Source organism: Pseudochaenichthys georgianus, chromosome 2 (genome assembly GCF_902827115.2).
Source record: "Pseudochaenichthys georgianus chromosome 2, fPseGeo1.2, whole genome shotgun sequence".
NCBI lineage: Eukaryota > Metazoa > Chordata > Actinopteri > Perciformes > Channichthyidae > Pseudochaenichthys > Pseudochaenichthys georgianus.
In genome coordinates this window covers 5,229,553-5,301,114 of record NC_047504.1, presented here as the reverse complement: position 1 = coordinate 5,301,114, position 71,562 = coordinate 5,229,553, and the positions used below count along the sequence as shown (strand labels likewise).

General features: G+C 42.1%; 2 protein-coding genes and 4 long non-coding RNA genes across 10 annotated transcripts; 2 read left to right on the top strand and 4 right to left on the bottom strand.

The window, feature by feature from the left end:
- Positions 1-12,524: 12,524 nt before the first annotated feature.
- On the bottom strand, positions 12,525-14,750 carry LOC139435240 (THAP domain-containing protein 6-like). Of its 3 annotated transcripts, XR_011644528.1 has the most exons (5): positions 14,558-14,750; positions 14,089-14,281; positions 13,836-13,970; positions 12,913-13,039; positions 12,525-12,830 (listed from the first exon to the last, which is right to left on the bottom strand). XR_011644528.1 is itself a non-coding variant. In XM_071205683.1 (4 exons), the coding sequence occupies exons 1-4, from the start codon at positions 14,635-14,637 to the stop codon at positions 13,165-13,167; spliced, it is 585 nt and encodes a 194-aa protein (XP_071061784.1). In that variant the 5' UTR covers positions 14,638-14,750; the 3' UTR covers positions 13,059-13,164. The 3 variants fall into 3 exon arrangements, 1 of the variants encoding a protein (XP_071061784.1); XR_011644524.1 differs by lacking the exons at positions 12,525-12,830; positions 12,913-13,039 and adding an exon at positions 13,059-13,362; XM_071205683.1 differs by lacking the exons at positions 12,525-12,830; positions 12,913-13,039 and adding an exon at positions 13,059-13,362 and having other exon boundaries at positions 13,836-13,949.
- A 2,461-nt stretch (positions 14,751-17,211) lies between these two features.
- On the bottom strand, positions 17,212-19,033 carry LOC139435236 (uncharacterized). Of its 2 annotated transcripts, none has more exons than XR_011644522.1 (4): positions 18,841-19,033; positions 18,372-18,564; positions 18,120-18,254; positions 17,212-17,331 (listed from the first exon to the last, which is right to left on the bottom strand). It is a non-coding gene; the product is annotated as an uncharacterized lncRNA (long non-coding RNA). The 2 variants fall into 2 exon arrangements; XR_011644521.1 differs by lacking the exon at positions 17,212-17,331 and adding an exon at positions 17,581-17,655.
- Positions 19,034-23,513: 4,480 nt separating this feature from the next.
- Positions 23,514-24,288, top strand: LOC139435235 (uncharacterized). Its single transcript, XR_011644519.1, has 3 exons — positions 23,514-23,689; positions 23,804-23,930; positions 24,013-24,288. It is a non-coding gene; the product is annotated as an uncharacterized lncRNA (long non-coding RNA).
- Positions 24,289-31,151: 6,863 nt separating this feature from the next.
- Positions 31,152-31,936, top strand: LOC139435233 (uncharacterized). The gene is made up of 3 exons (XR_011644517.1): positions 31,152-31,327; positions 31,443-31,569; positions 31,652-31,936. It is a non-coding gene; the product is annotated as an uncharacterized lncRNA (long non-coding RNA).
- Positions 31,937-45,354: 13,418 nt separating this feature from the next.
- Positions 45,355-63,687, bottom strand: abcb11b (ATP-binding cassette, sub-family B (MDR/TAP), member 11b). 2 transcript variants are annotated; one of them, XM_034098787.2, is made up of 29 exons: positions 63,423-63,687; positions 63,010-63,092; positions 62,539-62,557; positions 59,973-59,999; positions 59,847-59,898; positions 59,503-59,759; positions 59,311-59,398; positions 57,471-57,604; positions 57,221-57,392; positions 56,890-57,014; positions 56,633-56,807; positions 56,082-56,195; positions 55,880-55,990; positions 55,670-55,795; positions 54,974-55,177; positions 54,717-54,887; positions 54,102-54,303; positions 53,949-54,018; positions 53,139-53,247; positions 52,794-52,964; positions 52,054-52,158; positions 51,608-51,769; positions 51,322-51,525; positions 50,423-50,664; positions 49,828-49,984; positions 49,234-49,431; positions 47,871-48,077; positions 46,431-46,577; positions 45,355-46,019 (listed from the first exon to the last, which is right to left on the bottom strand). In XM_034098787.2, exons 2-29 carry the CDS (start codon positions 63,080-63,082, stop codon positions 45,819-45,821), a joined length of 4,023 nt encoding a protein of 1,340 aa, XP_033954678.1. In that variant the 5' UTR covers positions 63,083-63,092; positions 63,423-63,687; the 3' UTR covers positions 45,355-45,818. The 2 variants fall into 2 exon arrangements, with proteins under 2 accessions (XP_033954678.1, XP_033954682.1); XM_034098791.2 differs by having other exon boundaries at positions 63,427-63,687.
- A 2,675-nt stretch (positions 63,688-66,362) lies between these two features.
- Positions 66,363-67,458, bottom strand: LOC139435232 (uncharacterized). The gene is made up of 3 exons (XR_011644516.1): positions 67,055-67,458; positions 66,607-66,667; positions 66,363-66,494 (listed from the first exon to the last, which is right to left on the bottom strand). It is a non-coding gene; the product is annotated as an uncharacterized lncRNA (long non-coding RNA).
- Between the last annotated feature and the right edge of the window lie 4,104 nt (positions 67,459-71,562).

Here is a 71,562-nt window from a genome sequence, read left to right as displayed (position 1 = left end):
CTCTGCTGGTGACAGACCTGTTGTAGTCTGAGGAGTCACACGATACTAAATAACTCTGGCTACCTTGGCTGTCAGTGTGCCTTCTGGAAAAAATTTCATCATCCTTTTAAATGTCTGTACCCCTCTCTCTGCTAACCCGTTACTGGAGGCGTGATAGGGTGCCGAGGTCACATGACGGATACCATTTCTTTTCAGGAAATCTTCGAACTCTGTGCTGATGAAACAGGTGCCATTATCAGACACCAACAATTCAGGCAGTCCATGGTTACTGAAACGGGTACGCAGGCACTCAATTGTAGTGGCTGAAGTGGCAGAATTGACTGGAACCACATCCATCCATTTTGAGTGTGCATCGATGAGCACAAAAAACCTCTTCCCCATGAATGTCCCAGCATAATCCACATGAATACGACTCCAGGGCTTATCAGGCCAATCCCAGGGGTGTAACGGAGCTGGTGCCGGAACATTTCGGTGCTCTTGACATGCTATACAGGACTTGACAGTATCCTCTACATCCTTGTCGAGCTTTGGCCACCATACATAGCTCCTAGCCAGTGCTTTCATCCTGGACACTCCCGGATGGCATTGATGGAGCTGTCTCAAAACACTTTCTTGGCCTGGCTTTGGCACAATAACTCTTGCGCCCCACAACACACACCCATTTTGGATACTGAGTTCCTGTTTCCTCACTGCATAAGGGCCAAACTCAATCTCTTTTAATTCTGATGACCAGCCTCTGTTTACCAATTCCCGCACCCGTGAGAGTACTGGATCCTTGTCTGTCCATACTTTCACTTGAACCCTCTCTTCTGGCCTCCCCAGGTCAGGTTTCTCTGGTAGGGGCAGGCGGCTCAGTGCGTCTGCATTGTTGTGGTACTTCCCTTCTTTGTACACTATGGTGTATTCATAGGCTCTCAAGCTCACGGCCCAACGTTGGATCCTCGGTGATGCCATTTGGGGTACTGCTCGCATCTCACTGAAAAGTGACAACGGGGGCTTGTGATCCGTCACTATAGTAAACTTCCGCCCATAGATGTACTTGTGGAAGCGTTTTATTCCAAAAATCACGGCCAGTCCTTCCTTGTCAAGTTGTGAGTAGTTTTTCTCTGCAGCATTTAATGTCCGTGATGTAAACCCAATGGGTCTTTCAGTTCCATCTGGCATGCGATGTGAGAGCACAACACCTAGTCCATATGGTGATGCGTCACATGATAGCACAATGTCCTTCTCTGGGTCATAATGCACCAACACTTCAGCTGACTGCATCATGTCTTTTGACTTTCCAAACGCTGTGTGTTGTGCATCTTCCCACTGCCACTTTGTGTCTTTGTTTAGCAGTGTGTGCACTGGAGCAAGGGTGGTTGACGGACTGGGCAGGAACTTGTTATAATAGTTGAACAGTCCTAGATATGCTTTGAGCTCTGTCACATTTGAAGGTGTGGGTGCATCCTTGATTGCTTCCACCTTCTCCTGCACACGGTGCAGTCCTGTGGCATCCTCCTTATGACCCAGAAACATCACTTCCTCACTCATGAACGAACACTTGGTTCTTTTGATTCTCCTGTAGCCGTTTCAACACAAGGACAAGAGTCTGCAGATGCTCTTTGTCGTCTTTCCCTGTCAGCAGGATGTCATCCAAGAGTATTGCCACTCTCGGGATGCCCTGTAGCAGTCCCTCCATGGTCCGTTGAAAAATAGCTGGGCTAGATGATACTCCGAAAGGTAACACTTTGTACGTGAACAAGCCCTTGTGTGTATTTATGGTCACAATGTTTTTGCTTCTTCATCCAAAGGGATTTGGTGATATACATGACTGAGATCTAGCTTTGTGAACTTCTGTCCACCTGACAGGTTGGCAAACAAATCCTCAATTCTGGGAATTGGATACTGCTCCAGTTTTGATACTCGATTTACAGTCAGTTTGTAATCACCGCACAACCTTACTGAGTCATCTGGTGTTAACACCGGTACCACAGGCGCTGCCCACTCTGCATATGTTACCGGTTCAATTATCTCCTGGGCTAGGAGACGGTCCAGTTCGGCCTCAATCCTTCCTCTCATCGCATACGGGACCGGTCTAGCTTTAAAAAACCTGGGGGTTGCTTCCTTGTCCACATACAGTTTAGCTGGGGGCCCTTTACATTTCCCTAGTTCCTCTTTGAAAACCTCCTCATATTCCCCAAGTACCTCCTCCAATGTCTCTTCCCTGACATGGTGAATCTGGCTTTCCGGTCTCCACTGCAAACCTAGCTTCTTAATCCAGTTCCTGCCAACTAGACTAGGGCCCGTCCCTGGCACAACTACCACCGGTAGGTTCTTTACTGACTGTTTGTGCTGCACTTTTACCATAGCTGCTCCCAACACATTTACCCTATGTCCTGTGTATGTTCTGAGTCTCACTCTGCAGGGTTGTAGGGCTGGTACCTCTCCCCTCCATAAGGTTTTGTACACTGAGTGGTTCACCACTGTTACCCCACATCCTGAGTCTACTTCAAACTGTGTTTCAGTTTCGTTAATAGTCAGTGTTTCTAGAAATGGCTCGTCTGCCGGTATGTCTATTTCCTCCACTTTGTACAAAGTGAACATGACCTTTGATGTCTGTCATCTTTTTCGCCCTCCCCCTGGCTGACATAGTTTGCTCCCTGAGTTTTCACATGCTCTCTGATATACTCCACCCCCTTTTGCTTGTGAAGCACTAACTGAGCCTTTTGACCTACACACTTTCTGAATATGGCCTATCTTCCCACACTTGTGACGGGTTTCTTTAATAAACCTACAGTCCCCAGCTATGTGCTGCTCACTGCCACACCTGTAACAAGCCTTATGCTGGTGCTGCTGCTCACTGGGGCTCTGCCTTGCCGTCATCTTGTGCACTGCCTCAGGTGCTCTCATGTGCGAGGGTGCTGACTCCAATGACTGTAAGTCTCTCACGTTCTTGCTGGCTGTCTCAATCGCCTGGGCCAGCTTCAGTGCCCTGTCGAAGGTCAAATCCGGCTCTGACAACAATTGCCGTTGTATGCGATCCTCCCCAATCCCACAGACCAGCCTGTCACGCAGCATTTCTGTTAACTTGTCTCCATAGTTACAATCTTGTGCTAATTTCCTTAGCACAGCAACATACTCCATGACTGTTTCCCCCAGCTTCTTACTTCTTGAGTTAAATGTGTAGCGCTGTACAATTTCACTGGGTTTGGGGTTGAAATGGTCTTTCAGCAGCTGAACAAGCTCATCAAACGTCTTCTCTCCTGGCCTCGCCGGGCTGATAAGGTTCCTCATAAGGCTGTAAGTCTGACTGCCAACTGAACTGAGCAAAATAGCTTTCTGCCGACCTGCATCTTCGATCTCATTAGCTTCAAAGAAATATTGGAGAACCTCACAATATTCCTCCCACGTCTGGGATTGACTATCAAAAGGAGCGGTGTTTCCTACCATTGCCGCCGCCATCTTCTAGCTCACACCACTGTCCGGTGCCGTTAACGTAGCCACTCCACAGTCTCGCTCATTTGTGTGCATTTCCACCAGGCATCTGCTGTACTTGTGCGGGGCCAAACTCACGGAAGTGATTTCAAAATAAAAGCACTCGTTTGCTAAAATCACACTTTGAATCACGACAGTATCCTGCTGAAGGACCGGTGATTATTATAAACAAGGGGAATTTAGCGATCACAACGAAAACGGCAAAGACACATATTGAGCCCAGAAAATGAATGTTATTAAGGGCTGTAAATATAATAAGCCTCTGTCTAAAATGGACAACATTGTTAGGAGATTTAAACTATACAGCGATTCTGCACTGCGGTCACTCAGCCGTCTCTCGAGTTTGCTTTTTCAAATCAGCTGCTCTTCATTATTTCTGCTATATTTGAGGAGTGATACAAATATTTGTTACCACAAGTTCTTAAGGAAACTGACACTGTTGGACTCGCTTATAGTTGGACTTCTACCAGAAATTAAATGAAGTAGGCTACTTACCAGGGACGTGCACTGTACCTTCACTCACAAAAAAACATTTAGTTGAATTGGACACATTTTTCGAAGGTCTATTGACTGACATGCAATGACTGGGACTGATGGAAGAATCTGTGAGGAATGAACTAGGAGCAGAGAAATAATCATATATAAAAAGACAGCCGCTTCATAAGAGGCCAACAAGAGTGACAGTGTGTGTCACTTTGCTGAAGGACAGTTGTGACCAGCTATCCAGGCCAGACTCTATAGACTTTCCAAGGTGTAAAATGCTGCTGCCGGAGTACTGACTGCAGGGACGTGCACAGGTACGGGCTATTGTTGCCCGGGCAACGGCCCGTTTCCCCTTTTTGGCTGACCCTTTTTTCTGTTGTGGTCGAATCAACATGATAAGCCCCCACAATTAGTATTGTAGTGTCTTGCTGCGGGAAACACACCAGCTTCATTTTTCTACTTCTACGTCTTTGTTTTGCCCGCATGGTAAACTCCCTCGATGGGGTCGCTCGCTCTCTGATCGCCCTCTCTCACGAGAACACTTCACTGCCCGCTTCATTGTAGGACTTCTGCCATGTCTCTACTTTAATTTGACCATCTCTGTTATTAAGTTATGGAATACTAAATCATTAATTAGATACCTTACACATTACTGCGCTCATAAAGAATGATAAGAATAAGAATAATGCGTATTGAACTGGTTTAATTAATTAATGAGTTTATTTAAGGTAATTATAGAAGCCCTATTTTGTCAGTATGTCTGCAATGGTCAAACTACATTGAATTGCCCCATTTTTTCTTTAGTAGTTTCTAACATTAGATATTTTAATGAGATATGGACCGCAAAACAAAACATGACCCTGGTTTTCAATTCACCGAATGCAAGTAGTTGCCTTAGCTTATTTTGTTATGAGATGATGATGTGAATTACTGTTCAAATTAGTTAATGTCATAATCGTTTTGGTCTTATATTTTTTTTCTGGGGGGAGGCCCTTTTCCAGTTTGGAGCAATAGCCCCTCCAAGTGTCTGTGCACGTCCCTGGTACTTACTGTGTACTTTGTGAGTAATCCTCTATCAGTCCCCTCCATAGTACACAATGCATGTCTTTCTGCTGTCTTTGATGAATGATACAAATATAATTTTACCATTAGTTCTTAATGAAATTGATAGGCTACTGTTTGACTTTGTATTAGCCTACTACTAACAATACATTGAAGTACTTTTACTATGTATTTTTTGAGAAATACTCAAAGTCCCCTGCTGAGAACAACATCAAGCCACTTCTGCTAAGTTTGATGAGGGAATTCTGTTGCCATTAGTTCTTCGTGAGATTGATCCTGTTGGACTCAGTACTAGTGAAACTACCCCCACAAGTACTATGAAGTACTTACTGTGTACTTTTCCAACAATCCTCTGTTAATGTCCCCTCCTGAGAACAAGAATGCATGTTTCTCTGCTATTTTGAATAAGCGTTAAAAAACCTTTCTTCCTGAGACTGATATTGTTGGACAGAGTATTTTGAGAGGATGGTAGACATGATATCAGCAATACTTCCAGTCAGTACTCCGGCAGCAGCATTTTACACCTTGGAAAGTCTTTAGAGTCTGGCCTGGATAGCTGGTCTATCCTTCAGCACACTGACTCTGTCACTCTTGTTGGCCTCTTATGAAGCTGCTGTCTTTTAATATACGATTATTTCTCAGCCGCTAGTTCGTACCTCGCAGATTCTTCAGTCTCATCCTTCCATCAGTCCCAGTCAACGCCTCCAGCACACTTCCAGTGTCTGACTCCATGGATATTGTCCTGATGCTGTAAGGGTGATGCCCCATGATCACAACATGACCCCTCTAAAGTCTGAGTGCCAAGGACCTCATATATCATTAATGTTACATCACCCATTATAACAATTTGCTTTCCTTTTTCTCTTCTCTTAACTGAATAGCCCTGTCTTTAAGTATGTGTTTGGAGAAATGACGCAATCAATGGCCCAGAATTGTACTTGATAAACTCTGAATCTTGTGGTGCTTGAAGAAATACACACTGGTTAAAACGGCCAGGTTATATATGCCTTTTTTGGAGCCCTTTTTTGCAATATTTATTAAAATGTCATAGTTATTTAAACAAACCACTATCTGAGGATTACAAGCAACCATAGAACACCCTTTATCGAGAGAGCCATTGAAGCCCATGAAGAATGTATCCTTCCACAAATCTTTTCAACTGCTGTAAGTTAGGGCACTCTCTGTGCAGAACATTTAAAATATTCTTCATTTGCAGTATTTTTTTTTTTTAAAGTGTTCAGAAAGACTGCATCAATTATATGCTATATATATATAATATCAATATTTGTATTAACTAACCAAAGTCAATTTAAATATCGGGCACAAATGGGTTAATTGCCATGAATGTGGTGTTTGATATAGTTTACGTTCAATTTCAACTATTTTAGGCAGAAAAACATATATTGACGAAACCTTTTTTAATAATTTACTATCATTTAGAAAGGTTTTTGTGAGAAATCATTTCAAAAGTAAAAAGAAAATTCATTTTATATTTAAATTTGAAATGTTTGCAGACAACATTATTAATGTATACATTTTATCAATTTTTTTTAATTATGAATCAATTTATTTTATTGTATTTCCTTGAGGCTGGGGAAGATATCCAGCATGTAGTTCAACATGCAAATGTTCTAATGCAAGTAAGTATAAATATAACATGGAAAAGGAAATAAAATAGGTTTCATAGGAGGATGTGGATTTATTTTCTCTCACCTTGTAATTACACAATCAGACAATCTATAATTTAGCTCTGGCCTTCACTGACAAAACATTTTGTTGAATTGGACACATTTTTCGAAGCTCTATTGACTGGCATGCAATGACTGGGACTGATGGAAGAATCTGAGAGGAATGAACAACAAGAGTGACAGAGTGTCAGTGTGCTGAAGGACATACCAGCTATCCAGGCCAGACTCTAAAGACTTTCCAAGGTGTCAAATGCTGCTGCCGGAGTACTGACTGGAAGTTGCTGATATCAAGTCCACCATATCCTCTTAAAATACTCTGTCCAACAATATCAGTCTCATGAAGAAAGGTTTTTTAACGCTTATTAAAAATAGCAGAGAAACATGCATTCTTGTTCTCAGGAGGGAACATTGACAGAGGATTACTCACAAAGTACCTACACAGTAAGGAGGCTACTTCATTTTATTTCTGGTAGAAGTCCAACTATAACCGAGTCCAACAGTGTCAGTTTCCTTAAGAACTTGTGGTAACAAATATTTGTATCACTCGTCAAATATAGCAGGAATGAAGAGCAGCTGATTTGAAAAAACAAACTCGAGAGACGGCTGAGTGACCGCAGTGCAGAATCGCTGTAGCCTATAGTTTAAATCTCCTAACAATGCTGTCCATTTTAGACAGAGGCTTATTATATTTACAGCCCTTAATAACATCCATTTTCTGGGCTCAATCTGTGTCTTGGCCGTTTTCGTTGTGATCGCTAAATTCACCTTGTTTCCCTTTGTTTATAATATTATTATCACCGCTTTTGTTTTGAAATCACTTCCGTGAGTTTGGCCCCGCCCCTCGCTCCAAGGACCATTAGACCATTTAGTAAGGTAAAAAGGCCTCTCAAACGCTCTTCCGTTTACGTGTTTAATAAAGAAAAACAATTGGACGCTAGATACACGGATTATTTCCCTCAACATCATTTATTTCATGATGTATTAATGAAAGATTGATACGGCAATGTCTGCAAACATCACCGTGAGGAGGATTTGTTCGATCCATGCACGCTGGGATTAACACGACTTTATCTGTTCTTGATCGTTCCTACTTAGTTTTTATCAAGTAATGTATTTTGAGATGTCATTTTACTCGACAAAATATCTGTTGTTTGTCAGACCCAGTACATTGTACACTTAGTTGTGTCCTTTTGTCACGCAGCGTCCATAACAAAGTAACATGCTCAGTGTATACTCTTCTATATAAAGGTCATAACATAAAAAAGATCTTGTTGTAATGAAGGAGAGCCCATTTTCTCAATCTAACATAAACTGAGCATATATAGCATAGTTGTCATGGCTGCAGCTACACAGTGCTGTACTTTAGTTTGGATGTAGATGTTTTGCCTTTGAACCTCAATCATGGGAACAAACATTTGTACTAAATAAGTGTCTATATATAACCTGTTGTCCAAATGAATGTTTGAGTAAACAGATAATCCGCAGGAAGGCACAGCTGTTTCTGCATGTTTCATTATGAAAGGCATGGCAACAGACGGATTTAGTTATGCTTTAGCAGCTCACTAAGTTGGATGTCAGAGCCGTGTTGTACAGGAAGAGTCAATGAGCAGAGCAGGTTGTTCAGCTGGAAGGTCAATCACTGCCTCGTTTTTCTGAAAAGCTATTTGCTAATCCCGCAAATGGGCCTGTTCAGAGACTGTATCTGATTGGGAATTAGCTCTCAGCCGCAATGCTATTTAGACAGCGGCGCATTAATGTTATCTCCGGTTCGCTCAAGGGGGATTCCTCCGAGCTGAAGTGAGGAATAAGGGCCGGTGCAGTAAATCTCGCGAGGTTACAGGAAAGAGGTGGCTCCGGCTCCCAGGGCCCTTTCTCATTTCATCAAATCCCCCTCCTCGACTCCTCGATTCCTTGGTCCTCCGGTAGTGACCCGGAAATGAATTTCAGCGCGCCATGTTGAAGGACATCTCATTTCTCTAAATGCACTTCGAGGATCGAGCGTCGAGGAGGCTCTCTGGAGGAGCTATAACCGAGGATACACTGATGGGTCCTCCACGGCTGCTTCTAGAGATGGGCGAGTCATGATTCATCCGGATCATTAACCCGGATCCTAGTAATGAGCCGGTCGTGACGAGTCTCCCTCTCGATTAACCCGAGTCCTTTGAGTCCTACACCTGATGTGACGTAACAATTAAAACTATAAATTGCGTCACTCTTTACTCTCTTTATAACGTGTACAATCACATTACAACGTTGTTGTATCCAGAGATCCAGCAAACTCGTCGCCATGCACGAATCAACAGCAAATTCAGCCTTTCCTCCGGCTCCCGCGAGAGTCCCGTGAGCCGTGAGTGAGCCGTGAGTCGTTGGACTCGCGTGAGCCGTGAGTGAGCCGTGAGTCCGCAAATCTCTGAGTCTGCTGCGACTCGTCGAGGGAGCCGTGGGACTCGGAGGAGGGGCTGAGTCTGCTGTAGATTCGTGCATGGGGACGAGTCTGCTGGATCTCTGGATCTGCTGCCTGCTATATGTTACGGCTCTGAGTCCTCGTAGGCTACTGGTCTCTCTCGATCATTGACCTGGATTCACGGATCCCGCGATTTTTCCGGCTCTAAATTAAGTTTCAGTGTAGACTTCTAACAACATGGTCATGTTGTGCAACAGTCTCCTGTAATAATATCTGCATTTCCAATAAGGATCTTACTTGGAAACTCGTTTATTTTGAACATGGCACACAAAAAGAAACAAATGATAGAAAATTGCAAAACAGTTAGAATATATAAAATGTAATTATACAATTATTATTATTATTATTATTATTAAATGAAAACACAATTGTGCAAAATTAGCTTAAGTACAGGAACATATTAAAATAACTATATACTAGAGCCGGGACTCGATTAAAAAAATTAATCTAATTAATTAGAGGCTTTGTAATTAATTAATCGAAATTAATCGCATTTTTTAAAATCGCATTTTTAAGCACAGGGCCATCTAAGCTAATTTACAGATGGCCCTGAGCCCAATAGAGATTGCCCTGAAAAATGCACGCGGACGAAATGGCACGAAGGGTTTGGGGGGCCTCCCCCTAGACATTTTTTAATTTTTGCAGGTCTTAGATGCTGTCTGGTACATTCTCTAAACTGAATTATAAGATGAACCACCACAATATTATATTGTACAATTTCAATTGTATTCTTCATTTCACTTGTTTGTTTGTTCTTGTTTGTGTTTGCTCGCTTCCTGCATAGCTATAAGAAATACTTAAGTTGCACCTTCCCAGATGGAACAAAGTAGAAAACATTACATTCAGTTATAACTGCCAAAACAAACATTATTTACACTATTATGGCCCCTGTTAAAAATGTTTGTAATGTTAACTACTGTAAATTGGTCGAACGAATGCCTCCTCATCCGGAAGCTGACCGAGCAGCAGTCGAGAGGAGCCGAGCGCATCCGCGAAGCACACGTCAGAGTTCCCGTTAGCCGGCAAATCTAAATATCTTCGTTCAAAATCATTTCCCTTTAGAGCAATACCGCTTCAGTTGCGCCACTTATGTGAGAGACAAGAAGAGTATGTGACAGACAAGAATAGTCAACTCTAATGTCTAACACTTAATGTGGAGAGAGAGATGTCCTGTGTGGGTTGACTGTGCGTTGATCTGTTGGTAATGCCTCGGGGCTCCGGTGGGCATGTAAACAAATGCATAATGCTGTGCTATACTTTGTGGCCTCATCCAGTTGCATAGCGACACTTATTGTGTAGTTGTCTTTTAATAAGCAGGTAGTCTATCATTAGCTAGAACTAGCTGGATCTGATCGATATGGACATAAACGCGAGTGAAGTCTAATCTGACGGGAGAGAGAGATCAGCTGCAGCGGTGAGCGGAACAAAAGTAACACACACTTCAGGTTAGAATATCACACGTAGCTATTTTAATTACCTCTCAAACTACCTAAACTAGTTATACTGTAGATATGTTTAGTTTTACTGTCGGGTCACTCATTACTGGATCCGCGAGCTGCATGATACTGGCATAATAGGTTCCCCGATCGGGCAGCCAGCAGGTGAGGCTTCATTGCCCGAGCCCCCGGGCCCCGGGCCATCGGGCAGTCCTTAATGTCGAGCCCTGTATTAGTGAGCTAGGGAGTTGGTTATTTTCTCAGACGTGGACTTACTTATCCTGGCCCTGAAACCAGTCACCTGGCTGAGTGTGGGTTGGGTCAGGGTGTGGTTCCTTGCACTCGGAGTCGGGCTAACGTCCACGCTAGCTGCTACATGCTTTGCATTTAGGTGATACTTTAGGCTTGATGTGCTGCGGTGATATGCACATTCTTTTTTGCATAATTTGCACACAACCGTGCTCTTGTCGACGCTTCCACCCGTCCGTTTTTTAAAACAAAATGTCCCATCCACGGGGCCGACCAAAGCGGTCTCATCAGCTTGTTCGTTCATGTTTGACTATTGTTCACCGTGGTTTGTTGTTGTTTGAAGTCCCATGCTGAAGTCATGAACGTTAGTTGGTGCTCCAGTATAATCGGTACGCCTGAAACTCATCCAGTGAGAAACGTTCCGCTGTGCAAAAATAAGTGCGATTAAAATGCGTTAATTTTTTTAACGCGTTAATTTTTGTGTAATTAATTAATCGTAATTAACGCGTTAAAGTCCCGGCCCTACTATATACATATAATGCAAAACACTTATTTTTTAAAATGCACACACACACACACACATGTTTTATTAAAGCAAAAGACACTGTGTAGCGGAGGTTAATGTAACGTTAGTTTAATATGCTGGTTAAATGCAACAACTTTTCGGTTTCACCGGTAGGATTTCTACGGTCTTGGTCATGCTGACTCATATGACTCAAATGACTCGTATGATCCGGATCTCTTCAATGATTGACTCAGAAGACTCCGAGTCCATAAAATGATCCGGATTTGCCATCTCTAGCTGCTTCGTGGATGCATTTCCGGCAACAGAGATGTTTCAAAGACTCGTGACGCACGGCCGGTGTAGGCATAGACATATAAAGAGTAGACGCCGCATCGACCGCTGCTGCCTATTGGCGCTGACGAGCCGTGGGGCCGCCATCTTGGACCGGTCACCCGCTCCACTCAGTGTAATCTGTCTGGCAGGCGCAATGAAGTGTCAGCGCATTTTATCAATCATAACTCGCTGAATACAAAACTGATTTTCACGGGGGGGGGGGGGGTTTCTGCGTATTTTAATATTCATAGTAGGCTTAACAGCAATAGAATATTCTGGTATTTGATAGCCTATGTTATGTATGATAGGTATTTTGCAAAAGACACACGATATATAATATATACACACACACACACATAAAAAAACACTAATGGTCTATATATGATAGAGAAGCATATTGTGTAGGCCTATACTCAGCTATTTTAATAAGTTGAAAAATGAAGAAACAATAATACATTATACATAGACAGAAGTTATATATCAGTAAAAATGAATATCTGTCATAAAAAATGAAAATGTACTTCTACATCTATCTATATAAAAAATGTAAATGTTCAAGTTAAACACAAGAACATGACACCACCCCGCCCAAACCATATTTACACAAAGTTGCTCATGACACCCGAATGCCCCGTGCATGCGGCTCCTCCAAAGCATGACTGAGAACCTCTTTCTCATATCTTTGTCTTTGGGAAACCATCAAAATAAAAACGGGAGATTTGAGAGTCAACACAAAAACATTTTAAGAAGGAGGTCAAGCTTATTTTCTTCCTTCTTCTTCCTAGATAGATTAGATTAGATTTTAGATTTAGATTAGGACCCTTTGTGTTTCAGGTGACAAAGACTTCGTCAGGTAATATGCAATGGGAGCCTTCCAATGTCCGTGTAGGCCAACCACCATGAACACAAGAGCCTCAGTAGCAGCATCGGTCTCATTGTTTCCATCACCCATGTCTACAAAAGCAGACATTGACTGGTTATGTGGATTATATTGCACATGTTTTCTGATGGCCATGTCATCCAACATGAGTGAAACACATCCATATTTAGCCTGGTCGTCCTGGCATCTTCTCTCCAGCATATCCAGCATCATCTTGTTCAGGCCAGGCTTGCCATCCACCGAACACAGCCACCTGTAAAAAAATTGAGAAGTAGCTATTTAAGGTACTTGCAACCGTAATTTCCAAAAATGAAATTGAACAACATTAAGACTACCTTTTTGTTGTAGTCTCTCTGAGGTATTTGTATGCCTTTGGACCATGTAGATGGAGTGTGAGGGCACATTCTCTGTGGTCCTTGGAGTACTCATGGCCCTGCTTTGCCTTCAAGTCTATTTGAAGATCTGAAATTGTATGAGAAAAAATTAATAAGTCCCCTTCATATAATAACAAAGGAGTTTAATAAAGAGTGTAAGAGTAAGATGTACATGAATCTCAAAGTGCTACTTTCATCTTCCCTGAGTAGAAATCAAGCCTCTTTGAGTTCTTCATTAATGAGGTTCTTTTCCCTCAAATCCCCCAAAAGAGTCCTCACTGTGGTCTCTGCCCTCTTTTCTCTAGCCATGGCATTCTTCCTCTCTCGCTCTCCACTCTCCACTCTTGCTAAAGCTTCATTGAGTCTGGCCTTAAGAGCAGTAGGAGAAGCAGGCGAGACATAGCGATGATCCTAGTAGAAAGAGGGATGAACATGGTTTGAGTGATGTTTCACTTCACACACAACACTTTGACACAACTAGAGTATGGCCCACATTCTTTCTTATAGTCATCACCTGTCAAAGCCACTGCCAGCATCGTGTGTGTGTGTGTGTGTGTGTGTGTGTGTGTGTGTGTGTGTGGTGTGTGTGTGTGTGTGTGTGTGTGTGTGTGTGTGTGTGTGTGTGTGTGTGTGTGTGTGTGTGTGTGTGTGTGTGTGTGTGTGTGTGTGTGTGTGTGTGTGTGTGTGTGTGTGTGTGTGTGTGTGTGTGTGTGTGTGTGTGTGTGTGTGTGTGTGTGTGTGTCCAGGAATGCATGTTCAACATGTCTTCAATTGTGTGTGTATGTGTTTATTTGTGAGTGTGTTTAATATGAGTGGCAACAAACAAGAGAGATTTTACTTTGTCTAGGACCATTATGAATGATGTTGAAAATAGAAATACTCACATCATTAGGCTGAGGTTGTGAGTGTGAGGTTGAAGCTTCTGGGTCGTCCTGAGGGGCCACAGACAGGCTCTCTTCAGCTTTTCTGGAAGTAGACGTAGTCCTGCCCTTTTCCGGCTAAAATGAAAAAGCAGAATACTTGACACACACACACACACACACACACGCACACACACACGTATGTCACCCTGCCCTGTTATTGATAATAGAATATTTACATGTATGAATGCCATTAGCTTTATGATGATACACCTACTGTTTGGAGGTGAACCGGGAAGCTGAAGATGGAGGGAATAACACCATCTCTGAGTCGGACAATCTGTCCTGTCCTGTCAAACTCGTCCTGCTTACAATGCTCACTGCAAATCACGGATGACTCGCTTGCAGTGAACCCTTCCCTCCTCAAAGCAACTTCCCACTTCTTTCTCATATCTTTGTCTTTGGGAAACCTTCAAAATAAAAACGGGAGATTTGAAAGTCAACACAAAAACATTTTAAGAAGGAGGTCAAGCTTATTTTCTTCCTTCTTCTTCCTAGATAGATTAGATTAGATGTTACTGTATTCATCCCACAACGGGGACATTCACTTGTTACAGCAGCGATTTATAAAGTCTCAGTTGGCCATGGACATAATGTTTGCTGGCTACGATTTCGCTGGCGGACATCAATACAGTACAATAATATTCTATTTACAAAATACAACCAATTATAATGTTGAATCTTACTTGTGAAAAGTAATCCCCCGACCCCTGTTCGCAATCGTCCGCCGATTTGCACAGCAATATGCTGCACAGTGCTCTGGCATCTTGAAACCTCTGCTGTCTATGGGTAGAATGTCTGTAGGATGACCGGTCCAAGATGGCGGCCGTATTTCTTGCGCCCCAGCAGCCAATGCGGCGTCTACTCTTTATATGTCTATGGGTGTAGGCATAGACATATAAAGAGTAGACGCCGCATCGACCGCTGCTGCCTATTGGCGCTGACGAGCCGTGGGGCCGCCATCTTGGACCGGTCACCCGCTCCACTCAGTGTAATCTGTCTGGCAGGCGCAATGAAGTGTCAGCGCATTTTATCAATCATAACTAGGGTTGGGTACCAACATTTCGATTCCAACGGCATCATTTAGAAATGTGAATTTCGGTTCCGCTTTTCGATTCCTGAGGAAATGTTTCTCGCCTCTCTCCGTAGCCTACTGCATGACTGCAGCGGGGCGGGAAATGTAGCGTTGTACCTACACTTCCTACAGTGTAACCTGAGACCAGGGCCGGCCCGTCGCACTGGCGTTATAAATGTTCGCCTAGGGCGCCAGATCTGTGGAGGCGCTGCGCTGACAGCTCTGGGAGGGAAAACAAATGTTTTGACCGTTGGTGCTCATCCTAATTGTTGGCCTTGATGTAACAACATTCATAATTAAGTAAATGTAACACCCTTTTCATCCCGGTTACACTTTTCATTTGCCCTGTACGATGGGCGCTGCAAGTGATGAAAATGGGGGATGTTGGCTTATCTGGCACCCGCAGCTCACAGCCAACGTGCGAGGGAGCTAGGGAGAAACGGAGGGTGCACTGGAACCGGCGCTGTTGTTATCTCAGTGGGTCTCAAACGTTTTGATCACAATTTACGTAAACACATATTTCCAAGGCACTCCTTTATAATTATTGGGATAAAACAGGTTTGAAATCATTCCAATGTATACTATAGGACAGTAAACCAGAAATATCGTTTAAACTGGAGAGATGAAAAAATAGCATTAAATAAAATAGTAAAATAAGATATGAATGAACAACAAAAATAAAATGCATTACATGTAGGCTATTTGTTATTTAATTATTCAAATGTAAACCGATCTTTTTCATATGGGTGTTTAGAGTTGTACCCCCTAGATCTAGTCTCTAGTAATTCTGCGTGTGCACCAGATTGAAGCATTTTACTTCAAAATGTTCAAACATTTCTTCCCGGTATGCCTGAGAGGCAGATATGCTTGTTTTTCTCAACAAGAACTGTTTTTAAAAGTTGGACTGTTGCACTGTTGTAGCTTCAGTGGTTCTCAGGTTAAAGTTACATAGCAGTGAATATAAACAGACTGATTAATGTGAATATTACTTTAAACTAACCTGTGTAAAAGTTTCTCGAATAAATGTAATTTTTTTGGTGGAAGAAGCATGTATCATTTTTTTACCCTGCCCCTCAAAGAATCGGAATCGAGAACCGTTAAGAACCGGAATCGAAAAGTAGAATCGGAATCGGAATCGGAATCGTGGAAATTCAAACGATACCCAACCCTAATCATAACTCGCTGAATACAAAACTGATTTTCACGGGGGGGGGGGGGGGGGGGGGGGGGGTTCTGCAAACGTCATATATGTAGGCATGATACCGGACACATGATTCGGCGTATTTTAATATTCATAGTAGGCTTAACAGCAATAGAATATTCTGGTATTTGATAGCCTATATTATGTATGATAGGTATTTTGCAAAAGACACACGATATATAATATATACACACACACACATAAAAAAACACTAATGGTCTATATATGATAGAGAAGCATATTGTGTAGGCCTATACTCAGCTATTTTAATAAGTTGAAAAATGAAGAAACAATAATACATTATACATAGACAGAAGTTATATATCAGTAAAAATGAATATCTATGTCATAAAAAATGAAAATGTACTTCTACATCTATATAAAAAATGTAAATGTTCAAGTTAAACACAAGAACATGACACCACCCCGCCCAAACCATATTTACACAAAGTTGCTCATGACACCCGAATGCCCCGTGCATGCGGCTCCTCCAAAGCATGACTGAGAACCTCTTTCTCATATCTTTGTCTTTGGGAAACCATCAAAATAAAAACGGGAGATTTGAGAGTCAACACAAAAACATTTTAAGAAGGAGGTCAAGCTTATTTTCTTCCTTCTTCTTCCTAGATAGATTAGATTAGATTTTAGATTTAGATTAGGACCCTTTGTGTTTCAGGTGACAAAGACTTCGTCAGGTAATATGCAATGGGAGCCTTCCAATGTCCGTGTAGGCCAACCACCATGAACACAAGAGCCTCAGTAGCAGCATCGGTCTCATTGTTTCCATCACCCATGTCTACAAAAGCAGACATTGACTGGTTATGTGGATTATATTGCACATGTTTTCTGATGGCCATGTCATCCAACATGAGTGAAACACATCCATATTTAGCCTGGTCGTCCTGGCATCTTCTCTCCAGCATATCCAGCATCATCTTGTTCAGGCCAGGCTTGCCATCCACCGAACACAGCCACCTGTAAAAAAATTGAGAAGTAGCTATTTAAGGTACTTGCAACCGTAATTTCCAAAAATGAAATTGAACAACATTAAGACTACCTTTTTGTTGTAGTCTCTCTGAGGTATTTGTATGCCTTTGGACCATGTAGATGGAGTGTGAGGGCACATTCTCTGTGGTCCTTGGAGTACTCATGGCCCTGCTTTGCCTTCAAGTCTATTTGAAGATCTGAAATTGTATGAGAAAAAATTAATAAGTCCCCTTCATATAATAACAAAGGAGTTTAATAAAGAGTGTAAGAGTAAGATGTACATGAATCTCAAAGTGCTACTTTCATCTTCCCTGAGTAGAAATCAAGCCTCTTTGAGTTCTTCATTAATGAGGTTCTTTTCCCTCAAATCCCCCAAAAGAGTCCTCACTGTGGTCTCTGCCCTCTTTTCTCTAGCCATGGCATTCTTCCTCTCTCGCTCGCTGACTCTCCACTCTTGCTAAAGCTTCATTGAGTCTGGCCTTAAGAGCAGTAGGAGAAGCAGGCGAGACATAGCTATGATCCTAGTAGAAAGAGGGATGAACATGGTTTGAGTGATGTTTCACTTCACACACACACTTTGACACAACTAGAGTATGGCCCACATTCTTTCTTATAGTCATCACCTGTCAAAGCCACTGCCAGCATCATGCGTGTGTGTGTGTGTGTGTGTGTGTGTGTGTGTGTGTGTGTGTGTGTGTGTGTGTGTGTGTGTGTGTGTGTGTGTGTGTGTGTGTGTGTGTGTGTGTGTGTGTGTGTGTGTGTGTGTGTGTGTGTGTGTGTGTGTGTGTGTGTGTGTGTGTGTGTGTGTGTGTGTGTGTGTGTGTGTGTGTGTGTGCCAGGAATGCATGTTCAACATGTCTTCAATTGTGTGTGTATGTGTTTATTTGTGAGTGTGTTTAATATGAGTGGCAACAAACAACAAACAAGAGAGATTTTACTTTGTCTAGGACCATTATGATATGATGTTGAAAATAGAAATACTCACATCATTAGGCTGAGGTTGTGAGTGTGAGGTTGAAGCTTCTGGGTCGTCCTGAGGGGCCACAGACAGGCTCTCTTCAGCTTTTCTGGAAGTAGACGTAGTCCTGCCCTTTTCCGGCTAAAATGAAAAAGCAGAATACTTGACACACACACACACACACACACACGCACACACACACGTATGTCACCCTGCCCTGTTATTGATAATAGAATATTTACATGTATGAATGCCATTAGCTTATGATGATACACCTACTGTTTGGAGGTGAACCGGGAAGCTGAAGATGGAGGGAATAACACCATCTCTGAGTCGGACAATCTGTCCTGTCCTGTCAAACTCGTCCTGCTTACAATGCTCACTGCAAATCACGGATGACTCGCTTGCAGTGAACCCTTCCCTCCTCAAAGCAACTTCCCACTTCTTTCTCATATCTTTGTCTTTGGGAAACCTTCAAAATAAAAACGGGAGATTTGAGAGTCAACACAAAAACATTTTAAGAAGGAGGTCAAGCTTATTTTCTTCCTTCTTCTTCCTAGATAGATTAGATTAGATGTTACTGTATTCATCCCACAACGGGGACATTCACTTGTTACAGCAGCGATTTATAAAGTCTCAGTTGGCCATGGACATAATGTTTGCTGGCTACGATTTCGCTGGCGGACATCAATACAGTACAATAATATTCTATTTACAAAATACAACCAATTATAATGTTGAATCTTACTTGTGAAAAGTAATCCCCCGACCCCTGTTCGCAATCGTCCGCCGATTTGCACAGCAATATGCTGCACAGTGCTCTGGCATCTTGAAACCTCTGCTGTCTATGGGTAGAATGTCTGTAGGATGACCGGTCCAAGATGGCGGCCGTATTTCTTGCGCCCCAGCAGCCAATGCGGCGTCTACTCTTTATATGTCTATGGGTGTAGGCATAGACATATAAAGAGTAGACGCCGCATCGACCGCTGCTGCCTATTGGCGCTGACGAGCCGTGGGGCCGCCATCTTGGACCGGTCACCCGCTCCACTCAGTGTAATCTGTCTGGCAGGCGCAATGAAGTGTCAGCGCATTTTATCAATCATAACTAGGGTTGGGTACCAACATTTCGATTCCAACGGCATCATTTAGAAATGTGAATTTCGGTTCCGCTTTTCGATTCCTGAGGAAATGTTTCTCGCCTCTCTCCGTAGCCTACTGCATGACTGCAGCGGGGCGGGAAATGTAGCGTTGTACCTACACTTCCTACAGTGTAACCTGAGACCAGGGCCGGCCCGTCGCACTGGCGTTATAAATGTTCGCCTAGGGCGCCAGATCTGTGGAGGCGCTGCGCTGACAGCTCTGGGAGGGAAAACAAATGTTTTGACCGTTGGTGCTCATCCTAATTGTTGGCCTTGATGTAACAACATTCATAATTAAGTAAATGTAACACCCTTTTCATCCCGGTTACACTTTTCATTTGCCCTGTACGATGGGCGCTGCAAGTGATGAAAATGGGGGATGTTGGCTTATCTGGCACCCGCAGCTCACAGCCAACGTGCGAGGGAGCTAGGGAGAAACGGAGGGTGCACTGGAACCGGCGCTGTTGTTATCTCAGTGGGTCTCAAACGTTTTGATCACAATTTACGTAAACACATATTTCCAAGGCACTCCTTTATAATTATTGGGATAAAACAGGTTTGAAATCATTCCAATGTATACTATAGGACAGTAAACCAGAAATATCGTTTAAACTGGAGAGATGAAAAAATAGCATTAAATAAAATAGTAAAATAAGATATGAATGAACAACAAAAATAAAATGCATTACATGTAGGCTATTTGTTATTTAATTATTCAAATGTAAACCGATCTTTTTCATATGGGTGTTTAGAGTTGTACCCCCTAGATCTAGTCTCTAGTAATTCTGCGTGTGCACCAGATTGAAGCATTTTACTTCAAAATGTTCAAACATTTCTTCCCGGTATGCCTGAGAGGCAGATATGCTTGTTTTTCTCAACAAGAACTGTTTTTAAAAGTTGGACTGTTGCACTGTTGTAGCTTCAGTGGTTCTCAGGTTAAAGTTACATAGCAGTGAATATAAACAGACTGATTAATGTGAATATTACTTTAAACTAACCTGTGTAAAAGTTTCTCGAATAAATGTAATTTTTTTGGTGGAAGAAGCATGTATCATTTTTTTACCCTGCCCCTCAAAGAATCGGAATCGAGAACCGTTAAGAACCGGAATCGAAAAGTAGAATCGGAATCGGAATCGGAATCGTGGAAATTCAAACGATACCCAACCCTAATCATAACTCGCTGAATACAAAACTGATTTTCACGGGGGGGGGGGGGGTTCTGCAAACGTCATATATGTAGGCATGATACCGGACACATGATTCGGCGTATTTTAATATTCATAGTAGGCTTAACAGCAATAGAATATTCTGGTATTTGATAGCCTATATTATGTATGATAGGTATTTTGCAAAAGACACACGATATATAATATATACACACACACACATAAAAAAACACTAATGGTCTATATATGATAGAGAAGCATATTGTGTAGGCCTATACTCAGCTATTTTAATAAGTTGAAAAATGAAGAAACAATAATACATTATACATAGACAGAAGTTATATATCAGTAAAAATGAATATCTATGTCATAAAAAATGAAAATGTACTTCTACATCTATATAAAAAATGTAAATGTTCAAGTTAAACACAAGAACATGACACCACCCCGCCCAAACCATATTTACACAAAGTTGCTCATGACACCCGAATGCCCCGTGCATGCGGCTCCTCCAAAGCATGACTGAGAACCTCTTTCTCATATCTTTGTCTTTGGGAAACCATCAAAATAAAAACGGGAGATTTGAGAGTCAACACAAAAACATTTTAAGAAGGAGGTCAAGCTTATTTTCTTCCTTCTTCTTCCTAGATAGATTAGATTAGATTTTAGATTTAGATTAGGACTCTTTGTGTTTCAGGTGACAAAGACTTCGTCAGGTAATATGCAATGGGAGCCTTCCAATGTCCGTGTAGGCCAACCACCATGAACACAAGAGCCTCAGTAGCAGCATCGGTCTCATTGTTTCCATCACCCATGTCTACAAAAGCAGACATTGACTGGTTATGTGGATTATATTGCACATGTTTTCTGATGGCCATGTCATCCAACATGAGTGAAACACATCCATATTTAGCCTGGTCGTCCTGGCATCTTCTCTCCAGCATATCCAGCATCATCTTGTTCAGGCCAGGCTTGCCATCCACCGAACACAGCCACCTGTAAAAAATTGAGAAGTAGCTATTTAAGGTACTTGCAACCGTAATTTCCAAAAATGAAATTGAACAACATTAAGACTACCTTTTTGTTGTAGTCTCTCTGAGGTATTTGTATGCCTTTGGACCATGTAGATGGAGTGTGAGGGCACATTCTCTGTGGTCCTTGGAGTACTCATGGCCCTGCTTTGCCTTCAAGTCTATTTGAAGATCTGAAATTGTATGAGAAAAAATTAATAAGTCCCCTTCATATAATAACAAAGGAGTTTAATAAAGAGTGTAAGAGTAAGATGTACATGAATTTCAAAGTGCTAATTTCATCTTACCTGAGTAGAAATCAAGCCTCTTTGAGTTCTTCATTAATGAGGTTCTTTTCCCTCAAATCCCCCAAAAGAGTCCTCACTGTGGTCTCTGCCCTCTTTTCTCTAGCCATGGCATTCTTCCTCTCTCGCTCGAGACTCTCCACTCTTGCTAAAGCTTCATTGAGTCTGGCCTTAAGAGCAGTAGGAGAAGCAGGCGAGACATAGCTATGATCCCAGTAGAAAGAGGGATGAACATGGTTTGAGTGATGTTTCACTTCACACACATCACTTTGACACAACTAGAGTATGGCCCACATTCTTTCTTATAGTCATCACCTGTCAAAGCCACTGCCAGCATCATGCGTGTGTGTGTGTGTGTGTGTGTGTGTGTGTGTGTGTGTGTGTGTGTGTGTGTGTGTGTGTGTGTGTGTGTGTGTGTGTGTGTGTGTGTGTGTGTGTGTGTGTGTGTGTGTGTGTGTGTGTGTGTGTGTGTGTGTGTGTGTGTGTGTGTTGTGTGTGTGTGTGTGTGTGTGCGCGTGTGTGAGTGTGCCAGGAATGCATGTTCAACATGTCTTCAATTGTGTGTGTATGTGTTTATTTGTGAGTGTGTTTAATATGAGTGGCAACAAACAACAAACAAGAGAGATTTTACTTTGTCTAGGACCATTATGATATGATGTTGAAAATAGAAATACTCACATCATTAGGCTGAGGTTGTGAGTGTGAGGTTGAAGCTTCTGGGTCGTCCTGAGGGGCCACAGACAGGCTCTCTTCAGCTTTTCTGGAAGTAGACGTAGTCCTGCCCTTTTCTGGCTAAAATGAACACACACACACACACACACACACACACACACACACACACACACACACACACACACACACACACACACACAGTAACCGTATGATGATACACCTACTGTTTGGAGGTGAACCGGGAAGCTGAAGATGGAGGGAATAACACCATCTCTGAGTCGGACAATCTGTCCTGTCCTGTCAAACTCGTCCTGCTTAAAATGCTCACTGCAAATCACGGATGACTCGCTTGCAGTGAACCCTTCCCTCCTCAAAGCAACTTCCCACTTCTTTCTCATATCTTTGTCTTTGGGAAACCTTCAAAATAAAAACGGGAGATTTGAGAGTCAACACAAAAACATTTTAAGAAGGAGGTCAAGCTTATTTTCTTCCTTCTTCTTCCTAGATAGATTAGATTAGATTTTACTTTATTCATCCCACAACGGGGACATTCACTTGTTACAGCAGCGATTTATAAAGTCTCAGTTGGCCATGAACATAATGTTTGCTGGCTACGATTTCGCTGGCGGACATCAATACAGTACAATAATATTCTATTTACAAAATACAACCAATTATAATGTTGAATCTTACTTGTGAAAAGTAATCCCCCGACCCCTGTTCGCAATCGTCCGCCGATTTGCACAGCAATATGCTGCACAGTGCTCTGGCATCTTGAAACCTCTGCTGTCTATGGGTAGAATGTCTGTAGGATGACCGGTCCAAGATGGCGGCCGTATTTCTTGCGCCCCAGCAGCCAATGCGGCGTCTACTCTTTATATGTCTATGGGTGTAGGCATACACACACACACACACACACACACACACACCACACACACACACACACACACGCACACGCACGCACGCATGATGCTGGCAGTGGCTTTGACAGGTGATGACTATAAGAAAGAATGTGGGCCATACTCTAGTTGTGTCAAAGTGATGTGTGTGAAGTGAAACATCACTCAAACCATGTTCATCCCTCTTTCTACTGGGATCATAGCTATGTCTCGCCTGCTTCTCCTACTGCTCTTAAGGCCAGAGTCAATGAAGCTTTAGCAAGAGTGGAGAGTCTCGAGCGAGAGAGGAAGAATGCCATGGCTAGAGAAAAGAGGGCAGAGACCACAGTGAGGAGTCTTTTGGGGGATTTGAGGGAAAAGAACCTCATTAATGAAGAACTCAAAGAGAGGCTTGATTTCTACTCGGGTAAGATGAAAGTAGCACTTTGAGATTCATGTACATCTTACTCTTACACTCTTTATTAAACTCCTTTGTTATTATATGAAGGGGATTTATTAATTTTTTCTCATACAATTTCAGATCTTCAAATAGACTTCAAGGCAAAGCAGGGCCATGAGTACTCAAAGGACCACAGAGAATGTGCCCTCACACTCCATCTACATGGTCCAAAGGCATACAAATACCTCAGAGAGACTACAACAAAAAGGTAGTCTTAATGTTGTTCAATTTCATTTTTGGAAATTACGGTTGCAAGTACGTTAAATAGCTACTTCTCAATTTTTTTACAGGTGGCTGTGTTCGGTGGATGGCAAGCCTGGCCTGAACAAGATGATGCTGGATATGCTGGAGAGAAGATGCCAGGACGACCAGGCTAAATATGGATGTGTTTCACTCATGTTGGATGACATGGCCATCAGAAAACATGTGCAATATAATCCACATAACCAGTCAATGTCTGCTTTTGTAGACATGGGTGATGGAAACAATGAGACCGATGCTGCTACTGAGGCTCTTGTGTTCATGGTGGTTGGCCTACACGGACATTGGAAGGCTCCCATTGCATATTACCTGACGAAGTCTTTGTCACCTGAAACACAAAAGGTCCTAATCTAAATCTAAAATCTAATCTAATCTATCTAGAAAGAAGAAGGAAGAAAATAAGCTTGACCTCCTTCTTAAAATGTTTTTGTGTTGACTCTCAAATCTCCCGTTTTTATTTTGATGGTTTCCCAAAGACAAAGATATGAGAAAGAGGTTCTCGGTCATGCTTTGGAGGAGCCGCATGCACGGGGCATTCGGGTGTCATGAGCAACTTTGTGTAAATATGGTTTGGGCGGGGTGGTGTAATGTTCTTGTGTTTAACTTGAACATTTACATTTTTTATATAGATGTAGAAGTACATTTTCATTTGTTATGACATAGATATTCATTTTTACTGATATATAACTTCTGTCTATGTATAATGTTTTATTGTTTCTTCATTTTTCAACTTATTAAAATAGCTGAGTATAGGCCTACACAATCTGCTTCTCTATCATATATAGACCATTAGTGTTTTTTTATGTGTGTGTGTGTATATATATTATATATCGTGTGTCTTTTGCAAAATACCTATCATACATAACAGGCTATCAAATACCAGAATATTCTATTGCTGTTAAGCCTACTATGAATATTAAAATACGCCGAATCATGTGTCCGGTATCATGCCTACATATATGACGTTTGCAGAAAACCCCCCCCGTGAAAATCAGTTTTGTATTCAGCGAGTTATGATTGATAAAATGCGCTGACACTTCATTGCGCCTGCCAGACAGATTACACTGAGTGGAGCGGGTGACCGGTCCAAGATGGCGGCCCCACGGCTCGTCAGCGCCAATAGGCAGTAGCGGTCGATGCGGCGTCTACTCTTTATATGTCTATGGGTGTAGGTACCAGATGTGTTCGGGGTACCAGATATGTTCGGGTGTATTTCCGTCGCAGCCGTCATCCGTCATATCCGTCTACTCACCTCCCTCTGCTCCCAGCGCTCTGCTGCCACACACCGGCCGTCTGCGGAACTGCAGCCGGAGGAACTCGGGACAGCTTGTTCTGTGTGTGTACTTGTGCACATAAATAATGTTTCGTATTATTTACAATTAAAAAAGATATATATTCTGCGTTACTTCAGCCAACACTTTTATAAGGCCACTAGATTAGATAATTACGAAATGTGTAGATAGAATACATATCTTTCAGGTTGTTATTTTGTCATTGTTTAATGTTTTATTTACCTTTTTATATAGTACTTTTTATATAGTATCTGAACTTTGGAGAGGAGTTGGGAGACAACACGACACATCTACAGATCAAGACGAAGCGACTGGAAGTACTCCTAGCGTGAACATGTTTGTGAAAACGTGTGCAAAGTCTCCGAAAATCCTAAAAATAAGCTCATATTTGAATTCCCCATAAAAAACACATCATTCAGTAAAAACAAGGCCCCACTGATCATCTGCTCCCTGATCTCTCTGCGAATTGAAAGTACTTACTGCCTGAGATTGCATGCTGTGGTTTTATTAAATGTGCCAAGTGCTAGGACTGTCTTAGGGAAGAAAGCTTTTCAATGTGCAGCTCCACTAACTTTGAACAGTCTGCAAAAAGAATGGGAAATTACCAAGCTAGTACCACTACATGTTTTTAAAGCTTGGTTGGATGCTACACAATCAGATGCTGTTGGTACCTGTACATGTGGATAGATATGTTGTTCTGTTGTTTATGTTTGTATGTCTTCATGTGTAACCTACTGCTGCAGGTCTCCCTTGAAAAAGATATCATTGATATCAATGGGATTTTAACTGGATAAATAAAGGTATTGAATTGAATGTCCAATGAAAACATATCCAAGTGTAACAAACATCCAGTATTAACCTTACTGTTTTTTTACTAACAGTAAACCAACTAATAATTTTCATAAAGTGCATATTTATTCCAAACTCACAATATATATATGTAATAAAACAATGCACAATGGTACACAGTATCCAAACTCTTTAGGCACTGGTCAGAGACATTCATGTCAAGCAGATACTGAATCCAATACTGGTAAAAACGTTGCAGAGATCAAATGTTTCCTTGTCTGAACGGAGAAACCTAATTTTTAAAACAACATTTTCAGTGTGTGATTTGAAAGATAAATTCTGATCAATAATAAAACCTAGATATGTGTATGTAGTGACCCTTTCAATGTAAATATCAGTCCCTTGAACAGTACAAATGTTGGGGAGAAAAGAAGTTAACTTTTTGCCATTTGAGAATATGAGTTTGGAGTTGTCTGCATTTAATACTAACTTGAGTTGAGATAAATGGGATGGAATAACATCAAAGGCAAAACATAAACAACAGAACAACATATCTATCCACATGTACAGGTGCCAACAGCATCTGATTGTGTAGCATCCAACCAAGCTTTAAAAACATGTAGTGGTACTAGCTTGGTAATTTTCCATTCTTTTTGCAGACTGTTCCATGTTAGTGGAGCTGCACATCTGAAAGCTTTCTTCCATAAGACAGTCCTAGCACTTGGCACATTTATAAAAACCACAGCATCCGATCTCCGGCAATAAGTACTTTCAATTCGCAGAGAGATCAGGGAGCAGATGATCAGTGGTGCCTTGTTTTTACTGAATGATGTGTTTTTTTATGGGGAATTCAAATATGAGCTTATTATTAGGATTTTCGGAGACTTTGCACACGTTTTCACAAACATGTTCACGCTAGGAGTAGCCTACTTCCAGTCGCTTCGTCTTGATCTGTAGATGTGATTTGATGTGTCGTGTGTCTCCCAACTCCTCTCCAAAGTTCAGATACTATATAAAAATACTAAAATATAAATAAAACATTAAACATGACAAAATAACAACCTGAAAGATATGTATTCTATCTACACATTTCGTAATTATCTAATCTCGTGGCCTTATAAAAGTGTAGAAGTAACGCAGAATATATATATTTTTTAATTGTAAATAATTAGAAACATTATTTATGTGCACAAGTACACACACATAACAAGCTGTACCGAGTTCCTCCGGCTGCAAACATTATTTATGTGCACAAGTACATACACATAACAAACTGTACCGAGTTCCTCCGGCTGCAGTTCCGCAGACGGCCTGTGTGTGGCAGCAGAGCGCTGGGAGCAGAGGGAGGTGAGTAGACGGATATGACGGATGACGGGAGCGACGGAAATACACCCGAACACATCTGGTACCCCGAACACATCTGGTACTGACACGGGACTTATCTCAGCCAATGACAGCTCTGCATGCATCCCCTGGATATTATTTATTAACTGCTTACAATCGCGACGAGATGTTTACAGTGAGAACAGCTGTGATGTCCGTGCAGAAAGTAGAGCAGTGTGTATAATATATATCACTCAGTAGAACAGGCCTACTCTTTTTGCTTTAGTTTAGTTGATATCTACAAACAAAGAGTCGATATTTTTCTAAAACCATTTAGTGCTTCACAATAAAATACACCACGGCTGTAGCTGTTTTAGGAGCTGTAGGCCTATATGCGTGTTGTGTGTGGTGTAGGTGTGTGTGGTACAGTGTGTGCGTCGATGCAGCAGACAGACAGGTGTCCAGTTGGTTGGTGTCCTCTGCTTACTTTTAATACTTGTAAATAAAACTTTGGCCCGTAATTTATTTTCCACATTGTAGCGACCAGAGAGGGGGGGGAGGGGAATATCCAGTCTCTGATAGTGTTACGTTATTATGAGAGTGCTCTGCTTGATTCTGAAATTGTATATATTTATATAAATATATATATATGTGTGTGTCCGCATCTGTAGCCATTATTGTCTCATTATACCGCACTGTGAATGAATCAAAGTAAATATATAAGTCGTCATTAACACATCTGTCCATCAGACTGCCTCCTGTCTCATTAATGGACGTCTCTTTAAAATGACCACTCAGAGGAGAGGAGTTCTCATTTCTCTAACCGCCTGCTGCTTCCCCTCCTCTCTCCTCGGTTCCCCCTCCTCGGCTCCTCCGCTCGCATCTCCTGTGGCGGGACTAAGTATCGAGGATAGGAGTCGAGGAGGGGAGTCGAGGAGGGGAGTTCGAGAATGAGAAAGGGCCCAGGAGCAGCCGCTGCATCAACAATGATCAGCAAAGTTTAACATGAATGAATATCTATGTCATAAAAAATGAAAATGTACTTCTACATCTATATAAAAAATGTAAATGTTCAAGTTAAACACAAGAACATGACACCACCCGCCCCAAACCATATTTACACAAAGTTGCTCATGACACCCGAATGCCCCGTGCATGCGGCTCCTCCAAAGCATGACTGAGAACCTCTTTCTCATATCTTTGTCTTTGGGAAACCATCAAAATAAAACGGGAGATTTGAGAGTCAACACAAAAACATTTTAAGAAGGAGGTCAAGCTTATTTTCTTCCTTCTTCTTCCTAGATAGATTAGATTAGATTTTAGATTTAGATTAGGACTCTTTGTGTTTCAGGTGACAAAGACTTCGTCAGGTAATATGCAATGGGAGCCTTCCAATGGTCCGTGTAGGCCAACCACCATGAACACAAGAGCCTCAGTAGCAGCATCGGTCTCATTGTTTCCATCACCCATGTCTACAAAAGCAGACATTGACTGGTTATGTGGATTATATTGCACATGTTTTCTGATGGCCATGTCATCCAACATGAGTGAACACATCCATATTTAGCCTGGTCGTCCTGGCATCTTCTCTCCAGCATATCCAGCATCATCTTGTTCAGGCCAGGCTTGCCATCCACCGAACACAGCCACCTGTAAAAAAATTGAGAAGTAGCTATTTAAGTGTACTTGCAAACCGTAATTTCCAAAAATGAAATTGAACAACATTAAGACTACCTTTTGTTGTAGTCTCTCTGAGGTATTTGTATGCCTTTGGACCATGTAGATGGAGTGTGAGGGCACATTCTCTGTGGTCCTTGAGTACTCATGGCCCTGCTTTGCCTTCAAGTCTATTTGAAGATCTGAAATTGTATGAGAAAAAATTAATAAGTCCACCTTCATATAATAACAAAGGAGTTTAATAAAGAGTGTAAGAGTAAGATGTACATGAATTTCAAAGTGCTTAATTTCATCTTACCCTGAGTAGAAATCAAGCCTCTTTGAGTTCTTCATTAATGAGGTTCTTTTCCCTCAAATCCCCCAAAAGAGTCCTCACTGTGGTCTCTGCCCTCTTTTCTCTAGCCATGGCATTCTTCCTCTCTCGCTCGAGACTCTCCACTCTTGGCTAAAGCTTCATTGAGTCTGGCCTTAAGAGCAGTAGGAGAAGCAGGCGAGACATAGCTATGATCCCAGTAGAAAGGGGATTGAACATGGTTTGAGTGATGTTTCACTTCACACACATCACTTTGACACAACTAGAGTATGGCCCAACATTCTTTCTTATAGTCATCACCTGTCAAAGCCACTGCCAGCATCATGCGTGTGTGTGTGTGTGTGTGTGTGTGTGTGTGTGTGTGTGTGTGTGTGTGTGTGTGTGTGGTGTGTGTGTGTGTGTGGTGTGTGTGTGTGTGTGTGTGTGTGTGTGTGTGTGTGTGTGTGTGTGTGTGTGTGTGTGTGTGTGTGTGTGTGTGTGTGTGTGCGGTGTGTGAGTGTGCCAGGAATGCATGTTCAACATGTCTTCAATTGTGTGTGTATGTGTTTATTTGTGAGTGTGTTTAATTGAGTGGCAAGCAACACAACACACAAGAGAGATTTACTGTTGTCTAGGACCATTATGATATGATGTTGAAAATAGAAATACTCACATCATTAGGCTGAGGTTGTGAGCTGTGAGGTTGAAGCTTCTGGCGTCCTGAGGGGCCACAGACAGGCTCTCTTCAGCTTTTCTGGAAGTAGACGTAGTCCTGCCCTTTTCCTGGCTAAAATGAACACAAACACACACACCACACACACACACACCACACACACACACAACACACACACAACACACACACATAACCGTATGATGATACACCTACTGTTTGGAGGTGAACCGGGAAGCTGAAGATGGAGGGAATAACACCATCTCTGAGTCGGACAATCTGTCCTGTCCTGTCAAACTCGTCCTGCTTAAAATGCTCACTGCAAATCACGGATGACTCGCTTGCAGTGAACCCTTCCCTCCTCAAAGCAACTTCCCACTTCTTTCTCATATCTTTGTCTTTGGGAAACCTTCAAAATAAAAACGGGAGATTTGAGAGTCAACACAAAAACATTTTAAGAAGGAGGTCAAGCTTATTTTCTTCCTTCTTCTTCCTAGATAGATTAGATTAGATTTTACTTTATTCATCCCACAACGGGGACATTCACTTGTTACAGCAGCGATTTATAAAGTCTCAGTTGGCCATGAACATAATGTTTGCTGGCTACGATTTCGCTGGCGGACATCAATACAGTACAATAATATTCTATTTACAAAATACAACCAATTATAATGTTGAATCTTACTTGTGAAAAGTAATCCCCCGACCCCTGTTCGCAATCGTCCGCCGATTTGCACAGCAATATGCTGCACAGTGCTCTGGCATCTTGAAACCTCTGCTGTCTATGGGTAGAATGTCTGTAGGATGACCGGTCCAAGATGGCGGCCGTATTTCTTGCGCCCCAGCAGCCAATGCGGCGTCTACTCTTTATATGTCTATGGGTGTAGGCATACACACACACACACACACACACACACACACACACACACACACACACACACACACGCACACGCACGCACGCATGATGCTGGCAGTGGCTTTGACAGGTGATGACTATAAGAAAGAATGTGGGCCATACTCTAGTTGTGTCAAAGTGATGTGTGTGAAGTGAAACATCACTCAAACCATGTTCATCCCTCTTTCTACTGGGATCATAGCTTATGTCTCGCCTGCTTCTCCTACTGCTCTTAAGGCCAGAGTCAATGAAGCTTTAGCAAGAGTGGAGAGTCTCGAGCGAGAGAGGAAGAATGCCATGGCTAGAGAAAAGAGGGCAGAGACCACAGTGAGGAGTCTTTTGGGGGATTTGAGGGAAAAGAACCTCATTAATGAAGAACTCAAAGAGAGGCTTGATTTCTACTCGGGTAAGATGAAAGTAGCACTTTGAAGATTCATGTACATCTTACTCTTACACTCTTTATTAAACTCCTTTGTTATTATATGAAGGGGACTTATTAATTTTTTCTCATACAATTTCAGATCTTCAAATAGACTTCAAGGCAAAGCAGGGCCATGAGTACTCAAAGGACCACAGAGAATGTGCCCTCACACTCCATCTACATGGTCCAAAGGCATACAAATACCTCAGAGAGACTACAACAAAAAGGTAGTCTTAATGTTGTTCAATTTCATTTTTGGAAATTACGGTTGCAAGTACGTTAAATAGCTACTTCTCAATTTTTTTACAGGTGGCTGTGTTCGGTGGATGGCAAGCCTGGCCTGAACAAGATGATGCTGGATATGCTGGAGAGAAGATGCCAGGACGACCAGGCTAAATATGGATGTGTTTCACTCATGTTGGATGACATGGCCATCAGAAAACATGTGCAATATAATCCACATAACCAGTCAATGTCTGCTTTTGTAGACATGGGTGATGGAAACAATGAGACCGATGCTGCTACTGAGGCTCTTGTGTTCATGGTGGTTGGCCTACACGGACATTGGAAGGCTCCCATTGCATATTACCTGACGAAGTCTTTGTCACCTGAAACACAAAAGGTCCTAATCTAAATCTAAAATCTAATCTAATCTATCTAGAAAGAAGAAGGAAGAAAATAAGCTTGACCTCCTTCTTAAAATGTTTTTGTGTTGACTCTCAAATCTCCCGTTTTTATTTTGATGGTTTCCCAAAGACAAAGATATGAGAAAGAGGTTCTCGGTCATGCTTTGGAGGAGCCGCATGCACGGGGCATTCGGGGTGTCATGAGCAACTTTGTGTAAATATGGTTTGGGCGGGGTGGTGTAATGTTCTTGTGTTTAACTTGAACATTTATATTTTTTATATAGATGTAGAAGTACATTTTCATTTGTTATGACATAGATATTCATTTTTACTGATATATAACTTCTGTCTATGTATAATGTTTTATTGTTTCTTCATTTTTCAACTTATTAAAATAGCTGAGTATAGGCCTACACAATCTGCTTCTCTATCATATATAGACCATTAGTGTTTTTTTATGTGTGTGTGTGTATATATATTATATATCGTGTGTCTTTTGCAAAATACCTATCATACATAACAGGCTATCAAATACCAGAATATTCTATTGCTGTTAAGCCTACTATGAATATTAAAATACGCCGAATCATGTGTCCGGTATCATGCCTACATATATGACGTTTGCAGAAAACCCCCCCCGTGAAAATCAGTTTTGTATTCAGCGAGTTATGATTGATAAAATGCGCTGACACTTCATTGCGCCTGCCAGACAGATTACACTGAGTGGAGCGGGTGACCGGTCCAAGATGGCGGCCCCACGGCTCGTCAGCGCCAATAGGCAGTAGCGGTCGATGCGGCGTCTACTCTTTATATGTCTATGGGTGTAGGTACCAGATGTGTTCGGGGTACCAGATATGTTCGGGTGTATTTCCGTCGCAGCCGTCATCCGTCATATCCGTCTACTCACCTCCCTCTGCTCCCAGCGCTCTGCTGCCACACACCGGCCGTCTGCGGAACTGCAGCCGGAGGAACTCGGGACAGCTTGTTCTGTGTGTGTACTTGTGCACATAAATAATGTTTCGTATTATTTACAATTAAAAAAGATATATATTCTGCGTTACTTCAGCCAACACTTTTATAAGGCCACTAGATTAGATAATTACGAAATGTGTAGATAGAATACATATCTTTCAGGTTGTTATTTTGTCATTGTTTAATGTTTTATTTACCTTTTTATATAGTACTTTTTATATAGTATCTGAACTTTGGAGAGGAGTTGGGAGACACACGACACATCTACAGATCAAGACGAAGCGACTGGAAGTACTCCTAGCGTGAACATGTTTGTGAAAACGTGTGCAAAGTCTCCGAAAATCCTAAAAATAAGCTCATATTTGAATTCCCCATAAAAAACACATCATTCAGTAAAAACAAGGCCCCACTGATCATCTGCTCCCTGATCTCTCTGCGAATTGAAAGTACTTACTGCCTGAGATTGCATGCTGTGGTTTTATTAAATGTGCCAAGTGCTAGGACTGTCTTAGGGAAGAAAGCTTTTCAATGTGCAGCTCCACTAACTTTGAACAGTCTGCAAAAAGAATGGGAAATTACCAAGCTAGTACCACTACATGTTTTTAAAGCTTGGTTGGATGCTACACAATCAGATGCTGTTGGTACCTGTACATGTGGATAGATATGTTGTTCTGTTGTTTATGTTTGTATGTCTTCATGTGTAACCTACTGCTGCAGGTCTCCCTTGAAAAAGATATCATTGATATCAATGGGATTTTAACTGGATAAATAAAGGTATTGAATTGAATGTCCAATGAAAACATATCCAAGTGTAACAAACATCCAGTATTAACCTTACTGTTTTTTTACTAACAGTAAACCAACTAATAATTTTCATAAAGTGCATATTTATTCCAAACTCACAATATATATATGTAATAAAACAATGCACAATGGTACACAGTATCCAAACTCTTTAGGCACTGGTCAGAGACATTCATGTCAAGCAGATACTGAATCCAATACTGGTAAAAACGTTGCAGAGATCAAATGTTTCCTTGTCTGAACGGAGAAACCTAATTTTTAAAACAACATTTTCAGTGTGTGATTTGAAAGATAAATTCTGATCAATAATAAAACCTAGATATGTGTATGTAGTGACCCTTTCAATGTAAATATCAGTCCCTTGAACAGTACAAATGTTGGGGAGAAAAGAAGTTAACTTTTTGCCATTTGAGAATATGAGTTTGGAGTTGTCTGCATTTAATACTAACTTGAGTTGAGATAAATGGGATGGAATAACATCAAAGGCAAAACATAAACAACAGAACAACATATCTATCCACATGTACAGGTGCCAACAGCATCTGATTGTGTAGCATCCAACCAAGCTTTAAAAACATGTAGTGGTACTAGCTTGGTAATTTTCCATTCTTTTTGCAGACTGTTCCATGTTAGTGGAGCTGCACATCTGAAAGCTTTCTTCCATAAGACAGTCCTAGCACTTGGCACATTTAATAAAACCACAGCATCCGATCTCCGGCAATAAGTACTTTCAATTCGCAGAGAGATCAGGGAGCAGATGATCAGTGGTGCCTTGTTTTTACTGAATGATGTGTTTTTTTATGGGGAATTCAAATATGAGCTTATTATTAGGATTTTCGGAGACTTTGCACACGTTTTCACAAACATGTTCACGCTAGGAGTAGCCTACTTCCAGTCGCTTCGTCTTGATCTGTAGATGTGATTTGATGTGTCGTGTGTCTCCCAACTCCTCTCCAAAGTTCAGATACTATATAAAAATACTAAAATATAAATAAAACATTAAACAATGACAAAATAACAACCTGAAAGATATGTATTCTATCTACACATTTCGTAATTATCTAATCTCGTGGCCTTATAAAAGTGTAGAAGTAACGCAGAATATATATATTTTTTAATTGTAAATAATTAGAAACATTATTTATGTGCACAAGTACACACACATAACAAGCTGTACCGAGTTCCTCCGGCTGCAAACATTATTTATGTGCACAAGTACATACACATAACAAACTGTACCGAGTTCCTCCGGCTGCAGTTCCGCAGACGGCCTGTGTGTGGCAGCAGAGCGCTGGGAGCAGAGGGAGGTGAGTAGACGGATATGACGGATGACGGGAGCGACGGAAATACACCCGAACACATCTGGTACCCCGAACACATCTGGTACTGACACGGGACTTATCTCAGCCAATGACAGCTCTGCATGCATCCCCTGGATATTATTTTATTAACTGCTTACATCGCGACGAGATGTTTACAGTGAGAACAGCTGTGATGTCCGTGCAGAAAGTAGAGCAGTGTGTATAATATATATCACTCAGTAGAACAGGCCTACTCTTTTTGCTTTAGTTTAGTTGATATCTACAAACAAAGAGTCGATATTTTTCTAAAACCATTTAGTGCTTCACAATAAAATACACCACGGCTGTAGCCTGTTTTAGGAGCTGTAGGCCTATATGCGTGTGTGTGTGGTGTAGGTGTGTGTGGTACAGTGTGTGCGTCGATGCAGCAGACAGACAGGTGTCAGTTGGTTTGGTGTCCTCTGCTTACTTTTAATACTTGTAAATAAAACTTTTGGCCCGTAATTTATTTTCCACATTGTAGCGACCAGAGAGGGGGGGAGGGGATATATCCAGTCTCTGATAGTGTTACGTTATTATGAGAGTGCTCTGCTTGATTCTGAAATTGTATATATTTATATAAATATATATATATGTGTGTGTCCGCATCTGTAGCCATTATTGTCTCATTATACCGCACTGTGAATGAATCAAAGTAAATATATAAGTCGTCATTAACACATCTGTCCATCAGACTGCCTCCTGTCATCATTAATGGACGTCTCTTTAAAATGACCACTCAGAGGAGAGGAGTTCTCATTTCTCTAACCGCCTGCTGCTTCCCCTCCTCTCTCCTCGGTTCCCCTCCTCGGCTCCTCCGCTCGCATCTCCTGTGGGCGGGACTAAGTATCGAGGATAGGAGTCGAGGAGGGGAGTCGAGGAGGGGAGTTCGAGAAATGAGAAAGGGCCCAGGAGCAGCCGCTGCATCAACAATGATCAGCAAAGTTTAACATGGCCGTCCACACAGCAGTTGTATTCATCCCAGCGGGGGCATTGTCTTTTCACTGGGGTCAGCAGAGCGGAGATCCCAAAGAGCTCGTAACACGTGAAGAGAATTAAATTAACATATTATAGCAGGAAGTTTAATACAGTGTAATTTGGTATATTCATTTTAATGTCTCCTGATATATAAGAAGTGTGTTTTTATATATTCATGTGTGTACTTGATTACTTTGTATTTAATAGTAGCAGTTTATATGAACAAGAAGCTGGAGAAATGAGAAGTGAAAACTTCCCTGTCAGGAGAAAGGGACAGAGAGGAAATACCCTTATATAGACATATGCTATAGGCAGCAGAGAGAAGGGTGTGTGTGTTGCAGTAAGCTATGGTCTGTGTAATAACTGCTCAATTATACTGGTGCTTGTGTTTTTATTGATTTCTTTCTGTTTCATTCTTTCATGTTGTGAGTACTAAATTGCCACAACTTTGTGCAGTAGTTGGCTTAAATGTGTTACTTATGTGAAATAAGGAGCAGGTTGGCATGACAGGAGAGGACACATTCTTATCTAAACACAGAATGCCAAGTAGCTAGAACATACATGTCTAAAATATATGTGTGTGTTTAATTACTTTGTATCAATAATAATAGGGAGTTGGAAATATGAGGAGTAAAACCATTATTTAGAGTAAAATGTGAGCAGGAGAATGCCCTTATTTGAAGATAGCTCAGATCTCTGAAATGACTGTGCGTTCTCTGTATATGTTATGTAGGGTCCGGGCAGGACACCCAATGTGTCTGTGTTACCTTAAATGGTAAAAGAAGGGAAATGAGTGTGCGTGACACAACCTAAGGGGAAATGAGTGTGCGTGACACAACCTAAGGGGAAATGAGTGCGCGTTCTCTATAGAAGCTGATATTCTACTATTTTACTGCTTGAGAGCAGAGGTAATGTTTTCCTCGTTATTATTGATATTAAAGTAGTACATATATTGTTTGTATTAGTCAACTATAACAAAAGTATGTGAAACTGTGTGTACATTGAACTAAGGGGTGGGGGGGGCCGCAGAGAGGGAAGTCTCTGCAAAATGTGTGGGTGTGTGAAAGTACACTCAATGCGTCTGTTTTACCTTAAATGGTAAAAGACTGTTGTTTCTGTGGGTCCTCTGCTGGCTCGTCGCTTTTATATCAACCAATGAATGGACTCTATGGGAGGAGAATCCGGCACACCTCCTCCCCGTTCTCTTTGCATATAAGCCTGTTGTGTCTTTAGATCGCTCTCTCTTCTCCTGCTGTCAAGACGGGAATCTGAACAGCACGCGAACCAGGGCAGGAGTACTCCTTATTGTATTGTATTGCATTGTATTTTTACCTTTTATAATTAAAACAGATTATTGTTTAACTGGTATCCTGGTGTCTTCTGATTTCCTTCCTGTTTATGATTTTAAGCAGCTCGCCAAAACGACACGCGGAGCCGAGGTGGGTTGTAAAAACCTCTCAGCTACAACACACGGCACCTCCGGTTTGAATAGTGGATCACGCTTCCTCACCAATGAATCAGGAGATTAATGGTGGACCTCGCACATGGAGAACATGCTTCTTCTTCTGAGTCCAAGGTCAAAGCGCTGCGGCACGAGCTCCCTCTTGGCTTGCGTGTTAACAGAAAGCCATCTCCAATGATGTAAACAAACAACTGTGACTGATCTAGGCTGTGCAAATGTAATTCATAAATGCTGAATGGGAGCATTAGCATAGCCTTAAAATTAAAAGCTACACCGGGAAAACCATTATGCAATAAATAGTCCCCTTGATTTTTTGATTCACGAGCATTTCTGTTATTTAAAAAACTGTGAATTTACAGAGAGAAAGGTCTATTCATATTGCTTACACACACTTAGAATAAAACTCCACTACTCGCCTGCAGAAACTTCAATAACCACTCGAATGCTTCAGGAAGAGAAAGGCTAACCCAAGGCTTGCCTCACAACTGAACAATACTCCCGGGTTATAGCTTGCAATGTATGCTTTTTGCTTTTATAATTGTGATTTGTATCAGGTTTATATTCACCGTTGCGAAATTGCATCAGTCAACATAAAGAGGAAATTGAGTTCTGTTTAAATGGAGACTGTTAGGGAATAATTCTCCTAGATATCTAACCTTTTTGCCCTTTGACGTGTATGACAAACCCTGACGTCTGTCATCTCCTTTATGGAAATAGGCTGCTTCAGCCATATGTTGTTGTTCCCATTCTATGACCGGGCAACCGAAGGTCACAGATGGTTTATTGTTGTGGGTACACTGGGACACTTCCTTCTCGGTGTTTGTGGACTCCAAGGTGTGAAATCTTCGAGGCCATAAGTGTCAGATGCAAGTAACTCAGTGTTCCCAGCTGTTTAGGCTATCTTCTCAAATATGTTGATTACTCTGTGAAACCAGTTAAATGGGCTGACGAGAGAGAGGCGCTCCAGAACTGACGTGGCAACTCTCCCGAGCAGTCAGACCGCGGCTGCTGTGACTTGTGATGGGAATCCTCTGGCCGAAACTCCTAAATACACCATCAGTGTTTGACATCAAAGCTCCTGCTCTTCCCGTGTCTCCTTCCTGAGTGGGTGACTCCCACTGCACTGCTACACAGAAGTTTCCCCCACAGAGACATAATTTCATTCATTTGTATGTTTCAACAGTACACACAGTGCAACGAGCAGAATTCTAGATGGTCTCTCAATTCAAAACGTCTATTTGGAGGTGCAAAATAAGTGTAGGGTCTTATCTTTGTCATTTGAAATCCATTCATTATATATTCGTGGATTCTGGAGTGAAATGTAATACCTTTTGAAAACCCTCTCCTTATATTTTATCACCTCAATGCCACTTTGAGTTCTTACATCAGCGACGCTCACATTAACTACACATTAATTGAATGATATAATAAACTCTTAGTGTAAGTGTGTGAGACACACTTGAACTCTTTGTTATTATCCTAATATGAACTCATTATCTTATTGCTTTTATGTAAGAGGTTTACTACATGTTCCTGTGTAACCAGTGCTAAAGAAGGTCATCAAACGTCAGCACATTCTTTACCCCACATGTATTCCAAGAGAGGTTTGTCATAAATATGGCCCCAGGCTATGGGATAGGTTCTCTGCCAGCCTGTCTTTGTTGCCCATTATTATAGCTGTTGAGTGTTCAAGTGTGTAAGAAAACATGTGTTGGATAGTCCAAGTGTTTTGTTACACATGTTAATAGATTTTAAAGTTGCCACAAAAAACAATGCAATGTTTCAGGTGAAAGATCCACTCGAATCATGAATTTCTCTGAAGGCCAGAGAAAAGAGCGCCGACAGCGGAGAAAGTCTTGCTGGAAGAGATTCAAGTTTTCTACATGGGTGAGTTTGTCCTAAAATATAAAATAAATGTGTCTGATGATGATTAGCAGTGGAAGTGTTACAATTATCAGATGAGCCACGAGTTGAACTGAGTTTGAGTTCATATGATAAGAATGAGAGCATTCTTTTACATGTGTTTAACCGTCAAACAAATGCAGATATAACCACTGAAGTCTCATATGTTTGAAGCACTGACTTATCACCCTTTCAAGTTTTGTATTAAATTCTAAAATAGACGGATAGCCAAGATCTTTAAGGGCAACCATGAATCACAACAATCAGCGTAAGATAATGGACTGTGTCCTGGGCCTGAGATGGAAAGGAAAGCTTTTAATATGAACTCTGCCCTTCCAGTGTTGGGAAAGTTCACTTTCTACATGAACTAGTTCAGTTCAAAGTTCACACATTTTAAAATGAACTAGTTCAGTTCATAGTTCATAATTCAAAATGTTGAACAAAAGTTCATGGTTTCAAAAATGAACTAATTTATAGTTCATAGTTATTTTTTCAATACGTTGCTGCGAGCTATTATTTGTCTCCTGTACGATGTTAATGGGCCATTTCAATATTTACAATATCCTCAGAGGGCCGTACAAGTTATTGACCTCTGCTTAAAAAAACTAAAATCACAGCTCATTCATTTCATTCTGTGCAAAGAAAAAGCAACCTCTTAATCCAGATATCTCACCATGACTCGCGTATGCATGCACGTGCACGGTGTGGCATGACCACCAAAACAGAAAGATATGGACACAAGATGTGTGCAAATGTATTTAGTATCCTATCCATGTGAACATGATTTAAGTGGGGGGGACCTAACCTCCTCTAGGGGGGTCCGGGGGGTATGCTCCCCTGGCAAGATTGTTTGCACTATGAGAGCAACATTAGGAGATCTATGGACACATCTCTCAACACCCAAACACAACTGTAAGCAGATTTTCTTTTAATTTATGGATATTTGACAAATCACTCCCCTTTGAAACTGTATTCTTCTTTATTAATAACTGTCATATAGTATTTTATACCTGTTTACTTTATTCTCTTGTTTTTTTTATAACTATAATGATCATATAAAGATGTGCCTTTACCTCACTGGTTGTAGACAAAGCTTCTTATATTCGTTAGCATAGCTAGCTAACCAGATGCTAATGATAACAACACAGTTATTGACTGTCTGATCAGTATGACAGATGAGCAGATCCCCACTGGGCTTTCAACTAAAGACACAGACACACAGAAACTGCGGCATGTGTATGGACTTATCGGTACTGCAATTTCTGAAGTGCTGGAGTGGCGTTCTGGTGCTCTCCGTCAGAACTGCACCCCTGTCAGTCGAGACATATACCACGTGATGACACGTTAGGCTCGTGTTGTGTTCAAGGACCCTGACCTTGGCCAGGAAAAACAGGTACTCGCTTGTTTAATTTTTTTGCGGTCTAGATTTCTTTAATTTTTTTATTTTTTGCGTGTGTTTATAAATTACCTCGAGGGCCGTACCAAATTGTCTCGCGGGCCGTATACGGCCCGCAGGCCGGAGGTTCCCCACCCCTGCCGTAGAGTCTCACTCTGAGCGAGTGCTGCTGCAGCTGCTCTCGGCTTCGTCCATACTAATGAATTCATTCATTCATTCAATGCTCGCCGGTTCCGCGGTTCCACATTGTTTGTTGTGAGGAGTCTGATATATTTAGTATATTTATATTTTAGTGCGACAGCCAGGGGTGACAGGCGCGTACGCGTCACAGGCAGCTTGCTGTTGCCAGATTGGGTGGTTTTCCGCATTATTTTGAAGCCTGTTTACGGTGTGTTTTAACTGGGTTTTCGGCTGAAAGGCATATGAAATCTGGCACACTTTTGAACGCCGTTATAATACAGTGCAGAGAATGAACGCACTTTTGAACGCCGTTATACAGCGCTGAGAATGAACGCGTTCTCAATTACGTTCATCTAGCGGAAATACAGTACGTTCAGTTCACGTTCGCCCAAAATATGAACGCGTTCATGAACGATCGTTCATTGAACGCGTTCAGGTACATCACTGTGCCCTTCTGTGTTCAAGTTGTCTTCTATAAACAAATCTGGGACCTGATTTATTCTGTTTGCTTCCTCAGAAACGTCTCCACTCTCACAACATGAGTTGATTGTGTTTACTGAAGGTCAGGCCGGTCTTTTAAAACTGAGCGAAATATAATACTTTGAAGGACACTTCAACAAAGTAGCCTTTTATTATGATTGAGCGTTTGGAGTGCAACCTCCTCCAGCTGCTACCTTGGATCAAATATTGAACTCTTTATTCTCTCTCCAGCCTGAAGTCTCATTTTAAATGTTTTCTCTTCTTTTCCACATTTACATTCTGACTCGATACACAGCCGCCCCGAGGCCAGCTATTGACACGGTGAAAAACAAGGGTCTCCTCCATCTTATTTACCGCTTTACTCAACCTTGCTTTACTGCAAGCCAACCAATTTGCTGTCCGTCCTCTCCGTTAGCTGTAACGGTTTCTTGATTGTCAGCGCTTTTAACGCTTTAAACACAGCAGGGGAGTTCAGGGCAAGAAGTCAGTAAAACAAATTATCCTTATGGGAAATTAAGGGGGGATGTAATGATGAGAGGCACGCACAATAACCCATTTGAATGCAGCGAAAAGTGCTGACATTTTACGAGAAATTAGGAAAAGCGGTGTTAAATCCTCGGTGTTCCTGTGTGAGGCTTGTTTATGTTGGCATAGGAGCTTCCTTATCACTCTCACACCCAACAGAGACACATCCTCAGCCCCCGGGCCGGCGCCTGCTTTCATCCATCAGAATTGCATTGACACTGCATGGCACAAAGTCAAACAGTGTCCTCTCTGTGAATGAATTGGCATGGGAACCTGCGAGATGAGATGACATCTAAGGAATGCTAATTCACCGGGAGTCTGGGTCTGGAGATGTCGTGATTAAAGACTCAATTTCCCAGAGGTCAGTGTGGTGTGATCACATAGTACCGCTAATTGATGGAGTATCTCTGACATCTGCACCCTGACGGCGCAGCTGTCACGAGCTGCAGCCAACACCTGTTAACACGGAATACACTCCAGCACCGGATTAAATATTCCTGTCAAGGATTCACTCAGTCACAGAGTTTTGAGTAGCTGTTTTATGCTATCAAGCTGCTTATTCATGGTTTGGTTTATGTAAGGGGAAAAGGAGTCTGGGAGAGGCCTACAGCAGCTCTCAGCGAGGAACTGCTAAGCCCTGAAATGCTGCCATACAGCATTATCTTCACAAAGCAGGCATTATCCCAACATGTTCCTCGGTGGAAGGCTTTTCACAGCAGCAGGTTTGAACGTGGTTCTGCTTTGCTTTGCTGCTAGAGTAATACTGACAGCGCCTTTCTGTTTTATTACAAGCATATCATCTTGTTATTTCAACGACTGACTGACAGCTAGAAAAATACATACCATACCAGTGATTTTTGTGTCTATTAAAGGCAAATTGAACATAGTTTTTCAAAGCATGCTATTCATTTTTATGTGGATGCCCTTCCAGGCAGCATGTGATTTGTATTCATTTCAGCTCAGTGCTGAGAATGAAACAAGCTTGGGATATGTAATCCATCACAGTGACCGTTGCCGCGCCCTTGTTTTTCCATCAGCGTTATTCTATCATCATGCGGTTGAAAGCATTTTATCTCATTTACTGGTGGATCCTATAAAGCTCTGCATCTAAAGCATTAGGGTTTATGACTCAATAAATCAATCAATATACGAATGAATACTACTGTTAAAAAACTCGGATGAAAGTTAAGGAAATGTAATCAGTTTCCTCTACCTTTATAAAAGAAATGACGGTTTAAAGCCATCAGATAGCGCAGATGAAAACACATTTAAGATGTGTTTATCTCCTGATTATATGAGGCATAAAACGACACCAGCCAGCGCAGGTGATGCTCCCTTGTTGCACCTGTTAAGGCGGGAAAAACCGGTCGATCTTATTGGTCCATTGATTTCAGAGGCCTCAATTTATCACCAGCATAGCTCCGCCCTCCTCCAACCTTGGGTCGAATTAGCTTTACTGGAAACACCTGTGTGGTGTGTAAAAATACACTAAAACCAATAACAGATAAACTATAGTTGGCTTACATGACCACAGGCAGGCTGTAAACATGACTGATGATATCTGACTTTACAACATAATTAAATGGTAAAATAAACCTACCAAAAAAAAGGTGTTTTCATCAGCAACAACTTGTTGAGAAACATAATAAATACACAGATCTTGCTGGACGAGCAATCTGTATTTCAGACATTGGATGCGTTCCAATACCGACACTATTTGCAATAGACAAGTGCCCACTTGAGAGAAGTAAATGCAAACAGTGCCCAGGTGCTTGTTAAAACAAATGAAAGCTTACTGAGAAGTGCTTCATTAATGAGGCCATTCTATATCTCACACAAATATGGCTCAGTCGGGCTCAGACAGTCTGATGGTTTTATTTCATTCACAAACAATACAAAAACATTGAAAACTGACTTCATTTGACATTGTGGGAAATACATATTCACTTTTTTTGCTGACAGTTGGATTGAAAGATAGATAAAACCATCAGGTAATTAGCTTAGCTTAAAGACTGGAATCAGGGGGAAGAAGATGGCACTGTTCAACGTAGCATCTCTAAAAACAAAATACTGATACTATTACTTTGGATACGTGCTGTAGCCGGAACAGTGAGCTTTAAAGGTCCCATGTCATGCTTTTCCGGTTAGTACCCGTCCCCTTGTGTGTTATGAAGGTTTTTATGCATGTAAATGGTGTGCAGAGTCAAAACCCTCAAAGTACACCCATGTAGAGTAAAACTCTAAAACAGAAAATACCTCCCCAAAACGCCTCGTTGGAGATACGTCACTGTCCATTTTATTCTTCCGGGTACGCATGTCAACCGTACCCGGAACACAATGGACCAATCCGTGGAGCCGTTACGTTACGTCCGCGGAGCCGTTACGTTAAGCCCCCGCTGATTGGTCCAAATTGACCAATCCACGGACTTCCTCACACACTCAGTGCAGGCAGCTCTGCTGATCTCTCCTCCCTGGCTGCACGCTGATAACAGACAGTTGGGATCGCGGCGAAATTCTCTCTGCAGACCCATTCTCACAGCGTTTATCAACCTTTTCCTTTCTCAATATCAAGCCACACTTATTATTTTTACTTCGGCTGTGAGTTTGTGTGTGCTCAGGGTGAGTTTGGCTGTGTTTAGCTGTGTATCGCTAAACAAGGAAACAACACCTCCACGGAGCTTAGCGCGATTCCCAACGTCCCGACCAATCAGAGCACACTGTGCTCACAGGGAGGGGGGGGGGGGTGGGGTGGAGCTATTGGAGCTACAACGAGCCGTTAAAGGCAGAGAGTGAAATTCAGTGAATACACGTAGTTTACAGAGATGCTGTTTGAGAAACCAATGTGAGTTTGGAAAATTGCACAATATACATCTATTCTAGTAGACCTCAACAATGGAATTATGATCAGTGGAAATGGCCATGACATGTGACCTTTAAAGGTGCTGGTAAACAAATGATGTGTATCCCTGAGGACAGCGACTGTCTAGCTGTTTCCCCATGATTCCACTCTGTTCGATAACTAGTGGCTGAATCTAGCGTTGTGACAGCATATTTTGCAAGCTTTTTAAAACCCTTGATCATTTCAAAGATATGTTAATATATTTGTGCTGTTAATGAAGCCTAGTCTGAACTGAAAGCTAATCTTTTAATGTGTGCAAATGTATAAGGCTTCTGTCAAAGGCATGTGAGTCCTGGGTGTTAATTAAAACCGTAGCCCTTCTGATGAAAATGAATATAAATATACATTAATCCTTTATTAAGGTCCCATATGTTACATTTTGTGTATTTCCTAATGCTTGAAAGTTTTTCCTTCGTCCAAAAACTATTCATGACATGTTATATAAATAGTTAATATTTGTATCACTCTCATCAAAAGAGTAGATGTCTTTATTTCAGCAATAGTACAGTGAAGGATATCCATCAGTAGAGGTATAACTGTGTTGTGTTTGGACTTGAAATATATAAATAATATTCCAGCTAAATTAATTATTGATATAATTCATAATGCAACTCTATTAATATTGGTCATGAATCCAACTTACATATAGACACAAACCAAAGGACTGGTTTGGTGCAGTATACTGTGGGGAATTCTACAAATGTAATAGAAACAATTGCCAACATAGCAGGACAACATCGTCTTAAAATACTCCAAAATAGGGTTTGAGAATCATATAATTGCTGTACACATAACAGAATCCCATCCCAAAAATAAATACTTCCTTCCTTCCTTACATGTTCCCTGTCGGTCATAACCCTCCTCCTAACATTTGTTTCTCTTTAGCCGATTGGCGACCGTTTCCCTGAGCAGTTAGCTGATTGGTGCTCCCGTGGTAACCAGCTTGTAGTAGGCTCCCTTCAGGGCCATGAGCTGGTCGTGCGCCCCCTTCTCGATCACGTAGCCCCGGGACATGACGGCGATGATGTCAGAGTTCTGGATGGTGGAGAGGCGATGTGCGATGACGATGCAGGTCCGACCTTCTCTGGCTTTGTCCAGCGCCTCTTGCACTGTCTGTCACGAAAACACAAACACGAGGCAGACTTCAGGCTCCCTGAGAGGCAGCAGACACCCTCCGTTCCCCCACACAGCAGAACCTCGCAATTATAGCAATTTCACAATCATGCGTTGATTACTATCATTAAACTGTTCCAGAGTATCAGCGTGCTGCAGAGGCCTCTTTGCTCCCCAGCATGCAGCAGCCATTTGAGCTAGAAAAGAAACGGAGCAGCCCCACAGACATCTTAACCGGAGGGCTGCTGTGCACTGTGAGCTGCTGGTGATAATAATAGAGAGAATGGATGTTAATGATAATAATAATTAAGTGTGTGCCCTGTGTGTTCTCTGAGCCTGAAGACTATCAAGCAGCTGCACTGTTTGGATTGCACACATCGATCGTGGTGCTCAGGGTGTAATGAAGCATACCTTCTCGCTCTCCGTATCCAGGGCAGAGGTGGCCTCGTCCAGCAGCAGGATCTTCGGGTCCCGTATGATCGCCCGGGCGATGGCGATGCGCTGCTTCTGACCGCGAGACAGCTGAGATCCCTGGGCTCCGACGTTTGTCTGGTATTTCTGAGGCCGGATGGAATAATATGTTGAGTCATATCCCCCGTCTAATTGGTCTTTCTATTATTATTTTCCTATGCAAGTTCATACACAATCTACAATTTGATAATGACTTGGATTCAGTGAACAAAACATTTCTGTGAATATGATAGGAATATGGCCTCTCAAATTGTCTAGCTTCCCCTAGGCTATGGCCTTTATGAAAGGAGCATTTTATAACGTACACTCAGACTTCATCACCTTTCCCTGTCACCTTGAACTGTTCACACTAAACATCCCGAGGCTGGTTGTAGCATGCCTAAAGGCCAAGTGAAGAAACTCGACACTCACTTCAACACCTAAAATACTCGACAAACAAGATCCTCACAAAATAATCTAATGGAACTTTATGAGGAACATTTACTTATGTTTAAAAAAAGAAAAAGGATCATAAGGGGATTTACCATTAAAACTCCTAAGTAATTGTGTGGTCCTTAAACACTTCACTACCATACGGCAATACTCTGAAGACAATCCACTACAAATGTATTACATTTACAAAAATCAGAACTGTATCTGATTGAAGAACACTTAGCAACGTCGCCCAGATCAGAACTGAATGTACCCGTTTCCATGTGAGTTGTTCCTGGATCACAAATGCCTGCAGTGTGAGCCTGTGACCTGCTTACAATCAGTCAGCTGCTGCTGCTAATGAGCCTGTTGCATTTTGGGAAAATACAATAATGAAAACCTTTGTAACCAAGCTCCCTGGTTAATCGCGAGTGCAGTCATAATGACAACTAATTGTTCCATGTTTGCACAAATGACTTTCTGCAGTCTTGATGAACTTGAAATATCCGAGCTGTCGTTGAATTATCCGTCAAACAAGAAAAAAATGAATTATTTTAAATACATTTCTAGAAAACCTATATTTTAACTCCTTCAAAATGTCACAGCCACAGCATTAAAACATCCTGTAACCCATAGACACATCTGGAGACAGACGTAACTAAGCCAACATAACATTCATTTTGCAGATCAAGTTCTGCTTCGTGACAATAGCTTAAGAGGAATCTATTAGCTGAAACATGTAGTGGCATTAAGGAGGACACTTGCTGCTCATTCACACATCACCCACACATGTCCCTCCTCAGCACCAGAGTATTTAAATACCAGCCTCTCTCACACCGCCATGTGCCACTTCATCTGTTCTGATCGTGAGCTGTGCATGTGTGCCAACCTGTTCCCTGAACACAGACAGATACACTTCATGTTACCCTCCCATGGTCCAAACATTCCCGCACACAATGCCCACAGTACCTCAGGAAGCCCCATGACGAAGCTGTGGAGCTGGGCTTTCTTGGAGGCAGAGATGACCTCGTTCATGCTGATTTCCCGCGAGTTGTCGCCGTACTTGATGTTCTCTTCGATGCTGCAGTCGAACAGGATGGGCTCCTGGGACACGATGCCAATCTTAGAGCGCAGGAAGGGCACGCTGACACCCGTCGAGTCATGGCCGTCTATCAGCTGCGGGAAGCCATTGATTTTACCATGAGGAGAAAGCAATTTAATAACGAAAAGCTGGAAATACAATCCATTTAATGAGCCATCATTACACCATCTCTCCTGTGATTGCTCTACTCTCTACCTAGAGGTGATGATGACCTCCTCAAACATCAGGGCCCACGTTTCCAAACCTCTTCCAACTAAATGAAGCCAGTTGAATCTTGGCAGGGATCCGTACTAGCACAAAGACAAACCTCCATATTTTTGTTATTTTAACCAGCACAAAGTCAGGATACAAGATCAAATGAATAGAAGTCAGATATACTTCCCTGAATGTTAAGCAATCCTTCTTTGACATTGAAACATGTCAGATCTTTACCTCCCAGCGACACTCAACTAAACCTCATGAGTGTAAATAATTGAAAGCAGACTATACATGACTTATTAATCTCACAATGAGAGATCTGACATTTTGATAAAGGTCAGCATCTGCTGTGACAATATAATGTGTCAGACCTTTTGTTTGTACTTTCCATGTTGAAAATGCTAAGTATTCCCCAGTATCCTGTGCAGGGCCTCTTGGGGCAGAAGAAGTTAACACGCAACACTGACACTATTATCTCCTTATAAAGCTAATGTAGCTAATGTAGCTATTGTGGCTAATATAGCTAATGTGGCTAATATAGCTAATGTGGCTAATATAGCTAATGTGGCAGTTGTCTATTTACCCATTCAGAAGATGTGTTGCAACATTAGCATTCATTTAGGGTTCTGTTTGAATTAACTTGACAAATTGAAGTCCAATATCCACTCCCTTTTAGCTGGAATGTTGCTCAGTATCAGTTGGGAAATCTAATGAAAAGTCAACTCATCAATGTCATTATAGAAAAGTCAATATAATTTGCATGCCTCCTGATGCAACTTAAAAAAATTAACTACCCTTTACATATGTATGTATTTAATTGATTAATTAAATAATATTGTATCTGGATGAGTTGGAGCTCATTTGAATGACTATTGGCTTGTTAAATTAGGAAAATTAACCAGATATTATAGGCTGAAGAATAAATGTAGTGGTGTAATGTTCTAAATGTTGTGAAGTAGGAGTATTAAGTAGCATACAGTATCTCAGATTGTCCACTGACAGTATATACAGTATGCCTCGCCGTGCCCTCACCACTCGGCCGTGGTCCGGGTCGTAGAACCTCTCCAGCAGCTGGACGCTGGTGCTCTTCCCACAGCCGCTGCTGCCCACGAAGGCCAGCGTCTGGCCCTGCTTCACCGACACATTCAGCCCATTCAGGACCTGGATGTCCGGCCTGGTGGGGTAGGTGAAATTACAGTCAATGAACTCAATGTTCCCCTGGAAGTTATCCTGAAAACACAGCGGAGGGGGGAGAGAGCAAAGGTTAGGGTAGGGTTCTCTGTGTGTTAGGGTGCCATCTCCTGTTCGCAAAAGGCAGATAACACTCCCAATGTATTGAAATGAATTGAATTATTAAAAATGTTTATTCAATATTCCTAACAAGTACTGGTACTGGAATTTTGAGGAAACCTTTTTTTCTTTATATATATTATATGTGATAAAAGGACCTACAATCCATACTTGTCTTTTCACACATTTTTAATGACTGATGTAAACTGAATAGGTAAAGCAATAAAAGAATAATAAATTAGACTTTTCATCACAGAAGAGCAATCATTCCTTTATGAACTCAGCGTGCAGTGTGTCAGAACAGCACATACACGTAGCATAACATATGCCCCATACCCATTTATCTCCCTTATCGCTGTACACGCTGATCTGAGGCACGCGGTCCAGCAGCTGGAAGAAACGAGCCGCTGAGATCTTGGCCTTGGCGTATTCCGGTGTGTAAGACGAGGCTCGACCGAGGGCTGTGCCACTGGTGACGATGGCTGAGATGACCCTGACCAAGAAACCAACACAACGTAAGTTATCAATTCATATTTGTGTCCATCCACAAGATCGTTCTCCTGGAACAATGGATATTTTTTCAGCACGCCTTAGCGTATTTCTGTAAGAAAATGTGTTCCCAACTGGGCACATTGAGAACAACTCCACTATCAATGTATCATTTAAACACTTTGAGAAATATGAAGTGTCCATGCTGTGCACATTACGATCTCACACTCTTGAACATACCAAAGGAAAATCAACTCCCTAACGTGGAGAATGGAACCATACAAGAAGCGTGTGAAGAGTTCTGTCCTCTCCAAGTACTCTACTTATTCTTAATAAAGGAATGTTTCAGTAATAGCTATTTCTGTATTTACATTTTGTAGTTGCCTCTTCATAGTCGTTTTTGTAAATCCCAGTGAATGCCAGGGAAGCTTTCTCCTCTCACCTGAACACCAAGCTGAAATGGAGCCCCTCCTGTCGCACCAAGTAACCTCCGAACCTGTAGGAGGCGGAGTTGGTTAGGAACACGACGCACTGTGAGAAGCCGTAGCAGGCTCCGTACACCTTGGCTTTCTTCAGGGCCGCCTCGTACGGAGCGTGTAGCTGCGCCGCGTACAGCTCCACAAAAGTCCTCTCTTTCCCTAGGCCGGCGATGGTGCGGATGTTGTTCAATGCCTCGCCGGAAATCTGCACATTTAGAACTGGGATTGAATAGTATGCAAAAAAACAGGCATCGAGAAGCTGTTCCTAATTCTTATATGTTTTTAGTGTGTGAAGGGGATATAGATAACACATTAACACCTATCCTTATCTACATACTATTTAATGCTGACACAAACCCATTTCCCCGATAGGGATCATTAAACTTTAATCTAATCCACTTTATTCGGATGCTTTGATTTTACTGCATCGATATGAGAAGGTATAAAAGAAGTTCACAGCAAATTGATGTTGCCTTTAATTGTGAACTTCCTTGCTCTGGCTTTATTTTGCTTACGGTTTTACCCGCTGTGTTGTGTGTACCATGAGAGCATTTTAAACCTGGGAGGCCACAGTAGATATTCAGTCTGACAGTGCTAGCTCCCTCCAAGCCTAACCTGCCCATTTCAAGGATCTGACCTCATCTGCTGGGATGTAGATCTACTCCTACACCGTGAGCATAGAATAGACATTGTTGTTAAGCTGCCTCTTATCTGCTGCCAGTAGCTGCTGTGACTCCACCTGAAAGCCTATCAGGAATATTAAGATGATGCCTTCGACAAGTCCATAAATATCAGAATCCTGGACGCTGATGAATTCCCAAAAGACGAGTGAAAATAGCTTTGTCGCAGTCTGAAGTCTGACCTGTCCGGCGATCTCCATCGCCTGCTTGTCCTGCTTGGCGAACACCGTTAGCATCCTAGCCTGGAATGCCCCTGACAGGGCGATGAAGGGCAGGAAGCACAGGATGAGCATCGTGAGCTTCCAGCTGAAGTAGAAGGACATGAGGATGGCCACGCCAATGTTCGTCAGAGAGTTCACGATCATGCCGATCTGCGCGCCTGTGGCCTTCGAGGAGAAGTGGAAAAGAAGCATCATTTTACCGTACAATGTCTTTTCTAAATCCATTTATACCGGGTCTTTAACTCACTCCTTGAACTTCAGAGGCATCAGTGGCGAGGCGCGTGGTCAGAGCTCCGGGGCTGTTCTTGTGATCATCAAACCAACCCACCTCTTGGCCCAGCATGGCTTGGAAGCCCAGGCGACGTAGCCTGCGGGTCAGCAGCTCTCCAGACTTGGAGAAAGCATAGGCCTGGACACGCACAAACACACAAACAGGAAGATATGAAATCACCGAACTATGATCTTCAGCATAATGTCATATTACATATCTGCCATCCCTCTAATCCATGGGTGTGATGGATCAATCGTGGACTCTGCGGGGAGTAGGACAACCTTTTTAAGCCAGATAAGGTATTCATTTGACACAATACAACAGATCTTTTGTGACTTTCCCTCAACCTTGAACACGCTGGGGGTGAAAGCAGTGGGAGCACCAAAGGAAATCAGTCTTTCAGAAGCAGACTGCTACTCTACCTGCAGGATCTGGGTGAAGAAAGAGACCACGCCGACCATGACAAAGAACACACAGATACCATCGATCTCCTTCCTCTGAGCCACAGTATCCGTCAGGGAGAATGTCTGCACACACACACACACACACACACACACACACACACACACACACACACACACACACACACACACACACACACACACACACACACACACACACACACACACACACACACACACACACACACACACACACACACACACACCACACACACACACACACACACACACACACACACACACACACACACACACACACACACACACACACACACACACACACACACACACACACACACACACACACACACACAGACACATGAGTACAAAGACATGTTAGACAAAGACACTTTTTGTTGTTGTAGAAAAAGGTTCAGTGTAAAGGCCAGTTGCACTCGTTTTAGACAGGTTCCAAACTAAATCAGTTAAATGAAGTCATCATTGCAAGTTGAATTACAACTTTTAGACCCTAATTATTTAAATAAGGTTTATAAAAGTGTGTGTAGGCTACTGGGTGGTTGAGTTAGCTGATTTACAGACATCTCTTTCCCAATGTAAGTGAATGGGAATAGGAGTGGGAGTATTTTAGGCGGAAATGACCTGACGGAAATACACAGAACGAGGCAGATCTGGTGTCCTGTCACTACATTTCTGGGGAATTGGCTTGATTTTTGTATTTTAGAAATCCTGAAACAACTTACCGCCAGGATTTGACTGAACAGGAGAGAGTACACCGGGTTCACTCCTCCGTTTATGGCAGCCCCAAAGGATCCAAAAAGCATGTAAGGCCACTCGGGTGCGTTGTACTTCAGGATCCTGGCGACAGGAGCAGGCTCCACAAATTCCTCCTCCTCCTCTTCTGCGATGTCCTCCTGAGCACACACACATCAGCAGGCAGCCAAATAAATAAACTGTGTGTACTATTCTGAGGGTAGATACAGACAAAGAGCAAATAGCAGAAACATTTCAAACAACGAGTGTTGACCTGCTCGAACCACCCACATGTAAAATTGGATGCAAACACTCCTACACACACACACACACACCTTGGATTTGTCAGCGTAGGCTCTGGGGCCAAGCTCTCCAGCGATTGAAACAGAAGACTCTGGGATCAGATTGGACAGCTGCGATCGAGAACGCTGGCGGATAGAGGCTCTGTACAAAGCAACAATACCTATCTTCAGCCATCTTTTCTATGCACATGAATATTCACAGGGATACATTACTGCTTGTTGTTCTGCTTTCTCTAAATACCGGGTGCTCATAACTCTGCTGTGGTAAGTGGCTAGTGGTCATGATAATAGCTAAATGCTGCAATTGTCCAAGGAAGAGGATAAGAGGTGTCAGTTTCTGCCATGACAAACCTCATTTCCCGCCTTAAGTGACTAGTGTAATAATCCTATTTAGATGCACAGTCACGACCATGGAAGTGGATATTACAGTGTAGGGCAGGGGTGTAAAACTCAAGGCCCGGGGGCCAAATCCGGCCCGCGACTTCACTTCATGCGGCCCCACAAGAGCTGGCAAAGAATATAATAATATATTGTTTATTATACGGTTACATGGCGATTTACGGAAGCAGGTTGCCCATAAACTACATGTCCCACAATGCATCTCAGACTTGCAATTATTTGCCCTAGACTTCTGCTTTCAGTCGTAGTTAATTATGAAGTTATTACCCTATCCGATAATAATCCAATGCAGAGGCAATCATGTAAAATAATACATTATTTTAAATATTTATATAGTCTTAAAGTTACAACCGGCCCTTTGAGTCCAACCATAATGCTCATGTGGCCCGCGATGAAATTGAGTTTGACCCCCATGGTGTAGGGCATGATGGGAATGAATAATACCTCAAGCTGGCCCGGTAGCTGCCTGCTCTGGACAGATGCAGCTTCTCTGGTACTTCATCCTCGACAACCACTAATGTAAGAGATCCAACAAAGGGTGATCACAATCAGGAGATCCTTTTTGGTTGTTTATTTTAAATATCTTTCTGGACCTACTTTGTCGAGCCTTCTCATTCAGAGCCTTGTCCCCTTGGCTCTGCAGGGTGACCAGAGTGAAGTAGATCCCCTTCCTCTCCAGCAGCTCGTTGTGTTTGCCACTCTCCACAGCCCGGCCGTGCTCAAAGCCCACGATCACATCAGCGTTCTTTATGGTGGACAGCCGGTGAGCGATGGTGATGGTGGTGCGACCCGTACGTACCTGAGATCAAATCCAACATATTTCAATCTGTGTAATAGTCCAGATTTTTCCCGGAGATAATCTGATTGTGATAAAGAGTAGGACCTCTACCTTTTAACCCCAAAAATGGTCAATTATTATTGTTCGAAATGTGGCTGTATTTTGTTATGCAAAATGACCTCGTCTATCCATTCCTGTATTTTGAAGGACGTTCACAATGTGGTCGGTTTACACATGGTTTGTGCTTTGATAAGCTCAATTATATGAAGTTTTTTTCAACTGTGCCTTGTAAGTCTGACAATGCTACAGCAGTGCTAAATCAGTAAATGGTGTTATTGGCTCATATCTTTGGAACATTCTCTAAGAAGTATAAACCTTAATTTCATTCAAACCAGAGATGAAACCTGAAGCTAATCGAGTAGAACTTGACTTACTTTATCCAAAGCTTCTTGAACCGTAGCCTCGCTCTCGTTGTCGAGGGCAGAGGTTGCCATGTCCAGCAGCAGGATCCGAGGCTTCCTGACCAGAGCTCGAGCGATGGCAATACGCTGCTTCTGACCGCCGCTCATCTGACCTCCACCCGCCCCGACCAAGGTGTCAAATTTCTACCAGATTGTAAAAAGTGAAACTTGTCAGGCGGACATTTAAAAAACTTGTTAGTGAAAGTATTTGTATGAGATCATGTGAGAACCTGTGGCAGGTCCATGATGAAGTTGTATGCGTTGGCCTGTTTGGCAGCACCGATGACGTCCTCCATGGGGATGTCGGGCCGGCCGTAGCGTATGTTCTCTGCGATGGTAGTGGCGAACAGCACGGGCTCCTGCTCCACGATGCCTATCAGCGAGCGCAGCCATTGGATGTTCAGCCCTCTAATGTCATGCCCGTCCAGGGTCACCTGAGGTGGAGGGCACAGAGAGCTGATATTGCTAAAAAGTGATGGATGGCGTTATTAAAGCTGCTATAATGTGTTTTTTGCCACAATGCTACTCCCAAATGAAGGTCTAAGCATAACCTTCGTGGTGCTGTAAATGGCTTTTTACTCCTCTAAAATCTGTAAGGAGTACGGTGTGCAAAGACCTTTTCTAGTAAAAGTGAAAAATGAGGCTGTTAGGATCCATTGGCTGAATAATGGAACAGATTATCATGTTCTTCTATTACCCTCAGGGGGTGGTTATTTTTGAATGGACTAGAATAACACTTAAAAGGAAGGAGCTACGGGGTATGTGTGTGTGTGTGTGTGTGTGTGTGTGTGTGTGTGTGTGTGTGTGTGTGTGTGTGTGTGTGTGTGTGTGTGTGTGTGTGTGTGTGTGTGTGTGTGTGTGTGTGTGTGTGTGTGTGTGTGTGTGTGTGTGTGTGTGTGTGACATTAGTACAGCTGTCAAACCCACCATGCCCTCTTTCGGGTCGTAGAAGCGCTGGATGAGCTGAATAGCCGTGCTTTTACCGGCTCCACTCGGACCCACAAAGGCTGTGGTCTCCGCCGACTTCACGGCAACACTGAGCTGGTCCAGGATCTGCGCACAGATCACACGATCACAGAAAATGTATTTTTTCTAAAAACCTAATTCTACCCTCAGTTATATGATAATGAGGAATACCTTGACATCCGGTCTGGAGGGGTAGTTGAAGGTCACATTGTGAAACTCAATATCTCCTTTCACCTTTTCCAGCTTATAGCCAGCCTCAGAGAGACAATCAATCTGCGGCTCCTGTCAGCGACACATACAAAAGAGAAGTGACTTCCCTGTGAAAATACCTTGTCATTATATCTTGCACAATTTTAACAACAAGCTTTCTCACTCTCTCAATAGTCTCAAAGATGATGGTGGCAGCTCCACGTCCTGAAGCAAAAGCCTCCAGGCACGGGGAGGTCTGTCCCAGATTCAGGGCTGCTATCAGAACACCAAAGAACACCTGGAAGAAAGGTCAGCACATTAAAGCTCAACTAAATGAAAACTGTAGAATGTTGTATGCAATTGTTTTTTCTGAGGTTGTGTCCATGGAAAAGCAAAGAAGAAACCCAAACATTAAAAGCAAAAAAAATGCTTTCATTAAAGGACCATAATCAGCATATTAGTTCATAAACATTATATATAACTTTCATTTCTCAACTTAATAATCATTTGCTACCTTTCAAATCTAATTAGGAGTTACTTGAACTGACCTTTGATTTAGTGCATTTAATTGTAACTTATACCCAAATGAAAATCTGAATTCTGTTAATGGCCGAGTAAGATTTTCCCATACACGTACATTTTTACATGTAAACATTTTAATTAATAAAGAAATATCTTAAAAACAATGAAATGGTGATTTCCCCAGTGCTGCTCTGTGAGTTCTGGTTGTGATACCTGCAGTAGTGTTCCTGGTGTGTATTCTTCGGTGTCCAACACGAGGCTGGAGCCATACCAAAAGGCCAGCCCATAGCACAGAAATACGATCAGCCACATGTATCCAGTGAAGAACCCCATGATCAGACCCTTCCTGATGCCCCAGCGCTGCGCTGAGATCAGGTTCCTGTCGTACCTGTACAGCAGGAGAGATCACTTCAGCTGCATGTATAGATTTATAGGACAAAGTCAATTAACTTTCATCTGGAAAATCTTACCTCTGCACCTCCTTTGCCTCCCCACCAAAAGCAGCCACAGTCCTGATGGAGGTGAGGACCTCGTCTGCTACAGCTCCAGCTTTAGCGTAGGCCTGAAGCTCCATCCCCGTTAGCTTAGCTACAAACTAAAGGAACGCATAGTTAATGGAGGAGAGGAAATTAGTGAGTCAAGTCAATTAAATGAAACGAGTAAAGACGGTTCTAGTCCACAACTCAAGTCAATGGAAGGGAAGCTGGGTCGTCAAGTCAAGAGAAGTCAAGTCGACAAATAAAGACCAAGTCCATTCATTAGGTCAAGTCGCCAAGTCAATTTCAACAAGTCAGATCTTACCAGGGCCATGAGACCTGCTCCAACACCGATCAGTGGGCTCGCTGCCACAATAACTAGCGTTAACTTCCATCCCTTCACAAAGCCAACGCAGAAGCCACACACAAAGGTGGTGAAGCGCTGAAGGAAGATGGCGACTTGATCCGCAATGGCATCGTTGATCTTGTTGATGTCACTGTATGAGATATACAACGGGTCAAAAAAAACAAAAACCTCCATGAGATAGAAATCATGCCGTCACTGTCCCACTCACTCGGACATGCGGGTGTTGAGCTCCCCCACAGAGGTGCAGTCGAACCAGCCGATCTCCATCCTCATCACCTGTCTGAAGTACAGGTTCCTGATGAGCTGGATCTGCTTGGCAGCCGACCTCACCCACAGGGAGATCTATTGGAAAGAAAAGACAAACGATAGATTGTGAAAAACAGCAGGAACACAGGAAGGTATAAGAACTCTGACCTCTTTTTTGACGGTTAAAGGGGAATTCTACATACTGTACAACTCGGCCTAAAGAACAGTCCTCTGTGGCTCTAAAGGAGCTCAAGTCGGACAGAATAACTCTGATGATGTGATAATGATGGCTCCAGGGCTTATGATTGGAAGCTACATTTCGGAAAAAGTCTGCATTTCATGTGGATTTGAACAAATGTGGGCATGCTGGGTCAAATGTGGACAAGCTTCTATGGAGTTGCATTATGGGAAATGTAGTATCTAGCCTTTCTAACCCATACTAGGGACTAAAATCAGGATATTTCCAACCATCCTCAATGTAAACCTAGTATTTGTAAGTAAAATGAGTCCCTATACTGCAAAAATATATAAACCAATTATGTTGCAAATGTATTATCTTTTCAATTTACACACGGCATCTATTGCACGTCTGTCCGTCCTGGGAGAGGGATCCCTCCTCTGTTGCTCTCCCTGAGGTTTCTCCCATGTTCCCTTTAAACTGGGTTTTCTTTGGAAGTTTTTCCTTATACGATGTGAGGGTCTAAGGACAGAGGGTGTCGTATTGTCATACTGATATTCTGTACACACTGTGAAGACCACTGAGACAAATGTAACATTTGTGATATTGGGCTATATAAATAAACATTGATTGATTGATTGATTGATATATGCTAAGAATTCTTGTTCTCCAGTCTGTCTGGTTATACGGTGTGACCGTCTGTGTTGAATGCAGCACTGAGATCCAATCTACTAAGACATTTCTGAAAACAATTGTGATTGTTCCTTAATGAGGTGTTTGGATTGTTTGGATGGTGTCCTGTTCGGGGTTCCCAACAAAACCCCGGACAGGCTCCAGTATGTCCAAAACTGTGCAGCTCGGGTCCTCACACACACAAAGCCGTGGCAGCACATCACACCCACCCTCATCCACCTCCACTGGTTGCCGGTCAAGTTCCGCATAACTTATAAAGTCCTCCTCCTGACCTACAAGTCCCTCCATGCCCTTACCCCCCAGTACCTATCGGACATCCTCCACCCACATGCCCCACCCCGGAACCTGCGGTCTTCAGACTCTGGCCTGCTCACCACCCCCCGCACCAAACTGAGAACCTTCGGGGACAGAGCCTTCAGTGTGGCAGCCCCCACCCTCTGGAACGCTCTCCCTGCGGAGATTCGCAACATCCCCACACTGGACGCCTTCAAAGGACCCTCAAGTCCCATCTGTTCATCAAGGCTTTCGGCCCTTAAATCGATCTGTTGTTTTGTCTGTCTGACCTTTGTTTTGTTTTGTTTTGTTTGTGCTTGCCCTATTCCGGTAAAGCGACCTTGGGTCCCTTGAAAGGCGCTATAGAAATATCAGTTATTATTATTATTATTATTATTATTAAGAAAGGCATAATGACTGAAGGGACTTTGGGAAACATCTTCAGAGAATGGTTTTCTGCTGAAATGCCAAGCAATTTGAAGAGAAAAGCTTGTAGGCATATCATCAAGGCAGCATGGAGCTTTTCAGAGGCTTTACAGTTGATGGGATCAAGCTGTGCCATGCTGACTGAGCTTGTTTTTAAGTGCAAGGGTGACACAGACTAATCTCATTTTAGATTTGTCTCCTTGTATGAAAACAATGACAGTTTGAGACCAACCTGAAAGTATCCCAGCACGAACACCGCTGCTCCAATTCCAACGTAGTACAAGGCAAAATTGGTCATCTCATATTCAATGTTGAGAATCCTGAAAGAATGAAGTGAATCGTATATGAAGACAACAGATGATATACTTAACGATGGATCTTAACATGTTATTATCACATTGCTGGCTATTTCCAACCGACTTACCCACATGGGATTGTTTTATTGTCCATTATAGTCCATTCTGACTGGTTCATGCCAGTGTGGTTCTTCCACTGGATGGTGTTGTTCACACACTCCTTCCTCTCGTCTTTCAGCTCGTTCAGCTCAATGTCGTATTCTATGAAGGTGTCGGTGAGCAGGCCGAACACCAGCAGCATGAGGGGCTGCGCCGAGCCGTGCAGCACCGCGCAGACGCCCCCCATCACCATCATCAGCACCTCGTTGCAGCTGGCGTAACGGAACTGGGCAGGAAGGTGAGCACAACACTGGCATCAGCTCCATGGAGACGGATTACAACGTATTCAAACGCTAAAGAAAGAGTATTTTACCAGCTGAAAGAAGCCGACCCGTATCGCCGGTTGCTCCTCCTTTCCATCATCCCTGTTGGAGTAAAAGAATAGGTTTTATTATACAAGGTGAATGTTTCCAAGGCCTCTATTGCTATCTTTACTCACTTCTCAGCCTTGGGAGTTGTGTTGTTCCTGCAAAGTAGAACACAGAACATACATTTAGCAGCTTAAAGGGGCCCTATGTCAGGTTCATATCAGCATGTAGTGTCTCCACTGGGACATGTCTCCATGCTTTAATGTTCGAAACGCGCTTTATTTTTCTCATACTGCCTGTATCACCTCTTTTCACCCTCTGTCTGAAACCAGAGCCCAGTCTGCTCTGATGGATTAATCCAGGATGATAGATGGACAACTGTTTCTCCTTTCTAGGTGAATTGATCATGAGTTAACCATGGTGGATTCGCTGTTACCTCCGTCACACTTCCTGAAGTTCACTGACACGTTTTAGATCCTCAATGTTTCCATCAAGCCTCTGCATACACGCGCCGGCTGTCAGTACGAATCAGAGGAGATTCTAAGACGTTACTGATGTTTTTAAGGCGCAGAAAGCCCCGAGCTACTTCAATGACCTTTTGTCTTTTCAGAAAGCAGAAAGCAGCATTACATCCTTAGGCAAGGCCCTTTTTGTTTTGTGTTTGTTTTCCACGTGCCAGGTTCAATACTAAAGGTGAGTGCGCTTTCTCTTCCAGGAACGGAATGCCTGAGGAGATAAGGCCGGCACAATCAGTCTCGTGTCTTTGATCCCTTCTTATATAGACTGGCTTATATGTCAATCACTTCCGATGGATTGCCACATCACTGAGAGTTCTTCTTTTTAGCACATACTCTAAGTTTAATGTGTTTAGTTGTCCCTGTTAACCTCACATTACTTTTTATTTTATTTTCTTGTATAGAACGCACATTTTAAACTTAGGCTGCGGCCACACGAGGACGAAAACGGCTAAACGCATAGGATTAACGCAAACGCAATCGCAAACAAGCTTCCGTCCACACGCAATAGTTATCCGGATAGTGTCTGCCCACACGAGACCGCTCCGTTTAGCTCCAACCGCTGGAGAAGCTGCAGTACATATGCCGAGCCTGCACGTGGCGCTGTAACTTCCTCCACAAAAGCAGCGAAGAAGCATGGTTGTCATGGTTGCCCTTCTGTTTACTCTCCACGGTGGGGGCCGAGGGAACCGTGCAGTTTTTCACCAGTCAACGTGTATTAAAGTTTAAATCTTCCGGACAAAATTATAAAAGTGCCGGTCAAAGGTCTTCTTTGTTATTTATTGAGCTTTAAAACAAATGAATAACGACTATATAATATAATAATAAAATACACGGAGCCTCTCTTTTTCCTCCCTCTCTTCAGACAGCGTCAGTGTCTGTCTCATGCAGCAGCTGATCCAGTAATGAGTGACCCGGCCGACAGTAAAAATAAACATATTTATAACTAGTTTAGGGAGTTTGAGAGGTAATTCAAATAGCTAAGGGCGATGATCTGACTTGAAGTGTGTGTTTTGCTGCAGCGGGAGGAGCTGCAGGTGAGCTGCAGGTGAGCAGAGCTGCGTGTCTCCGTCCTGTCAGATTAGACTTCACTCGCGAGAGAAAGATAAATAATCTGAATTCAGGGTGCAGTTTACTTTGACGCGGGGGTGAGCAGCAGAGGTGGGGAGAGGCGGGGCTATTGCCTCATCATTATTGCTGTAGATGTTGCACAAACAACTGTAGCATGGTCAATAGCGTCCGGAGCACGATCGCAACTCTGCGATCCGCCATTGTTGTTGTTGTTGGTGGCGAAACATTTCAGCACTGGCGCGGGGTAAGCGGAGGTGAGCAGAAGAGGCGGGGCTATTGCGCAATCACTATCAGTGATCTGAAAATGTTCGGATAGGGCGTACACACGGAGCCGTTTGACCCCCCAGAGAGTTGCGTATGCCTTTCTATCCACCTTGGGACCCGTTATCGTTTCCTCAGTCGTTTAGTGCCATATTCGGTCGTCCTCGTGTGGCCGAACGGTCTATATGACACTAAACAGTAACGCAAACGACCGTTTTCGTCCTCGTGTGGCCGCAGCCTTAGTTTTTGAAAAGTGCCATTCAAATCTAAACTACTAATAGTTAAACTTATATTATTATTTGTTTGCCGACCCTTGCCTAAAGTACGCTTTCCCATTCTCCTGCTTCCTTTATATGGTTTGTTTATCTCTGAGTCCTCCCTGTTCCTTAAATGTGTTTTCCATTGTGTTCAGTGGCCCTGAAAGCACAAGTCTCTGCAAATAAAGAACACAAAATAAACTCTAAATAGTCTTTAATTATACATCACCTAATCTGATCTTCGGTTTTATTTTTTCCCGAAATGATAAATCACATATTAATCACCTGATTGATACATGATGATGAAAATGTCCTATCTTGCATTCAGTCATGATGTCGAATGCAAAGAATGCATTATTTACAACTGTGTTTGGACCCTAATTATTATTCTGTAATGATGCAGCAGTGCTGTTGACGACTCACTTCGACACGAGTGCACGAGGTCATTGACCTCCAGAGAGATGTGTGTTTTCTAGGTACCACGTTTATTGTGAAGAGCGTGACAAAAGTATACATCAAACATTAGGATTATTACTTTTATTCAATCATTTATAAATCATAAGAAATCCTAAAATAGTCCAAAGAATACATACGCATAGGAGCCAGCTGGTTCTGAAACAAAAGAATAAAATAAGCATTTATAAAAAAATGGTATCTGTAGATGTATCTCGTATCCATCATTCTTTATTCATATAAAATACGGATTTATTGTATTGGTTTTGGGGCATTTCTACGGTGGACGACATGCAATTGCATTAAAACGGCCCAACAAAATGTCCATCAGGAGAACAAGCTGCAGTTTCTATGGCAATATAAAAATGGTGCCAAAACACATGCAAATGAAGACACATCTTCACCTACTCATCGAAACATACACAGCGTTTACTAAAAACGCTGCAAGAAGCTCAAAACAGACGAAAGGTGATGCTCACTTATTTATTTGCATTGTTTTTGAAAGTGCAGCGCTTTTCTCCTAGTGGATGTGTTTCAGGCCGCTGCAGCGCGTTTACATCTGTCGGCCACCGTTCATTTGCGTTCCATGAAGCATCTCCCTGTCATCTTACCTTCTTCTTCATAGCTGTTGTTCTCCTGTCCCAGTTTTTTAATGCTGTGCAATTTCACTGATCCAGACGGCATGACGGCTCATCTAGAAAGAGCAAATCCGAGGAGCCCAAAAACGGAATAATTTGATTTTAAGCAGACATCCGCTTTCAAGGGGAAAAGAAAACTAGTTTCTAACAGCTTTATATTGTGGATAATGAATGACCATGTAATGTTTTCATTTTCATTTATTTGTAGTCTATTTTCTGGCACGCGAGTAAAAGAAAGTCAAGGTAATCTTAACTTTCTTTTACTCGCGTTCCGAAAACATTTACAAAGTTAATTAATTTCATTTGAACATTAGAAGCAAACTACTTTAGTCCTGGTAGCATGTTTTGATTTTAACTGCTTTCACAAATAAGAAAAATAGACTCACCTACACGTTTCCTTTTGATGAGAAATCTATGTTTGTTATCCTTGATCGAAGCTAATCATGAGCTCTAACAAAAGGAGTCAAATCAAGTCGCGGCCTTCCTTCACTTTAGTCCAGACATCCAGTTGTTTGTCCTCCGGCTAGTTGTTGTCGCTTGTCACAACACACTGAGTCTTGGATGGGACTCACATGCTCTTATTGGACAGAGCTGGCAGCGGCTCAGGGTCAGAGTGTTTGGTTTGAGGGTAAGTGTCCTGTCGGTTCATGCTGCTCAAAAGGCTGATGACCCCGCTGTGCAAATATTTTACCTGCAGAGGCCCTGCACTGTTTCTGCATCCTCTGAACGTGACTGATGGACTCACACAGGGGAGGGCTTTAAGGGGGGAGCCAATGGATATCACTGTTACACATAAAACCAAGTTATCTGCTGCTTCAGGTGCAAATACGACAATTAGGCCCCATGCCAATTTGCATACATTTATAGAACAGGACACGAGGCCATGTTCAAAATTCTTGGTTAATTTGTGTGACATCTCTCAATCAATCAAAAAATGCTGTCAACATCCGGTAAGTAAATACATGTTTGCTATGTTTTAAGTAATAACTTGTGATATAAATCAGATTATGAACAATATACAAAGCACTTTCAGAATATGGATAGAAATAAAACTAAAAGTGTGGTGTATGTACGAGCTACTGAAGTAGAGATTCTGTTAGGGCTGAGAAATGTGCAAACCCGAGGAACCTCTGCAGCTGCTTCATGGTTGATGGAACCGGCCAGTCCCGAACTGCTTTCACTTTAGCTGGGTCAGGTTTTAACTGCCCCTTTTCAACGATGAAACCCAGAAATTGAACAGATGACACATGAAATTCACATTTCTCAGCCTTAACAAACAGTCTGTTCTTGAGGAGTCACTGGAGCACACATTTGACATGAAAAACATGATCATCTAAAGACTTTGAAAAAATCAGGATATCATCTAGATAAACAAAGACAAAGTGGTTTAGCATGTCCTGGAAGACAGCTGGAGCGTTTGTTAACCCAAAAGGCATGACTAAATACTCAAAATGGCCCCGCTGAGTATTAAATGTAGTATGCATTTCTAAGGTCAAGTTTAGTAAAGACAACAGCGTCATGCAATGGGCTGAAAGCAGAGTCAATGAGCGGGAGAGGATACTTGTTTTTGACGGTAATGTCATTTAGACCGTTGAAGTCAATACAAGGGTGCAGGGACTTGTCTTTTTTGTCCACAAAGAAAAAACCCGCTCCCACAGGTGAGGAAGAAGGACGAATGATGCCAGTGGACAAGGATTCCCCAATATACTTCTCCATGGCCTCTTTCTCCGGCCTGGAGAGGTTGTACAGTTTTTTTGTGGGTAAGGGCGCACCAGGGAGCAGCTCAATAGCGCAGTCATAGGGCCTATGTGGTGGCAGAGAGAGGGCACGATCCTTGCTAAACAATGTGAGTGGCAGTGATTACTCCAACCAGTAATGGAAACAGTTGCCCAATCTATCTGGGGATTATGAACCTTTAGCCAGGGTAAACCGAGGACAACAGGTGACAGCGGAGAGGAGATAACAAAAAGTTCTACAGTCTCTTGATGATTACCGGATATGGTCAGCGTAATGGGAGCTGTGCGGTGCGTGACCTCAGCTAATATGCCCCTTTCACACCAGCGCTTTTTCAGCTCCGGCTCGGAGCTGGAGGCTGAAAAGCGCCGGTTTTTCCTGTTCACACCGCAGCGGCGCCGGCTCTTAGCTCCGGAATCGGGTTCACTTCCAGCTCCAAAAAAGTGTCGGTCTAGAACAGGGGTGCCCAACCAATCGATCGCGGGGAGATTCCCAGTCGATCGCGAGATGTGTCTAAAAATAGAACAACAATATTCAGTTGTATCGTTAATGTCCTATAACATAATCTTCCTGTGCCAGAATAATGCACTTGAACGCATCAAAGCTTTGTGATTGGCCGGCGTGTCCCCATGTGTCGGGGCGTGGCTTGTGGGCAGTGGGCACCAGAGCTATTTAATAGAAGAGTTACGACACCGGAAGTCCAAAAACGGTTATCGTCACGTGGTTCATGTAGACGAGGATCGTTCCCCGGAAGTTCATGGCGGGCAATGTGAATGCATTGATAACAGGAGATAGAACTACGATTTTTGGTAATTATTAGTGAATAAAGGTTTTGATTTGCAATATTTATACAACAAATCGATATGTGTATGTATTTACATCAATATGTTTTCAAAAATAAAATCGAATTTGCTAATATTAAGTGGTAATATTAGGATTAGTGTGAACAACTAGTTTACATGTTAGGCTATCAGTGCCTTGGTTAAAGAGCCTGTTGCTGTTTATGTATAGCTTTGAATTCTTTCAAACCAATATTATCTTCTTAAACTTGTATGGTAGTCAGGAGGATCACTTTCTAATGTTTATTGATACATTTAGAGGGAGGGGATCTAAAGTAATGCTTTAAAATTCAGATTGGATTCATTTCTACCATTTTCTTAAATTCATGGTAGTTTCAGTAATCCCCATGGTAACTGAGGACACAAGTTATCTAAATGACTAATGTCATCTTTATGGCTTTCAGAAAGGACAGGTGACCGACAGGATATGATGATGATGATGTTAAATGTGTTGCTTTAGGAACATCCATTGCAAATACATGGAATTCAATAAACATAGAAGAGCATATCATGCAGTTTGTCGGTGCCTTTTCCTCCGTGTTGTCCTGGTTTGCTGTGCTGCCTCCTAGTCGCCACCATGGTTTGCTGTGCTGCCTGGGGATGCTCCAATCGCTCAGAGAAAGGAGTACGAATGTACGGCTTTCCCCACTGACACAGAGCGGAGCAATTTCACGACCAACAGCAACAAAATATGTGATTTATATACAAACACTGCATTTGCACTTTTTCACAAAACGAAAACCACACCATTGGGAGAGCTTAATGTGTTGTTTAATACAAAAAAACAGGGAAAGGCTTGAAAAACACAGAGTTGAGACTCAGGGTGCGGGTGAGGGTCTCAGTGCAGGTATTCAGGCTCCATTGAACCCCCCTCTGGTTCTTGTGCTGAGAGAGGGAGTAACAGACAGGAGAAAGGGTTATACACACCTATATAGCACACCTATTGCCTTGGGGAGATAACGTGTTTACTTATATAAAACAGTAGTATTAAACGTACCTTGTATTTTCACTCTCACTTAAGTCCCTCTCCCTTTGCCATCAATCCAGAATCAGCTGGGCTGCAACATTATACAGACAGGTAATAATCAACAGAATCACAAGGACACAATATGGCTCTGCTAAAAACACTCACTCTTACACACACCAAAGTTATATTTATCTAATATTTAACTCCCTCCACCCCCGCATACAATCCCGTTTAGAAGCCCCTCTTCTCTAATTCAACATGTTGGACGAAATGACAGAGAGAACGGAATTTACAATTAAAAGGCTGTTCAACGTGTGTTGCTAACTTGCTTCGGTATGCTAGCTTAATCTGTTATCTGTAAACGTTCCCTAAATCTACTAATTTAGGGATAATCCACTGACATCCTTTAATACACATGTTCATTTGAATCAGATGTACTGATAATATCCGCAATATACATCTTTAAACTTCTTCTTACCTTTAAAAGTCCGTCACGAACGGTCTATTATGCAGCAACTCCACAGCTCTGCCAGCCTTGGCGCTAACTTCCGGGGAACGATTGAGAGGCTACACGATCCGCCATTGCTGTAAAAAAGTGGTCCATTGGAGTGAATGGAGATGTCGTAACTCTTCTATTAAATGGCTCTGGTGGGCACTAGTTCGCTGACGTTGTCCGTGTCAACAGGAGTGACAGTCCGCACACACACAACACCGCAAAAAAGCCCCAAATATATCATTTTCACTCCGAGTGGGAGGATGATTATTTTTGTATCTATTCCAATTCAAAGTCCATCTGTCTCATCTACAATGCGAGCGTGGCTTTATCGAAGAAGGGTCATTTAGGAGCGGCATTTCAAAACAGTGCACAAACGCTACGAGACGGAATTCCCTCCTCATTCTGCCCAACGCTCCAAAAGGGGAGGGGCCTGAGAGGACAGCTAAATGCACCGCAGTCCATTTTCACCAGGCCCAACAACAAGAGCAAGGCTGCTCCAGAGCATCTTATCGTGTCAGTCACGTTCTTGCGAAACACATGAAGTCTTTCAAAGACGGCGAAGTTGTGAAAGAAGCATTCCTGGAGGCTGCGACGCACTTTTGGGGGACAGTAAAAATAACAGTAGGTTTTTGATACAATAAAAACTCAAGTTAGATACCGTTATTAATCAGCTGTAAGTTTTAGTTTGTTTGAACTTATTCATTATAATTATTGTACAAAATGGTATAAGAATGCAAACATTAAGATCTGTTCTGTTTAAATTGATTATAGTCTATTATCAATTCAGGTTAAGAAGCTAGTGTTGCTTGCATCCTATTTTAAAGGCATTTATTTTTATACTCTACTAAAATGCAACAAAAAAAAGGGTTTGATTCTATTAATTTAGTCTTTTTTATTGCACTTTGGCAGCAGATTCCTGTGTAGCTTCAGATCTGAGTCGTCTTATTAGTAAGCCTAATTTATACTTTTGTAGCAACACTATTTTTATATAATGGCAAAGAAAGGGTTCAGAGTATTTTCTTTTTTCCTGTGTCATATGTGGCAGCACTGTTCAATGCTTCTTGAAAACATTACCCACTGTAGTATGTGACGTGTGAATAAACTCCAACTCTGTATCAACAACACTGTTGTGTAACTTCAGTTAAATACTTGTATGTGTGTAGATTAGAAAGAGGTAAGATAAAGGATCTGCAGTATTTTATGAAGTATTAATCGTACGAAGGTCAGTTTTATACAAGTAGAAGTGTGTATTTACCAAGCGGCAAACTCTGGGGAAGAGCCGGGAAGCCAATACGGAAGTGCCACACACTGCAGTTCATATATTGGCCGATAGGCGATGGCTGCAGAAAGGAGCAATTTCCATAGACCCCCATGTTAAAATGCCCATTTTTACAGCAGAAAAAAACATGTTTCTACCCCTGGCTCCATACATTTTATTATCGATATAGTTAGATTCCACCTTCATGATTATGGATCTGTGAGTGAATTGTTTTCTAACGCGACCCTTTTATTTATATTAGGTCTTAAAGTTTGTGCATCAATTAGGGCGTGGTCACATTGAGTGACGGCTCTGTCAAGTGCCTGCCGCTGTTAGCTTCTTGTCTCTGCTAGCAGCTCCGTGAAGCTAGCTACAGGGACTCTGCCTGCTCAGCTCATCCAGGAAACACAACTTGTAGCCGGCCGTGGTTGTTTGTTCTTCATGCTTATATATCGGACTATTGTGACTCGCTCTGCGGTTAAAACAGACGGTGCATGAATGCGGTAAGTAAAATTCGAGTCCTTTATTTAAGTGTTAATGATTTTAATCAGCTACGTAATGAATGGTAAGGCTTTGGTTAGCATGTAAGCTAGTGGTAGCTACATCGGTGCTAACGATTGTAATCGTAGCCTCCAAGTTAAAATCATAGACTGTATATATAAAGGTTAAAACGAAATAGACAAGTGTTAAGTGGGATAATACTGTTGAACAAACGGCTTCTGTTTGAGGTTGATAAAATAAGGTTACATCCTTGTAATTTAGAGATATTTTATTATGTAGGTAGAACTGTATGCATCTAAGGTTAATTTAAATTGGCTATGCTCAAGTATGTAGACAAGCTAATGTCGTGTATGTGAAATCAACCTCACAATAAGATGTGTGTATATTACAATTATTAATGTCATATTTCAAGATGATTACTTAGATATTACAATATGGTTGATTGAGCTGGAGTTCATTATCGAGCTTACACGTTAACGTCATAGTCATCTGAAGAACGAACCCAAACCTTATTGTTTTTATTAATTGCATTACCAAATGGGTATCAAATAAACAGTAAGCATTGGTAACACAACTTCCAAAGTTACAGTAAAATAAAAAGGACCCTGACTCGGACAATACACTATCCAACATGTTCAACAGAAGAGAATCAGTCATATTGTTTGTACACATGGTACTTTACATATATATGCAGACAGGCTGGACCAGAGAGTGAGAGAGAGAACTGGACTCCTCACAGTAGTGAACTTCAGCTCAGGTACAAAGACTCTTTTGTCATACTGTACAAAGAATCAAGAAAGATATTGGTTTAAATGAATGAAGTATTGACTTGAATACACTGATATACATTCCAATACACAATACTAAATACCAGATCACCTACACATCAGTTAAGTTGAGGGTTTATTCCATGCAAAAAGTTACATTTTAGATATTTAGCAATATGACTTTGTCAGCTTTCTAATTTAATGTATTGAAGGCAAAGATATTTAACACAGTGAGAACTGCTACTATTTATCTCTCAATATTGTCTGTAAAAACGTGGTAAAAGTTATTCTTTCAGTGAGACAACAGAGCAAGCTTCTACAGTTGCACTACGTTTTGTAACAGTTAAATATTATTTTGATAATAACATATATTTCAATGTTGATGAACTTCATACTGTTCATTCATAATCTGATTGCTCACTGTTAAAAAAACCATTACAATTACAAAATAATTATATCTACAGCCCCTAAACACACAAACACAACGCTTTCATAAATAACACACTTGTTCTGCAATAATATGTTTTATGTTTCCTGTCATTTTTGTTAGGAAAGGACATGCCTGAAAGACACGACATTTTCTCCTTCTCTGAGGGTCAAGAAGAACATCCAAGAGGAACATTAAAAGCTGATGTTATGAGACACTCCATCAGCTGATTATTTCTATTTGCCTCACTTTATGAGCTTTACATTGCTTGTGCCTTGTACCGCAGAGTTTGCAACATCACAAATAAATGGGGCCAATCTTCAGTCAGATGTGAATGTGTAATCTAACATTTTCAGTAAGAATAATGGACGAAAGGAGTGCAAATACAAATACAATTTATTGAAATGTGAACCAAAAGTTAATCAAATGTTTTAAATAAAAAGCACATATGGACAGAAGGTGTAAACCTATTACATCATTTATAAGTAAACACATTTAGTCAAATAACGTGACAGACTAGGCCTGTGCAGTTGGTATGAGCTGTGCCCAGCATGGGCTCCTCTATCAGCCCTGGTCCTCCTCACTGAGGAAAGACCCTCAGTCCTCTCCAAACCAACAGACAGGACGTCCATCACACGGAGGTTTCTCCCTGAAGTCTCTGCAGCTCTCTGGACACCATGCTGTCTCAATCCGTCCACACTGAATATGAGAGGGGGAAAATGAAAATAATAAATGCTTTAGACAATAAGAAACATAAAGTTGACTGTTGAGTTGCTCAGTTTTTTTAGATTGTCAATACTATTACTGTATAACTAATATATCAGGTTAAGAGGCACATTCAAATAAAGATTGGTCTTTAAATACATGTTGTCTTTTGAATTGTTTGTCTAAAGTCATGGATCTAGAACTGGTACTTAGTTTTAATGATACAGTCTGGTTATTATGCTGTTTGGAGGAGGCCTCACAGGTAAGAGCACTAACTAGCTACCATCACATGTACCTTAGCTTGACTTAAACGTATAATTAAGTGATATCAAAATACAAATAACTAATGTCATGCAAACATATTAATATTTGCTTGATTCCAGTGTTGAATTTAGCACAATTGCATACAAACATTAAGGGGTTTTAAGATTCTGAAGTATAATGCTAAAAACTCAATAACTTAGATTATTATTTATAGTTTTGCTGAATAGTTTTATGTCCGCTTACCTTAGAAACGTAAAATGCGACGGCAGTGTGCAGATGGGGAGCATGTTAGCTTAGCTTGGTAGCTTCAGCTAGCTCTGGAACTTCCAGCTCGGTGGCAGCAGGTCCCGCCTCGGCTCCGCCTCTTTGCCCTTATTTGGAGCAGGCTGGAACAGGCGGGAGTTGAACTCTGACGTCACTGTCGAGCCGTTAGTGGCCGACTCCGCCTACTAAGGGCTTCACGGCAACTCTGCAGAATCCTATGGGTGACGTCACGGACCCTACGTCCATTTATATATACAGTCTATGGTATTTACCTGGCAGTAGGCTGTCAGTAATGGCTACGCCT

What these genes read in the sequence shown, in the direction of transcription:
- LOC139435240 (XM_071205683.1), bottom strand. Translation starts at nt 14,637, where the DNA reads ATGCCAGAGCACTGTGCAGCATATTGCTGTGCAAATCGGCGGACGATT. An exon ending in CGGGGGATTACTTTTCACAA is followed by an intron (nt 14,282 to 14,557) that starts GTAAGATTCAAC and finishes TTTATTTTGAAG; the next exon opens with GTTTCCCAAAGACAAAGATA. An exon ending in TCCCGGTTCACCTCCAAACA is followed by an intron (nt 13,950 to 14,088) that starts GTAGGTGTATCA and finishes TTTTCATTTTAG; the next exon opens with CCGGAAAAGGGCAGGACTAC.
- abcb11b (XM_034098787.2), bottom strand. Translation starts at nt 63,082, where the DNA reads ATGCCGTCTGGATCAGTGAAATTGCACAGCATTAAAAAACTGGGACAG. An exon ending in TCGTGCTGGGATACTTTCAG is followed by an intron (nt 57,605 to 59,310) that starts GTTGGTCTCAAA and finishes TCTTTCCAATAG; the next exon opens with ATCTCCCTGTGGGTGAGGTC. An exon ending in AGCTACCGGGCCAGCTTGAG is followed by an intron (nt 53,248 to 53,948) that starts GTATTATTCATT and finishes TGCTTTGTACAG; the next exon opens with AGCCTCTATCCGCCAGCGTT.